Source organism: Pterocles gutturalis, unplaced genomic scaffold (genome assembly GCF_000699245.1).
Source record: "Pterocles gutturalis isolate BGI_N339 unplaced genomic scaffold, ASM69924v1 scaffold48531, whole genome shotgun sequence".
Classification (NCBI taxonomy): domain Eukaryota; kingdom Metazoa; phylum Chordata; class Aves; order Pterocliformes; family Pteroclidae; genus Pterocles; species Pterocles gutturalis.
Window position 1 is genome coordinate 1 of NW_010107322.1, and position 53,724 is coordinate 53,724.

Below are 53,724 nucleotides of genomic sequence, written 5' to 3' on the forward strand. Positions count from 1 at the left end.
GCTGTCTAGAAGACATCCTCCTAATGTCCTCAATGTTGTTTAGATTTTGTAACCAAGCCAAGTATTTTAGTTGTCACTCTGCTCTTAAATGCCACTTGCAGCCATAAATAAGGTTCTTGCCTATGATTAAAGGACCCTTTGTTTTAAGGAATATTTAGATCTTAAAGCATCTGAGGTTCTTATGAGCCAGTTACAAAGTCCAAAACAAAAACCCTATGGGTTGCACAAAACCAAAACCATCCAGAAAGTTTCATTTACTTGCTTCATTCATTGTTGCTACCATAGAATTGTTAGCCATTTTAAACAGATTAGTTAAGGCAAGCTGGGCTTTTTTTTAAGAAATCCTGTTGTTAGACGCTAGCTGCCTCAACTGGCTGGACAGTTTCCCAAGAGGAGAAACCCAAGTGGGTGACAGAAACAATGAACAAACCTCCATGGCACTGCCATACCCCATCAGCATGGGTTGTTCCGCATACACAAATGCCTTCCTAGCATTAATACGAAGGGTTTTACAACAGAAAGCAAAAATGACATTATTAAGGATTAGCATTCAAGGACTTCACAAGTTTTTATCCATCGGATTTAAGGCAGGCTGGACTCTGGACTCTTTCCACATTCATTTTGCCAGAGCTCAGCGAGGTTGGGGACGCTTGACCGCTGCTGGGCCAGCAGACAGAAGCACTCACTTTTACGAGGGTTACAGGCTGAATTTTAGTAATATTTATCCATTAAACTTTTGGCACCAGAGCAGATATAAATTCCACCATCCTTAATCGGCGCCTTCAGCTGCCTTGCGAGGCTTGATGTTATTTCCCTTCCAGATAGTTCACTTGTTTGTATATAAAACAATTCTTTGGCACATACCCAGCTGAGTTTACTGAGCTCCTGGCACCATTTCCTTTGTCACCCTGTCGGGGGGGTTAAGCATCAGCGGCCAGAGGAACCAACTGTGCAGAGCCCTGGGCAGGGTCTATCAACGCTTAAGACTCCCCATAGCCCAGAGACAGTGTCCTGCTGGTGGGGGGAGCTGGCCACCCCACCTGGCTGGGCAGGGAGCCCCGTGCCGTTCCTCCTGTGTGCCGTGGCTCTGGCGACATGTCCAGGGGACTGCACAGCAGTGGGATCATGAGCACGCAGAGGTGAAGCTCACGTCCACGCTCGGCAGCACACATGCGCAGCAGGAGGGGTAATGGTGCTCACTCCATGTCCCAATGCACAAAATAAAATGTTCGAAACACTGCTCATAATTAGGAGAACTAGCTTGCTGGGCAGGGGGCAATATGCACTATTAAAATGCTGCTCCAAGTACTGAAATTTAGCTTAAATGAAGATAGAGAGCTGCACTGCAATTCCGATTATGTGCAGGTGATGTGGGTTTAATGGATATGGGCACTTCACAGACAGCGCACGCACTACACATTACTGTGCCCACGGTAATTATCCCTTTTTCTTTTTAATCAGAACATAAAATAGTCACATAAAGCTTATGTAAATGTTGCGCAGGAACGTTAGGACTCTTAGCAGCAACCATGTCTTATCTGCTCCTAGTTTGGAAAAGCCTCAGCTTGTCCCTGCTATGAGTAGCTATGGCACTTGCTACATCCTGCTTGCTTGGATGTGTCACCTTCCCTGGCTTTGTGAAAAATGAAAAAGAACGAGCAGGCAATCAGGAATGACAGGTCTCAATAAAGTTTATAACTAGAGCTTGAAGGTTGCCACATGGCCACAAAGTAAAAGTGGTGATTTGTATTTAAGAATCAACTCTTTCTTTTCATTAATGAGTTGTAATAAACTCATGATTTACCACCTGCTTCATTATTACTATTCTTTTGCTCATCTGGCAACTAGGCTTTTATTTAGTCACTCTGATCAAAGGCTGTGAAGCGCCTTTATCTAGGCACTTCAGCCAAAACTGCTAGCGGAAAGGCTACCCCTAAATACTTGATACTGTCCAGACAACGTTTGCGACACAGGCAGCGAGTGGAGCTGCTGGGGGCACCACGTGCCACAGGGGCCGTGCATATTCCTGGGGTAAGCTCTTGCTACCCTGCCCAACAAAGAACGGCAGGAGCCTGGGGAGTCCTGAGCAATCACTAAATTAGGGCATAGGTTTTCCAGCAGCTACCAAGCCAAGGCCTGGCAGTGAAAAATAGAGGGTGGCAGCTTAAGGGCTGAAGTTTTAGAGGTGAAGAGTTTGGACGCACAGATTCTTGCTATATCCTGACTCCTCCCCACCATTTTTTGGGTAGTTTCTATATTGGCCATTTGTTACTGGTTACAACAGCAAAGCACAACGCAGTTCCCATCCTACACGTCTGGCAGAACACACTCAAGACAATGCCAGAGTTTATCCTTTACATTATCCTTTTGGTGTAAGGAGAATATAACTGTGTCTTATAAGGACAGAGCTGGTGACAACAGTCACAGACGTGCAATTAGCAAGGAATGGCCCTTGCCCAGCGGAGGGACCACACACAGTAACAATGAGATTGCCAAGTCTGAATGAGTGCCTGGATGAAGGGGACAGTGAGGGGTGAATCTCAAGCATGACAGGACAACCTTAACCTTCCCTTTTTTTTTAATGGGCCAGAGAACAATATCCCTTCCCCTCTCCCTCCTTCATCAAGGCCCTCTAGATGCGATTCTTCAAAACAGCTTTTGATAAAACAAGAAGAAAAGGTCACAGCAGTTAATGTCCTTCTCAATATGATCCTGTTTGAAGCAATGCAATTTTAGAAATTCCAGGATTAATTACTTCAAATTCCCTTGTTTAAACTCCTGTGTTATGCCAAAAAATGTATCCACAGTAGCCATCCTACAACGGGCTTCTTGGCCATGCTTGGCTCAATGAAGGCCTGCAGGTTTGTGCTCAGATAAAAACATTTAAAATACATTTAAAACACACTGAAAATACTAACGGTTTTACTGGAAGTTATTGCTATGACCAAGAATAAGAAGCATATTTGCCATTAAAAGCCTGAAGACCTCTAAGGTCTTGATAAAGAAATGCTGAGATCCCAGAGGGCTCCTCTGAAGGTCAGCGTGACAGAAACAACCAAAAACAAAGGGAGGGAAGACAGCCTGCCTTGACATAATGGCATAGCTCACCGCTGCAGGTTGTACACTTGCCTCTTTAAAATTAAATGACATTTATCTAAAATCTGTACAGAGTCCATTACCAAGTCCATTGCCACAGGTGCCTGTAGCACAGGTGAAAGCAGGGCATTCTGCGTGCCGGAGTCTTGCGCCTGCTGGGCTCCAGGTGCACCAGGTTCCCGTCTACATCCTGCAAAAACCTCACTCTTGTTCCTCAAATCGCCTCATGATCACAGGTACAGCACATTCCTAAAGCACAAAGCGGGCTGTCTTTCTAGGTATCCTTTATATCCATTATGTTTTGGAGGGAGAAGGAAGGAGGAATAAAAGAGAATCAGATCTCTCTTCAGTGTTAACAATAAGGAATTTTTTCCAAAGTTGCACACATTTCAATTTAGCGGCACAATACCAGTATGTGCCCTTCTTGCAACTATACTGAAATCCACAAACTATAAAGACATACTTTGAAAAGTAAGCTCACCCCACGTAACACACATCTGTAGATGGTGCTGGAGTCCACCTGTGACCATACCAGACTACCCAGTAAGTTCAGTTTTGCAACCATGAGGCCTGGGCAGTATTTGACCCCCTCTCCCTGTTGATTCCAATAAAAAGAGCAATAGGAAATACATTGGTAGTGCACCAATGATGTTACAAATACATACCAGTATATCCAGGCAGGCTGCTTTAAGTAGAGTTATCTGGTCTGCAATGGTCAAACTTGTAAAGCCTGGCAATCGCTTTGCAAATTCCACTATTTTAATAATGCACTTTGTTGCAAGTTCACTGAATTTGTCCCAAAGCCCAAGGTCCAGTCGAACCCGATGATCTGCACTGGAGTTCTGGAAGACAGACAGAAGGCACCATAAATCAACAACATCCTTTTCAGTAAATGGTTTTCAAGGGAAAGAAATGACAACCGAGTACTCCTTCCAGAAGCACTTTCTATTAACATTCCAGGCATTTTCTGCAGCTTGCTGTTGGGATGATGCTGGTTTTAAACTTGGATTAATTGTCTGAAAATTCCTTGGATATTTCTCTGTTGCTTACGATTGCAGAGGCCATCTGTACAAGGAATACAAATGAACTTAAACATTTCCAAATGCCACTATCATTATTCTTCCTTGTCATTATATAATAAGTGCATTGAGAGAGACAATTTACAGTTGTACCCCAGGAAATATAAATGAACAGTGGAACAAGAATATCAGGTCCTCATCTGGAAAAAGCAGCACAATATTTGGAACATAGTTTCACATACTTAAGGTCTTAGAAAATTAGTTCTACTTAATTTATCTGCTCTGTGGCTCTGCAAGAGTTTTACAGCTTTCTCAAGCTAGTCTCCCAAGAATTAAAGAGCATTTATGTACACAACGTTAAGAAAAACACCATGCGCGTTGATGAATGCTATATGCTCTTGATTGTGCTACCTAATATATCCTACTGTCTGACACGTTACAAAGGCATCCCAGCTGCATCTTTCACTGACTTTTTCCATATATTCACATATCTTAATCCAAAGTCCATAATTTGCTAGGATGCACAGCAATATCTGTGTTAAGTTTGTGATTAAACTCACAATTTTGTACATTCAGAATAACCACCTAAACCTTGAACGAGGTACACATGACATGCACGTCAGCCATGAACCGGCTGACTCAAAAGTTGCTGTGATCTATTTGATGCTAGCCCAACAAAAGATGGTGCCATGGGGAGACCTAGTGAGTCATTTCCAATCCACCCATGGTTCCCACGGGGTGACAAGACATGGATAACAACGGAGCTCTGAAATACCTGAGGCCCCTCTCCTCCTTCCCCAGCATGCAGTGTATTCCCATTTTGCCAGCATTTGATCCAATGCTGTTTGGGTTGCAGCGAGTGCAATGGTCCCCGCACTATTTCATGAGCCACCAAGTTTAGCACGCATTGCAGCTGCCTTCAGCATCTGGGCAACCTCTTCTTCATTGCAAGAGGAATTTTACCTGTAAAAATATGCTGGATTTGAATTTGCAAAAGGTGGTGAGCTGCAACCATGGAAAACCAAAGGCAGAGTTTCTCTCTTTCATGTTTCATCTGAGCTTGTTGACTAACTGAGAAAGAGAGAAGATCTCCAAAAAAAAGGGCCACCTGCTCCACATAGGTACTTAAGGCAGGTACAGGAAAATCCCCTCAGATGGCAGCTTTCTCCCCAGCTGCAAGGGAAGCCCATGTGATTACCTGCCTTAGTCTTAGCTGGTTAAATTTAAAATGACAAATTAAAGTTAAATGAGAGGAGTATCAACCTAAAAGTCTAATAGACACAGCAGATAAATAGCCATCCGAAAGCTCAATGTGTCAATTTACACAGACCGCAGTTTCTTGGAGGAAACATCTCTAATGATCCTGCTACCATCACTGCTGATGGTGAGGATGTCCACCTCCTTGGAAACCTTTGAAGCCATCAGCTTATCAGCTTTCTTCAGTTCATGGGCCTGAAGAGGTCGACAAGGGGATGTGGGATGAACTCAGCTTGGCTGTGATGCTCTGTCACCCTCTCCCAGGGCCACCTTCACAGACACCATGACCACCATCAGTCACGAAGGGGAAAGTCCTGATGGGTCCCAAGGGTGCCACCAGCCCGACATTCACCCTCACTTGCAACAGGGTGGAGATTCAAGCCAGTGATATTTATTTTAGGCCCTTATTGCAAAAAATAAATGCTAACCATGCTGAACAGTTTGAAGGTGCACAGTTGCTCTTCCCTGCTCCCTCTCTTTTTAAAGGATAAGAAATTAACTTCATCATTTTTATTTGAATTTTTATTCTGGGAACTTCCTCTATTTTGTTTTTGTTTTCTTTTTTTAAATGACATAAGAAAAGATAGGAGAAAATATCTTTATAATCCTAAGCCTAAACAATTGCCTTCAGAATGGTCCAAAACTAAGGGGTTAACAGTCATTGTAATGCCCTTTGAAACATTTCTTTCGGCTACTGGAGTATGCATCCTTCAGATGTATTTTATTTCATCCTCAAGGACCTTGGTGAAATACAGTACATTGGAGGAAAAATAAGATCAAGATGTGCAGTCATTCAGGCTGTAATTAAATTTAATAGGCAGTTTATCCAGTTCATAGAAAGACAGCATAGCGGAGAGCTACACAAAGCAGAGCCTAAAGCAGGAAATCATTTTACAATAGGGTATCCATCTGGAAAAAAAGACGTTGCATGAAACCAGCAAGTGTGAACGAAATCTTCATCAGTATCATATGAGGTTACTTTATCATGCTGCAGCACTGGCAACGGGAAGTTTGACATGTCTTCTATTAAGAGTAATGCACGGCCATCTTAACAAATGTAAATCTAACTCACTATTATGCAAACTGAAGAGAAGGGGCAGTTAATAAAATACAAAATAACTCTTGTGTTTTATTGCACCGGGTACCAGATCCTCAGCATTGGAGCTAATGTGGTTTACACATAATTTTTGAGATGCTACAAATGGAAAGACTTTTAACATTTTATTTGGTAATGAATATCATTGCAAGCTTAATGGAAAATAGCTGGATTTTTAGCAGTATTTCTGAATATGTAAAACCAAAACTGACTCAATATCAAAGTATAGGTTGAACAATAAAAGTCGGGATTAATAAAATTCATGTTAGAAACAGAAACTCTGATTAAATTTGCCTGGGAATCTCCTGTAACCATGCTGTGAGAAAGATGCAGACACTATGACTTTTCCTGAATATTTTACTGAAGCAGTTTTTTGGGTGTCTTTTCCAGGCCTTAGCATTTTTTTCAGGCCTTTGCACCAGCACACATATGGTGGAACAATACTGTAATACACCCTAGTGGCATCTTTATCAGCAGAAAAGCCCAACCTTGCTATGAAATCCAATTAAACAGCCATTTTTGCCACATAAATTGATCCAATTTTTTCCATCATTTTTGGTTTTTTTCATTGCAGCCTGCTCTATCTCCACATTAACGATATGGGATGAGGTACTTGCAGAAACATACACAGTAGCAGAATCCCTACTGTCTTTAAAATCCACTTTACAAAGGAAACAAGGCTCACAGGGGCACTCTGCCCTAATCAGGAACACTTGCTATGCCTCTTTAGTAAAAGCAGCAATGCACTCCAGCTCTGGGGAGTTCACTGAGGACCACAGCACATGCTTCTGCTCAGTTCTGGCATCAGGATACATATATGTGTGTGTATATATATATATTCATCTGCAATTACACAGAACAATATCTGTGTAACTTCTAAGCGCAGCACCTACAAAGAACAAAATGCCGCTGAGGTGCAAAACCTCTGCTTCCACACAGCCAAGAGCAACCCGGGAGAACCCACAGCAAGGGTCCGCAGAGTCAAAATTATTTTCTGTTTTATCCTTCCTTTATCATGAGGCTGGATGTAACACAGCTGTAGACTTACAAATAATACCAGTCTCGAGGGACGAACAGTATAGTTACACTCAATTATACTATAAAGTATGACATCTCCAGAGAAATTACTAAGGTACTCTCTCTTACCTGGATGACAGTAATAAAACAGATCTATTTATGATGGACTTTTGAAATCCATTACATTTAAACAGCTTGCTGATTCTCATCATTTGCAGAACTATGCTTGCCACTGCCTACCAAATGCAACTGTAAAGTCAAATGACCCAGGGAATTTAATATGAGTGCTATTCTCCCATTATTTTAAGTAGACTTTTATTAACAACGCAAAGTATGGTAATTATTACAGATAGGGACACTCTCTCTTTTTAAAGAGCAGGTGGATATAAAAAAAAAGTAATTGAAAATGCTTCTCCAAAACCATTTTTGAACAGGTAAAAATATACAATGAGGAAAAAAAAATCATCATGTAACCTTTCCTTTTGGGAAATGCAGGCTACAATGCTCAAGAGCGATAGGAGCCAGACATGCAAGCCAAATGTCTGAAAGGATTTTTTTATGACTGTATCTCTGCAAGGTCTTTTTTACTCCACTCTCTTATACTTAAAATTCTTTCTCTTTTTAGCAACAAAAAAAAAAAAATCATGTTTCAAATCAGTCTGAATAATCACGTATCTGAAGACACACAGGGGCTGCGCCTGCAGAATACTTTCTTCTGTCCATGGTCTCTGTTAGTACCCAAGTGCAAAGCTCATTAAATTCAAGTGAATCCACATCAATTCAATACGCTCACTTCTCACCTCTCACTTAAAGAATTAACTAAAAAGCTCTAAGGGTTACAAAAGCAATCTGTATGCTCTGTAGCATGAGCACACGGTGCTTCATGACTGTTAGCTTGTAGAACTGGGCATAAAACTCGGCATAAAAGCAGGACTGGTGGGAATCTTCTACCCGTAATAGCTTGTTACTATTAAAGAAAAGTAGAGTGGCATAGGCTTCTAGCTCCCCTTGCACTCAACATTTAGGAAAAGGTCTGTGTTCTCCTTTCTTTGACTTCTGGTTTCTATTTCAAGACTCTCAAAAGGAAAGATGACTTCCTGAGCCCTGCTGTTTGATGAGAAGCTGGTGGGGTTGTCCAAGCACCAAAGCCATGCTCCTCTGACCAGCACACACACCTTCCACCTCCCAGATCCTCTGGATCCTCCGCCGCTGCAGAAAAGCTTCTCCCCTGCTCCTGGGCTGATGGGCAGCTGGAGGTGAAGACAACCCTTACTCCAGACCCAGCAGTACTCTGTTCCTTCCACAGCTGGGCAGAGACAGTGTGCATAAAAATGAGCTCTTAACACTGAATTCCTATCTAAAAAACTGGAGGGGTTGTTAGACCTTAGATGAGAGATTTAAATATTCCGCATTTCACGCAGAAACTATGAGAATGCTGCAAGAAGACAGTATTTAGCACTGCCACTATTAGTCTTGACACAGCTGTTGCAGGAAGCTGTATCGCTCTCAAAGATTTGAGGTAAGCAAAAAATAATTCCTTCAGTATAACTTTGTTATTGCAGCTGATAACACCAAACCCTGACAAAACAGGAGGGACTTCAGCCATGTGCAGGTAACCCCTGTGGACTTTCAATGGACCAACAAAAAAACCAAGAAGACTCTTTCACCAAGCTGTCTGATCTGGCCTGAGATACGAATAACCAAAATCCAGCCTGAGAGAGAGCGTGGTCAGGTCATGGGTACTCAGGACTCACAGACAGATCAGATTCATCCATTCATTACTTAGATCCAGGTGCTCTCGGTAAGGGTTCTGAAATTCCAACAGGGACAAAAACTCACTGTTGGGGAAAAAATGAAGGCATCAGCGGTGGGTGTGATATGCAACAAGACCCTCTCCAATTTCATGCTCTTGTATAATTTCAAGAGCTAAAATATCAATGATACGTAAGCATCTAATACATAATGCAAGCGTATAGGTGCCCAGGTTTACCTTTCATCCCTCCAGGATCTCTGGAAACTTCCAGTACAAAGTACCATCACACCAGCTGCAGCGCACTCTTCTAACTCAGAGGTTACACGAAAGTACGTACCAGCACATTCACACTGGGAGGTGTACCCATAGATTATTCTGGGATAGCCAGGCCATTTGCAAAGCAGGCTGTGAGCAATAAGCTCTGGCACGCATACCAGTCTGGCTGCATGTCCCAGCTGCGGACACACGATCACCTCTTCTACAAGGCATAAACTCACTGTCTTTGAACTGGGAAGATATTTTTCACACTCATTCAGAAGCTCTCTCACATTTGCAGAAGTGTGAGAGCCTGTTTGGAGGATTTTATTCACTCCAATAGGAAGATGCAACCACACATGCTGAGGGGAGGGCTGGAGGGCATTAACGCAGGAATTTCCTTGAAAAGACACACTGTGGATCCCACTGTCTCCAGCTTTGCCTTTGGTTATGTTGCCAGCTGGCTGCTTTCAAGCTTCCAGCCTCGCATGCTGCTCTAGTCCCTGAGTGTCTGCCTGTGCAATATTTACCAGCACGCCTATGCTGACTGTTTTGACTACATCTCACCCAAGCAGGGATAGCACTAGAGAAGCATACAGAGGACAGGCACATTCCCCAGTACTAACCATTTTATGCAGGTCTCAAAATTTAATGTGAAAAATGTTTGTGAAAATACTTACAGTAACATGAAAAACATGTTTTTTTTCTAACATTGCACCATGTACGCTTGCTTTTCTTGCACTTAAATACAAAGTCTTACACCTAGACCCAAGAGTTTTGAACCTCGCACTTTGTAAATGGATGAATATGCCATAAAACAGCACCCTGCTCACTAGAACAGTGAATATTGATGCCATACAGGGATTTCCCTAGATCACTCCTTGAGCAATGTAACGTTTGTTTCAGTAGCAGAGCATTTACTGAAAAGAGAGAGCAATCCAGTGATAAGAAGCATTTCACCTGGCCTTTAGGGCTTGGTCCCGTCTCTCCAGCTGGGGAACCATGGAGGACAAGGATCATGGAGGCAGGCATCCCCCTGCCCCAGCCATGCTGCCCCTGAACTCGCAGCTTCAGCAGCGAGAGCACATACTTGACTACTTCAGTATCTTCTGCACAAACCCTCTGTAAAAGCCTGTGCTGCTACAACGGACAGCAAGACCAGATCAGCAAAGTTATTCCTCTACCAACAGGACTCTAAACATTACCTAACATTTATTTTTAAACATCTGTTTTATTATTGCATTTGTAAACTTGACATTGAATTTTCTCTCTGAAATCAATATATATTACTGACCTTCTCTGTATTTAGCAACATACATATGTACAGAAAAGATTTATTTCCCTGACTCATCCTCTGAAGAAATTCCCATAGTACTGAACTTCTTCATTTGCGGCCGACTTTTAATTTTTAAAAGCAGCAAAGTGTTTGCTGCTTTGTGGTATTTTGGTAGATTGCAAGAGGAATAAACTGCAAAGGAGCATTTTGGAAACTGTCTTATTTAGACATATCATATTTTCCTTGACCTTGGTAGCTTTGGGACTGTCACCAGTAATCCAGCAGCATTTAAGCACTCTCTACACCTGCAAAGTTGTAAACCACTGACACACAAGCAGAGATCACGTCTTTGGAAGCCAACAAATTTCTAATGAATAATGGCATGTAATTGACTCAGGGACTCCAAGCTTGTCTCTTGGCTGGATTAATCCTTCACACGGTCTCTTGCAATACTGCTAAGTAATGCTTACAGTGAAGCGCAATTTCTCTTCTTCAGCATGTATTTGCAAGCATAGCTGTGTTTTTTTAAGGTTAAGGAGGTGCAAGGAGTGCATCTACTTCTGCATCTATCTAAAATGTCTGAAGCCTCCAGTGCAAAACTCACATCATCCAGGCAGATCCAGAACATATGTGTCACAAATCATACTTACCGTAGTGTACTTTCCCAGCTGGCAGAGTGAGGGGAAGGTTTCCTGGTGAGCTTTTCGGATCTTCTCAGTGAGATCATCCAACTCCGCTGTCATTTCATAGTTTTCTGTGGACTCCTGCTTTGAAGGTTCCTTCTTCTTTTTGTTCCTATCATTTCTGACAGCTATAGAAAAAGCAGAGACACAAATCACGTGTGGTTATTCAGATCACCCCATGTTGCTCTTGCCGCTCTACTTCAAAACACTGCAAAACGCTTTTATTTTAAACACAAATTATTTTAAGTGGAGATTAAAATGTTATATGCACAGAGAATACTAACGCAAGCTTAAAAACTCAACTGTAAGAATAAAATTAAAAGGGATAATGATGAAACCAAACTTCCGTAGGTGCTTGTTGTGGATGTGCCATCACACTCCCATAGTATGTACCTTCCAAGAAAGTCAGCTGCAACTTTACATGAACTGTAAGCGTCTCAGTAGTTTTGTGAGGTGGGAATTTTTCGTTGTATCATTACAGTTGTGCATGGTGAAAAGCAAAGTCCTCTGCAGTGATGCAGTCAGTATGTTAATGGATGTGAACAACACTACAGAAACACAGCAACTGTCTGGCTTTTTAAATTTCTCAGTATGGAAGACAACAAAACCCATACTAATACAAACTCCACCAAGCGAAAGTTGTTTAAAAGGAATGTTAAATTTGAAAACAGTAAATGAAAGAAGATGAAACACATTAAACTCACGATCTGCAGATCAAAGGAGAAGTGCAAACACTTGAAAGAGTAAAAATGGCAGTGAAGCTATCTAAAGTTGCTTGCCATCTGCTCCTGTGCTCAGATCAGCCTTCTACCTTCCCCCGGCCATCGGGGATTACTGGAAATATGCATTGTGCAGCAGTCATGCCGTAATTGATTTCCCACATATTTGTGTTTTGTAATAAAATATGACAGCTGCTCCATCACCATGCTACTCTTTGTTCTTTTAATGAAAATAGCTTAATTTTACAAAATGTGCCCAGGAGAGAAGTCTATGTCTGCAGTATTGCCAGTATTTGTGAGTTTTACCAAGAGGCTTGTTGTTAGCTAAAGCTAACTTCTTAAGTGTAACCAGATGCATAAAGCTTTACAACAAAGACAAATAAAATCAATCACTCTCCCCAAAGACTCCATGTCAGTATTAAACACCCTGAAGACTAAACACTGCTGGACAAATAAAAACCAATCCTAAAGTTCACCAGTGTTCAAAACCTCATGATATGTAAACCAGTGGCCTGAACTCTGAGGGTGTGGCTTGGTGGGTTTGGCATACGTGAGGATGACCAGGGATTTTGGATGGTCAAGCATCTGCTGATTCTCATTTGTACTGTGGTGCCCACAAAAAGCACATCTATCTGTGCTGTAGGGAGGGAAGCACAGCAAAATGGGCAGATGCCCAGAACCACCTCCATGCTAGCTGTTTGCCTTGATGGGTTCCTCAGGCCCATCTCCACATCTTCTGCGGTTGCTTCCTACACACCTGTGAACCACCAATGATTGCAAAGAGCAGACAAATGGTGTATGTTCCAGGAGGAAAAGGAGCTTTCGATCCAGTCGCACCTACAGCATCTGTTCAGGAACTAATTATACACAGTTGGATTCATTTTCCTCTGGGTATTATTTCTGAAAGAAAACTAAGAGCAATATGGGAAAATGGCGGGATGCAAAGCGGCAGAGTCAAGGGCATCTACACAAGTAATGTAATATGTGTAACAGCAAACAAGGGGTAGATGCAGTGAATATTGTTGCTCCTTTCTGAGGTGATCAGGTACATACTCCACACAATGAACAGTTCTGGTTTTCTCACAAAAGGTTTGACTTTGCAATTGAGCGAACTCTGACTCCAACCCAGCAGATATTTTAAGGATGAACTTCGCTTTAACTTTGTGACCAGACCTGCACTGGAGTAATTTATGTGCTTTGCTGGATCAGGGCTGGGATGCTGAGCACCCCACTGGATTTAAGCCTAACCTCGAACACCATCAATTCTCATGTCTGGAGTAACAGAGACTCAAGGAAGGCCAAAAAAGGTAAACAGAAAAGGTACCTTCTTGTGAAGGTTCACTGCTACCAGTGTAGTCAGGTCTAAGGGGGAGTTTAGATCCTCCCCCTTTCTTGTTCTAATACTCTTCTAAAGCCAATGCCCCAATTTGTTTGCTGGACCCCAGGGCAGAGCCCAAGTACACTGTCTTGCATTGAAAAAAACATCCAGGACAACAGAAGATAACTCTGGCAGGAGATGTGCCACCACTCCCTTGCTATCCTGGCACAGCTGCCTTGGCAGTTGTACCTGAAGTCTCGTCCCCTCCAAAGGCCACCAAAGAAAGAGCTGCTGGTCAATCCGTATCACCAAACTGGCCCAGCTCTGCCCTCTTTCTTTTCAGACATAAATCACTAGAGCATAGGAAGGGGAGAATTGACACATCCTGAAAACTAAGAACAGCTTTTGTTCACCATAACCTTTTTTCTACAACTCTGATAGTCGTCGTAACAACGATAAAACCTGAATAACATTTATCTTCTTGCTTTATGTATATTTTTTATATTTCCTACATTTGTCTTTGCTAAGGTTGCATCAGACATGGCAGTGTTTCTATATTCCCTGTGAGATAACACAATAAAGGGCTGCAATATAATACCCAGGCTCCAAAAATATAAAGAATTTCTATAATGTTGAACCATTACGCAAATTCAACTACAACTATAATTCATCATAAAAGAAAAAAAAAAAGAGAAAAAGATTAAGATAACGCTACATTTAAGAGAGTTAAATAAAAACATATAAACGCACCCAGTAAATTTAAAAGCCATCACTGTTTTGAGAACAGAAACTGTCACACTGCATGTGGGAAGGCCTTTGGAGTACAGCTTATGTTTATGTTACATAAATCACACCTTTTTTGTATCTTGATCTTTACGTGCATATGATCACATCAATCCCCAACGTAATTCCACTGCCTTTTAATGATGATACACCAGCGATGAATCTGTGTCACAGTTAATGCTGCTGCAGAAAACTCAGTTATGAATTTCATTACTTGTGCACTAAATCCCGACTCGACGGCTGAATTATTTAGGAGCTCCCGACAGCGGACAGTATGGAAGCTCTCTTGCCCTGTGAGAAATACTGGAAGTTAAAAAAATTAAGAAAACAAGTTAGGTGGCGGTGTGGGGAAAGAGAATGAAAAAAGGTGTATCTTGATACGTGAGGAAGCCACATCTCGGCGCTGCTTGGACGGCTGAGTGACGCATGCCCATGCCTGAGCACATCTGCTCCGATCCATCTTCCTGTGACAGTTTCCTGTCCCCATGACACACACGCCAGGACTTGCACTTCCACACCCAGAAACCTCCAGGCAGCCGTGGCAGGGTTCGTAAGCCGGCAAAGGCACTTTCTGTTGCCTTGGCTTTAAGGACCAGCCCCTACCCTCAAACGCTTACCCCCCTACCTGATGGAAGAAGGGGCTGAACATCCCCTCTTGTCCCATCCCCTACCTGCCCCTGCCAGACTGTTCTTCTCACCCCAGGTTTGCCAGTGCTTTCCTCAGCCTCGGACACATTTTTCCTCTTCTGCTTGAAGCAACAGGCAGGGCATGAAAGCTATGGGAGGGAAGGATGCATTTTTCACAAAAAGCAGGGCCTGCTGTAGACAAAACTAAGCGTAGGCAAGGCACAAACAGCTTCTCTCGGAGGACCCCAGCGGTCTCATTTAGCAACCACGCAGCAATTCTCCTGCTTGAGCGGGGTCATTTCGAGCATGTCATAATGCTGGGAACCATCCAACACAAGCCCCTCAGGTCCACCAAACTTAGTCACCGGTTGGCCTAAGAGGAGTCTGGGACTCAGCTCAAGAGATTTAGTCAGTTTCTAGATAATCAGGTAAAATTATGGAATAGCAAGTGTTCCTACTCCCCTTTGTCATAGGTGGCACAAATGTGTCTGCGGAGAACCTGCAACTTGCAACACAATTTTTCAAATTACTTGCATAACCTGTGCTTCCCCAGATGCCCAGAAGATAGTTAGACAGCACCTTTCATATATTATAATGATTAATCAGCTACAAATTCATGACTTGAAATGCTATCATTGCAGTTTTGCCTCTTGGAGATCCCCGTGACCTTTGAAGAGCTTTATGTACTAGTTAACTGGTTTTGTTCCTGTAGTGACAACTACTAGTGTTTCCAGTTAGTTCGCATTCCTGTAAAACCACACTTCTCTTGTCCCTAAATATTTTGGAAGTTACTCGTTAAGCTAACAAATCTCAAAAGCACAATAGAGAACACAGAGCAAGCCAGTAATTGCCCAGCGCTGAGCACAAGGCAGGCTTTCAAAAAGATTCCTTTTGTTTGTGATCCCTGATGAGAAGAACCAGAGGTGAGCTGAGGCAGGACAGCCACAGACCTGCCAACTCTCCCCTCCCCACCTGCTCTCCTGCACCTCGGGAAGCCATCTATCCCCTGGCAAATGCCAGGCCACCTGGGCTGCCCGAAATGACAGGCAAATGTTGCCACAGGCAGGCAGCGGAGTCGGTGCTCAGCACTGCACGCAGGGCTTCCAGGAGCACCACGCTGCTCACTAAGGTGGAAACCTACAAGTCTTGAACAGCTCCTTTACACTCTGACTTCTCCAATTCCAGCAGCAGCTGCTAAAAAATTACAATTCCGTCAGAAGTTAGCAGCTGTGGACAATTTAAATCAAATATGCAAAACACTTACTTATTGCTACTGCCAAGTTTGATCCATCAGGATAAATGCCCCACATATACCACATGTCACCCTTTCCCCCATCTCCCTTCAATAAACTGTGCTCACGGTAACAAATGGCAGTCCATAAGGGCGTCTTTCACAACAGTCACTGTGGAAAACCTCTAACCAAGGGAGACTTGGCACCCCTGATGCTGCTGTTGCTGAACCAGGCTCCCTGGTTTTGTCCCCATGGACAAAGCCAGCGCCAAGCTGCACATCACACACGGGCCCCATGTGCAGGAGCTGGTGGAAGCAGGCACAGAGATGAGGGACCTCAAGGAGGTTTATTTTCCCGGCTCCAACGTAAGAAAAGGAAGAAAATAACTATCTTGAAAGCAACACAATTGCACTTGACAAACTGATGTGCCATCAAATCAGAACAGTAAGGCTCCTGTTCATGGTTTAACAGCAATGCAAGCACAAGCCAAACATAGCATTAAAATATGCAGAACACCAGGTAGTTATAAATAGACTGGTTTTCTAGGTTGTGACTTCCAGATGAAATAATGTTTTCTTTTAAGCAAAACTGCTCAGTCTTTAAAAAGAACTGTAAACTATCTTAAAACAAATTCCCATGCCACAACTGAGCTTTGACATATGGAGAATGAGAGGCAAAGCACGTTTCAAATACAAAACTCTCATTTCTAATGGACAAAGCCAATAACAAGTACACAGTCATGTAAGGGGCTTCAAGTACAAAACCAAAACACATTGAAACCTACATATTTTGTAGCTGATTCACAGAAATCAACCATGTCAGCTGTCAAGCATGTCAGCACAATTGCCACAAGAAAACATCTCAAATTAAGTGAGATAGTATCTCTCTGCAGACATGTATCAAAATTAACAGGGAGCACAGAGAAACAATCACGGAAGAAATTTCATAAGCACCTGGCACACTATCCTTTTTCCCCAGGCACAGAGTGAGCACACATATTACAGAACTCAAGTCCGCCCCTGGTTTCCTATTGAGAAATAATGTTCAACTACGGCAAACGCGCCCCGACCAACGTTCCAGGAGCCTCAGTTCAACAACGGGGGAAAACACCACACATCCAGAGGACATCATCCTGTCGCCTGCCTTCACGTATGCTGACTCTTCCAGCCACTGGTGGTATTTTTTTTTTTTATGAACGTGAATCTGAACTCTGCCTTGCAGCTTTGTATTATTCATTACCTAATTGCTGTTTTATTAGAAATATGATCTATTATAACCTTGAATACGGTAACTTAAATGACATTGAAAATTAGATTATTCTGATTATTAGAGAAGTGAGAAAGGTACTAAACATTTGTAAGGCTGATAATCAATCAGTGTATCCATCTGAGTGCAATAAAAATCAATCAGGAGGTAGTGCGTTTAAATCTAATTTTTTAAGCATGACATTTTCTTCTGAGTTTCTTTTTTAAATGTCACCCTCTTCTACAACAGTGATTGATTCTATCCCCAGGGACAGTTAACTCCAACTGTTTTATTCATTTCACTGAGCTCTTGTCTCCACAGTCTTTTCTTAATATCAAATTAATGACAACAATAATATTTTCATCAAAATGTGAAATTCAGAAATACACATTCATGGAATCAAAACAGCAAGAAGCACAATAGTACATTTAAATTGGTTCAAATACCAGGGACCTTTTAACTAGCAAGTAGTGTATTTTAATACAGAAAATGGTGGAATTTTGTGTCCCTCCAGATCTCTTTCTTCCTCCTATAAAAGAGAAGGCCAAGGATTTGCTTGTTTAAACATAATTCATTTAGAAATGTTTCAGTAGTGAACAATGAATCACTAGCTATAGGGAGTCCATGAGCAATTACCTATGCCTCCAAAATAACCTTACTAGGCTATTGTAAGTATAGGGGAGACCTTTGATACCTATAGCCTAAGGGCCTCTATTTTTCCATTCATGCACAGGGGATTTATATGGTTATATCCTATTATAGCCAATGAAAGCAACACATCTCCCATTTATGTATGAGGATAACTGCAGGGTTAATACATCAGGAACTCAGTTATAAGAACAGGTTTCATTATATGAATGAATGATACAAATGGATGCTCTACAGCTTTATTTAACTGGCCTGAAATTTGATCTGTGGTTTCAAGGATTCCATCAGCCTGAAAATTTTATTTTTTTACATGAAATTTGGCACCTGCTATTGTCACATCCCTGAAATATTGGTAGACGGAATAAGCAAAAGAGGAGTTTCTAGTCTCTTGAAGAAAAACAATTCTAACTGAACTCAGATGTAGGAGTAAAATTGGCAAGCCAATGCAGAACAACAGGCTGAGAAAAATACCCCTTGAAGGCAGCTGAAAGGTATGGCTTCTGTATTCCTTTTGAAAATTTATTTTAAATTATTATTTTTATTATTTCACTTTACTATAATTTAAGATAAACGACTTCTCTTTTAAAAGAGAAGAGAATAAAAGACACTCTCTTTTTGATTTTAAGACATCCAGAGGAAACCAAACAGCTATCATACTTTGGATATCTAGAACTGCCAATCCAAGACCTGAAACCACAGCCAGAGGAAAAAAATGGTTCTAAAGGTGGATTTGGCTTGAATGTTGCAGAAGACCCCATAAAGTGCTTCAGCAGGGAAAAAAACCCAGAAGCCCAGAAAATGTTTCCAGGTCTATGAATATACCGTTAATGCCCACCTTTATATTGACAACAGTATTTCAAGACTGGTTCAAGTTCTGCAGAACATGCCAAACACAGTAACAACTGCCCAAAGAATAAAAATCAGGACTCCAGAAATATAAATAAAAACAACTCCCCCTAAAACAGGTCCTAAGGATAAATGAGAAATTAAGAAGTTGCAAAAAAAGAAAGACAGCAATCAAGTGGAACAAAACTAGTGTTTTGCAGCACGTGGGTGTGGGCCAGCAGGAGAGATGGCGAGAGGAGCAGTTGAGTCAGAACCAGGATGTCCAACGCACAGTATCTGTACCAGGGGATGAACTGAAAGCAGACTCCTTGGTCTCCCTTACCACCTCCCTACATATGCAATCAAAGTAGGCAGAGAGACGTGATTATACATTTAATGATAAACTGTTTAAGCAGTGTTTGCTCTGCAAGTTCCATTTTCAAAGTGCTTTAATATCATCAGCTAATTGCCAGTGTCAAATAGGATAATCCACACACTCTTAGAAGCTGATGCTTAAATAGCTACTGAAGGTTGTTAGCATTAACAATTGCAGGCAGAATAAATCACCAATATTTCCCATGAAGGCCCACCAACATATCTGCAATGGAAATAGCCTAGCCATGCCTATTGACTAAGGACAAAATTCACTCACTGATATATTTCTATCTGTATTTCACATAGGCACCACCTCAAGTTACTTAATATAACCAGAAATGCCCATCTGCGAGACGAAGCATCTCCATAAGCAGGGCCCACAATGTCCCCTTGCATCTGGTGCTGCTGTTGAATTAATCTACACATCTGTCATTCCTTCCTCATTCATGCCCTGCCCCATTTCTCAGTATTCTGCACCAAATCAGTCACCTCCTTACTCTAAATGTAAAAACCACAATTTTTACTAAGATCTACCATGCCAGCTGCAACAGGTTTTGCAGAGTAACAGCATTACTGGGTGGATAATGCCAGTCATCCCTTTCCCTGCTTAGTGCAGAAATGGGAAGGAGCTTTGGGAATCCATCACTCCATCCTGGGAGGTTTCCCAAACTCATAGGGCTTCTGCAGGTAACCCACTGCCCAGTGTCAGCCTGTGGCAGAATCCCCACAAAACTAAAACCTGCAGGGAAATGAAGTATTGTGCTTACTGCCTACTGCTTCAGCTGCCAAAATCCCAGTGGATGTACTGCTCACTTCTGTGGTGGTCTAGATAAAATTCTGCATACAGCTGGTTAAACTGAAACACTCTGGGGAACCAGAGGACGGCTTTTCTGGAATTGCAGTGTCTTAACACACGAGCTAAAAATATACAAGACCACAAACACAATGGGATTATTCTTTCTCTTCCTTACAGCTGAAGTGACTAAGAGCATATATAGCCACTGAAAAACACTTCTAAATAGTCATCCTGAAATTAAATTTCTGTTAAGCTATATTTGTAAAGTGCATTTGTTTTACCACAGGCTGGGTAAAGAAAAATCCCTAAATTTCAAACTCTGGACTTCCAGTCAGAAGTCACTAAGGGGCCATTAAATCTGTCTCATCTGATTTCAGCTGCTGAAGTGCCCTTTCGAGCTACCTTCTCAAAGCAACTGCCCTTTTGAGTTACAATCTTGAAGCCTGGTAGACTAACTCTTTATGGATAACTGATTACAGGTAAAAATATCCCAAACCTGACCTTTCTCTCCCGGGTCACCTAAAGGTAAATCAGTCTACTCATCTACACATATTACATTAATTTCTCTTAGGAGACTGCCATGGTAGTAGGACGCCTCACAACTGGGAGAAGCTGGGGTTATCCAAAGTCATCAATTTAATTTATTGGGCATTATCCAGGACTGCTGATGGCCAGGGAAGTGCATGGCTGTAAACTAAGCCCAGACAAGGCACTCTGTCCCTGCCCGCTGCCTGGCCTGACTGTAGCACTTTGTACACTTCAACCTGCTGCAGCTATTCTCATCCTAACATGCACAGCGGAGAATGACTTGCTTTTTACTTAACTGGAAAGCTACCTACCATGACAAATTACAACCTCTTTCCTGACAACACCATTAACAGACTCTTCCAACAAAACAGCTTTCCATAATAAGCACATTCATTCAATGTAATGAACGAGTCTTAGCCATGGGACAAATCTAGGCTTTCTGATGATGTATGATAAAACAGACTTTATGGGACAGCAAGTGGAAAGGCTACAGTTCTGTCAGGAGAGTTAAAAAAAGGATGTGAACTGAAGACCCCTTCCCTTTGCTCACACATGGCCACTCAGCTTCCAGAGCAATGGCTCCCCAGAAAGAAGAGCGTAAGTTCAGGAGCAACCAAGACAGCACACCACCTGCATTTCTCCCTTTTACTACAGCTGGTTTCAGGCAGTGAATGCCGTTTTTGGCTTTCCCCAAACAGGGTTCAATGCTACGTTATCTACCAGAATTAAAAATAACAGCCCCAACTTCTCACCACTGCTGTTTTTGTCTTGCAGTGGTGCTACTCCACTGATCGCACCAGAGTCCTATTAGTGTAAAACTACAGTAGCGTAGTGGGAGATCAGGTCTAATATCTGTATCTGCAGATGGATAACACCGCATTCATATCTAAGTTTCATTTCTTTGTTTTGCCCCCAAGGCTAAATTTCACTTTCGTACCTCCTGGTGCCTTGTGCAATTGTGTAAAGGTGCATCTAGCGAGAGAGCTGCCAACTGACAACACATCTGAAGAGGCTTGCGTGTGCGGTGTACTTCGTCAAGCACAAAGAACACATTGCCTCCTGCAACCGTAAATTGAGCTCATGAAACTGGAGGAACAGTTGTTCCCAGTGTGTTTTAAGAAAGGGATTCGTAGTCTTAAATGGCAGCGTTAGCCTGCATTACAGCCTCAGCAGCTTGCAGCCCTGGCCTCCCACTAGGCCAGGGATAATAAAAGCAAAGAAATAGCTCAGCTCTATTTACCTATTCCTCTGAAGCTAACATGGAAAACACACCACTATGAACTTACACAAATTCCTTCCTAAGGACAAAGGCTTGTTGATATTCCTACTACTATTCGGGAAAAAAAAAGAAAATTAAGATCAGGACGTTACTTCCAGCTCCCGAGGTGCCAGGGCTGTCCTCTGAAGCAGTGGGCAGGGGGGATGCAGGGTGTGTGGCTCCACAGCCATGCTCAACCTCCCTACCTGGGCTCCCCTCCCAGCTGTCTGGAGCTGCCGCCGAGCAACCTGCTCCCCAAGGAGAGGCATCCAGGGAGCTAGAGAGGGGAAGAACTGTGGTACTTAACCAGGTGGACCTAAAAGCACGGGAAGATCAGCCAAAAAAATGCACTGTTTAAGCCTCGCATGGATGTGTGGTCCAACACAGCTGGCAGGCATGCAACTGCACCTGCCAGCGGGCTTGGTCTGCAGCTGGGTCTGATGTTTTAATCAACACTGCCTGTCATTAAAACTGTTTTGCCATATTACCAAAAGAAAGGTTTCATCAAACAGTAAAATAACATGCTTAAACAATACTATTGCATCTGACTGCATTTTAGCATGTTGTTTACTTTCTTTCCTTTTCCAAAAGCTGAGCAATCAGAATAAGCAATCTGCAAAATTTGATGGTGGGGTGGGGCACTTTTTAATTTTTTTTTTTTTTTTTAAAGATTACATCATCTTTTTTTCACAAACTGTAACCGAAGGAGAAAGAAAGGAGTGAGGTCAGGGGACTTATTTTTCTTTCCATCCGTAGGATTTTGGGAAGGCCAAGCCAAGCCAGCCAGCAAGCTCCCGAAGCGCTGGGCTGGCAACGTCACTGGATTCCCGTAAAAGCCTCACTGAAGCTGGCTGGTGATGCAGGAAAACAAGTTTATTCACTTTCAGCTCTAGTGTCTCACTGCCCACCCCAAAATGCTACACGGGTGAGCTGAGGCACCTGAAATGCCTCTGCCTCTCAGGTTTTTCTTCTGGCAGGATGTCCCTTTCCGCCCGTGCACAGTGTAACTCAGTGCTGAGCCTCAGCGGGGCTTGACCTGAAGCAGTCAAAGCTACAGCTTGCACCCGCGATAGCAGCAGGCTTTAATGTGACTCTTCAAAGCAAAAAGTGGCTGGGAGACAAAGGCTGTTGCTTGTGTGCTTAATAAACACTACTCCATCCATAATTCACACACAGAAACACCGCTTTTCATCTATTAATGTATGCTCTCCAGACATCTGTACTCCTGCTTTATGTAGTGGCAGAAGCATTGTGGCATTACGGGGTCGAATTCCCTTAACACACCTGCAGCAACCTCAGCTGTTTCAGTGCTCACGTTATGACATGAATCACTCCACAAGCCTGCACCTAATTATCAGACTGTCTATTTTGATATATTTTATCTTTTATGTACAATGCCAAAGAAGTTCTTTAAAATACGTTCCAACTACTCTTTCATTTATTAAAAAAAAATGCTTTCTTGTCTGGGACTTAAATGTTGAAATTGCAGGAGAAAGTGGACCAGATTACTTAAAAATAAGGCATGCTAGTAACTACACGACTGGCTTAAAGAGCTTAATTCTGCCAGACAGGGTCAAGCAGCATCAAATCCCAATTTCTCCACGAGATCTTCTAAATATCCCCAGTAAAGCCAGCACATAACCTTTTTACATTTAGTGCTTCCACATACAGTGACCAGCCTGATGTAGCAATCATACAAGGAGCAAGGCAGACAGACACTTGTTTCCAGGAAACAGCAAGATACTAAAAAAAGCAGCCTTTTTATTGTTGATTTGAAATCAAAGTGATTTCTGAAGCGTCTGCAACTTCTAGCACAAGACTCACTGCACACGAGGGAGTTCATTTTGAGAAGGCAAACAGGCAGCAGGTCACCACAGAGTTAACTCAATAAAATAATAATTTCTACTTGGATAAACTGACCTAGTTTTCCCACACTTCTCTATGAAAACAAAGGATGCAACTTGGACGTGAGATGACGTCTGAAAGGGAAGCCAAGGGCTGTGCAAGGAGACTGAATTCAACACACAGCTGGCCCTTAAACTAAATGAGGGTAGTGGTCCCCAGTCGACGTTACAAATTACTACCCAGCACAGGATTAACCGGCATTACTAGCAGCTTCTACCCCTAGCTTATCTGATTGATGATGAAGACAAATCTTTCATGTCCTTCAACAGTTTGGGACTGGGCCCTCCTCCCAGCTAGGATGACCTTCTCCGAGGCCGGGGCGAGCGCCTGATGCAAGATGTACTTACAGAAGGCTTTTTATGAGATCCTCAGGATGTTGTTCCTGGGCTACAAGCCCCTTGGGAATCACTGGCTAAAAACTGGGATTTCCAAAAGCAGAGCCTTATTCAGTTCCTGAGGGAGTCGATGAACACCCACCTCCCCGACTGCCCCAGAGCCCCAGGCCACGCGGCAGACATGGCGCAGGCAAGTCAGCCAGGGCCTGGGACACACAGCACGGCGGGCAGCAACCGACGAGGATCCTTCCTGGCCCCCCTCGTAACTCATCCCGAGATTTTGCAAATCTGAACACAACACGATGCTGACAACTCTACATTTTGGGATTCAACCCCGTGTTATTTTTCAGCGAAGCTCTGTTGTGCTGAAACACCTCCAACCTGCTCAAGTTAAACAATTTGCCCAGAGAAAACGTTCAATGAAGGGGAAACATAAAAGTATGCACAGAAAGAGGCCCAACTCCCCCTCTTTTCTAATCCATCACACAGCATTAGAGATTAAATACTCATTAAAAATATATATAATAAACTGTTAAGACAGGATATCTACTGATTCCTTTTAATTGCCTTATTCTTCCCACACCCTGGTTTCTAGGGAATATTTTAAAATGTTCCTCCTCCACTACTGCAAAGCCCATTAGTCATAAGGTTTTGTCCCCACCTCGTCCCCCCAGCCAAGAAAGAAAAACCCAGAACTCATGGGGCTTAATACTGCATACCCTGTGGGAGGCAGCTGATGTGTCTGTATGGTTCTATGTATGTTCACGTCTTGCCATGTTTAAATTCTAGCAGGAAAAATGTTCCTAACAAACACGTGGAATGGCTGTAACTGACTTAGAAAACTACAGGAAAAGTTGCCAAGTAAATGCTTTGACTCTCTCTTTAGGACAACCAAGATTTAAGCCTTCTGCAGAATTAAAGGAATAAAATATTTCTGCTTATTCTCTTCTCTCCCTGTGTACTTTTCACTTTGTTATTGGAGAGGGTTGAACATAAAGGGGTTTCTTTTTCTTAATAACAACTATTCTCTTGCTTTTGTTTGTTCTCTTTTTTTAATATTTGCAATCCTTTTTAAATTTTAAATTCTTTTCTGGATGTCCTGATTTAGTAGCAGCGGTCACCTGAAGAGGCATCCAAAGAGAAAGAAGTACACGTTGAGGTTTTCTTTCAAATTAGAAAGGGGCAAACTGAGCATCCTTCTTGTAGCAAAATGCTGTCAAGAGGCTCTTATGAACTAACAGTTCTCCATGTCACTTATTACATGGATCTGGACCGCATGGGTTTAATCCCCTAGCTCCTCAGGGATAACGAGATGGCATGGCACTTTACTACATGGACTACCAAATGAAACACACAGTGAGCTCTGGACTTCCATACCCATCTTCTTCATGAGACATCCAATTTGAAATGCATGAGTGCTGGTTTGCTCCCTGCCCAAGAGAGGCAGACCAATATTGTCAGAGAGCAACTCAAGCTACGCTAAATCTAATGCTCCATCTTGCAGCATCAATGATTCCTCTGCATCAGAAAACCACCTTGATGAAATTTCAGAAATTACACTTTTTTGAGTGGCTCTTCCCTGTTGTCTCTCCAGTAGAATCAAAACAAACCATGTCACAGGTCACCCAGAAGCAATGCTATGCCAAGAAAAACAGAGGGAAGAGAGTCCTTGTATGTAAGGAGCAGCTCACACTGCTACAGTGCAATCAAGGATGCTGAACACACAAGGTCCAGCAGCTCATCATGTAAGGACATCCATTTACTGTTGATTTGTCTTCCTGGGCTCATGCAACCTCTACTGCTGCCCCTGGATTACAAAATGACCAAAACTTGTGCAATGCCAGTTTCAGTCTTCTTGAGATACAGAAAAAACTCTCATGTATTAGCCAAAATAAACATTTTATACTTCATTTTTAAAATGCTAAAAAATAAATTTCAATCTTTACTCTGCCACTGGGACATCCTCTAAAAGTACACAACATATGAAAGCAAGTAGAAGTACTACACATCATAAGAACACATGTAGCTTGTAGGTTCTTTGATATGTAATACTACTCCCCATAAACTCCTGCAATTCTCGGCAACTTCCATTTTTCCACCTCTCTTACATTGCGTTACAATTTCTGTAACGCTAACTGTAATCAGCTAGCTGGAAGTTAAACTAAAAACAAAGAAAACAGAATTTTTTTTCAGGAGAGAGACGAAGAAGCAAAGGATGTGCAGCAGCACCCATTACACCCAGGCTGACTGACAGCAGGAAACCTGCTAGTGACGGGAATCGGAGGAGACAGAGCAGGTGAAAACAGTGTCTCTGCATCGACCAGTGAGTCAAGGAATGATGACCTCTCCTGATCCTTCAACCACGCAGTTATCTCTTCACCAAAACTATCTGTTGCTGCCAAGGGAGTAAAGCACATCTCTCTGCCGGAGAGGCAGTAACCTGGCACCCCTGAGCCATTTGATGAATTACACGTGTGCCCGCTGCTAAAGGAGAGAGTGTGGTGATGCCTACAGCATTCTTAAAAAGCTTTCCCTTATCTTCCAGTACCATTCCATTTAGTATTTCTGTTTGTGATGTTTTAATCCACCCCCACTGCTACGTGTTCCTATTTAATTTAGTGCTTTCTTTTCAAGCTCTTAAGTTTTATGGGAAGAGTTTCCCAGGTTCTGCCTCCAAGTAAACACTGACGGTGGAGTATTGACCCACTTAACATGGGAGAAAACAATCCTAAACGCAAAAAGGGCGACGCTATCTGCCAGTCATCCTTCTTCCCACAAGTCTGAAGATGAAAAACGTTTAAAAATATAATGCACTGAAAACGATACAGATGTAATACGCTTTGTTAGTCTGTCATTTTAAATGGTTTGTAACGTCTTCCCTCAGAGGATTGGATTTAAATAATTCATTAACTTGAAACTGATTGCTTTGTTCTGGAAAGGGGCAAGAACGTGGATTTCTCAGATGTAACCCAATTTCCTCACAAAAACAAAAACAACCTGACGAAATTCAGTTACCAAAACCATCTATCGTATCCCATGCAGAAGAGTAAAAAAATTAATTACAAAATGAGCTCCGTCAGCAAAATCTAACTTTATGGGGAGTTTTAAAATTAACATTAACATTTCATTGCTTAAAAGTTGAAAGAAAGAAAGAAAGAAAGAAAGAAAGACTTGAAGACGGAAAGAAGGACAGAAAGAAAGAAAAAAGTAGGTCAGCATGTTTCCTCAGCATGTCTTTCTGACTCCATTAAAACTGTCTGTCAGATGACTAACCATGCCTGTAATCCAACTAAAAGCATGTTTGCTTTCTCTTGCACTTTTTTCCAGGGGAAACGAAGAATTCCACTTAGCTTTAACTCTGAAATCCAGGTAAACGTCTCCAAAACTCAGATAATTTCCTCGCATTTACTTACCAAATCCGTTTTTATTGACAATAAGCAACTGGTTATGGATGCACAGCACTGAGAAACAATCCCACAGCTGATTAAATGCCTATCAGCCACAGGCACTGCCTGCAGGGCTTTAAGCTACAACTTGTTAAAGTCAGTTTCAGAGCTGTCACCTGATTGAAAGACCTTTCACAAGACCTAGATTTAAAAATTTAGTAGCTTCTTTCAGAAACACACAAGCATGCGAACAAGTACTAGAATAAGGTGAGATGTGGCAAAACTGTTTCTGTTGACTTTGGGTCAAAGGAAACGAAAAATCCCAATGCTTTATGGTCTTTCTTTTTCCTTTCATTAGTATTAAGAGCAGAGTGTTATTTAAGTTAGGATAGAAAGGGTGTTACTTCTACTGCTTGTATGCCATCTAACTTTAAAAAATCCTGTACACTTTCCATGCAAGAGCTGAAGAACTGGAGATTAACTGTTCCGATGTATTTTAAATTGAGCATGTGATACCAAATCAAACTAAAAACAAATTGAGGCTATTTTTAGAGCACAGTCTGAGGGCCAGCATCCCAGCAGGAGGAGCTGCAACGTGTCAGCTGGCTTATCGCAGGCACGGCAATGGAAAACTCCCTTTGCTATAACAATTCATGCAGTGGATGAAAGCAAGCCATAAGAGCCTGACAGCAGGAGAGGGAAATCCATGGCCTCATCTACTTATGTAGAGATCTTCCTAAACCATCTTGGAGAGGTTACTGTTTTCCAAGTGCCTGCTTTTTATCTCCCATGCCATCAGCACAGGAGTTGCTCTCCACAGAAACGCCAGCACAGGCTTTGCTGCTTCGCCTTCTTCAGAGGCACCTATCCTACCCAAGACCATCTCCAGTAAAGAGATCACCAGGGAAATAAAGAAGTAAGTTTGCAGGAATAAACCATCAGGAAGATGCACGCGTTCTCACGTATGTTTCTTCTAAGGGGAAGGACCAAATACGCGTCTCCTCTTATACTGAGTCCTTCAGGCACTTTTGGGTTGCTGCAGCTCAGACTTCCCAGAACTCTTGGGAACGATTTACTGCATTTCTCATGAACCTTGGCTACTGTAGATAACATTTTCAGGTTGGCCTGACAACCAAATAAGCCATGTTTAGCTTCAAGGCCCAGGACACTGGCAATTTGCTCATTCCCAGACTGATATTTATCTCATTCCCATTTCTCCATCCTTCAGATTCAACATCCCCCCCGCAAAAAAACATTCAAAGGGAGAAAACAAAGCAGAGAAACCACAAGGTGCCAGTATAGAAAGCACAATCCGCATGGTGAAATGGCAATTAGGAGAAAGAGATGCATCAAAGATGCCCCATGCCCCTGAACAAGAAAATGATCTGAATGAGGAATACAAAGCAGTGAACTGAGTGTGTAAAGGAAGAATAGAAGCTCTGAAACAAAGCTTTTGAGGTCATGGGATTGGGGTCTGAGCAGTTATGTCTGCATGACCAAGCAAGCGTGGCCTCAGCCCTGTGCTTCGGAGGGCTGGATACCTCCAGATTTCCCATCTGCTCTTACAGCAGCATCGCCCAGCAACAGCACAAGGCAAAAAGGATAACCCAGGGTTTTGCCTGCTGTGAAAGCAGTTGGGATACTAAACTCAAGAAGAGGCAAAAGCTACCTGCAATGGCAACATGAATGCATAGAGCCAGTGTCTTTATATGTATGAACCAGAATAATGCTATAACTCCCCCACGGATGCCCCAAAACCAAAGTGGGGGACAAGAAATAACAGAAAAAGGCCATGGGTACAACCAGATCCATGTAAGCTGTCTAAGAGATACCTGCCAAAAATGCCTTTTACTGGGAAACTGACTGAAGAAAGCAAATGATGATCCCTAAAAAACCCCAAAGGTGTGAAATGAAAAAATAGGAAGTTCTGCCTGTGTCAGTGCCACTAACTGCCCTCACGGAAGAGCCGGACCGCCGAAGATGGTGGCACGAGGTAGAACTGCCACGGAAACCTGAGCTGCTAGCATCAACAGACAGGCATCAGCCACTTCATGGGCTCAGATGAAATGTGCTCCCTTAAAATAAGAAAGAGTTCAATCAAGTCTGAGGACTTTGAGAGAGCCACTGTACAGTAACACATACTTCTCTGGAGCGTGCTGCAGATATAAGTAGAAATTAGACTGTACGTGTGTTACACATTTCACTGGCTCTAGTAATCTCTGAGTTTCACCTATAATGAAAGAAAAGTTACTCATACAAGGACTGTGTGCCATTTAGCTGAATTTCTTCCACAGGACAAGATCAAGAGGTGTTCAGAAAGCCCACTAACATTTAATTGACGCTTCTTCCTTCCTTAAAGAACATCTCTTTCAGAGCATGGTTGGATACTGCACTATAAATGATTAGCATAATAACTTCAGAAGTGTCACAAGTTTAAAAAAACACCTTGTTAAGCAAAAACATAAGAAAGGCACACATTCACAGATGCTGAGAACTAGGACTGATGGATGCAGACAAAGGCTGCAGAGAGCACACGAGCCCTGGTAACTTCTGCCAGGATCCGTGTTGTCATAGAGACAGCAAAGAGCGATGAAAAGTTCACCACAGTAGCTATACCTTAGTGAATAAGTCTTAATGTAACTTCCAGCTGAGGACATGTAATCAATCTCTGTATGAGCTTATTGAAGGAATTCCCTTTATGCTTACTCAGTCCTCAAGAGTCCAAAATGAGGGAAAAGGTCTTAAAATATACATATTTGGCTACCTTTAAAGACAAGCCAAGGCCTAGTGTTTCTTTTGAATTGTGGGGGTACGATTGGGGAGGTAACAGGTTTTTTTTGAAAAATAAATTACATAAAACAAATGAAAACTTGATAAAGACATTCAATTAAAAAAACAAACAAACAAACATGGAAAGACTAACTCTAGGACAGCCTGGCAAGACTGGCATCTCACTGCTGCTCTTCTCTGCAGCATTTGGGTTCAATCATCTCATTCCCTCTTACACTGCAAAACACAGGACTTTCCCTGCTCTCTCTTCCCTCTCCTTGCCCTTCTCCTGACATCTTCCTCCCCAGTGGGATTCGACCTCTGGCTTATTTTCCTGCAGGGCAGCAGCACCCCCTGAACCCCGCTGGCTCCCTGCTCCGCACTCCGTCCCACCACTTGGGAGGTACAGGATGCTGGAGCCAACAACAAGAAACACAGAAAGGGTGCCAGGAGTTGTTTATTGGCTGGGGTCTTCAATTCTTAGCTTACACAACTATGGGTTTTCTACGCAAGAAAGGGGAAAAAAAAATTGTAGCACTAGCATGTTATGGTTTAAAGTTGCAGATATTTGCATAATGCCTGAAAGGCAATGAACAGAAGAAAAAGAGAACCTTAGGAGGCTATTCATGCTTTTCCCTAACATTTTAGGATATAAAGATCAGACTAATTACCAAACAGTCTTGAGTTGAGCAGAGTTCACTAATCACGCTCCGCTTGAGAAATTAGGAGAGAATTTACTTAGCCGCATCATGAAAGGTGCCAATAAATTGTTCAGCTGGAGAGTTAACATAATAAAAAAAATCATTTTTTATGTTATTTTCTTTAGCAGTTTATTAATTGCTGCCTGAAATACTTTTCTGAAACACAACGAGCTGCAAATGAATTCATGGGCTATTAATCTGCTGTACATGGCACTGGAGGGAAAGCTCATTAGGTGAGTTGATGCAATTACTGCTATTACATAACCATCTTCACAGAACATAGAGTAAATTATGAATAATAACATTCAATCTAAGTTGCTCCTTTAAACATTAAAGCTGGCAAGTGAAAGCTATGCAAAATCAGGGGGAAAGGCTAAAACACAGAAGAGGCAGACCCCAAAAGGAGAAAAGACAAGCAGATCTGCTTCTTTGAAGACACCAAACCTACATGAAAAGCAAGAGATGTTTGTTTAACCATGGGAAACAATGTGCAAGAAGCAGAACTCAGTTCTCTACAAGAGAATTTTAATTGTATAGAAATAATTTTCAGCCACCCAGGATACAAAGTGTGCATTATCTCTGGCAGAGGACAAAATGACACTAGAGAACTTTTTTTTTTTTGTAGCAGGAAAACCCTTCACGGTAGTTTTGCTGTCAACTTAAAAAAATCTCCCCATCAATGATACTGAGTGTTTGGTACTAACTTTTGGAAGTTCCTAATTTCTCAGCTTGAAAAAATATATACAAGCTTTTCTATTTGATTGACAACTGAAAAAAACCCAACCCAGCCTTAATGAACAAAATGAAAAAATCCGTGACCTGTATGGCTTGATTACTGTTTTTCCACTATTGATACACTCAAATTCTTATTTTCATTGGTATTTTCACAGTTTACGTCTTTTACCTCCAAAGCACTTACAACACAACGTCTCCCAGCCTCTGGAAAAGACTCACCATTTTCACCTCTCAAGATAGGAAAACTAGTGTAATCAGTTTGTAGTGTTTAGAGAGAGGAATGAGTCCCAGAACAGAATTCAGGGTTATGTGATTTCCACTCTGATATTTAGCTCGTGCCTCTCGAGAAAGCAAGGCAAGTCAGGAGTCAGCAGGCGAGGCAGCCACACTGTAATTTTTGAACAAGCCTCCAGCCACCATGTGGTATTTAGGCATCTAGTTAAAAATCTAGCCTGCAGCAAAGCAGATTCAATTCTTAAATTCAGTGCTTATCGCTGGCTAAAAAGAATAAAAACTCACTTTAGTACTGAGTGAAAGCACCTAAACAAAGATTTCATGCATTTTAATTAATTAACTTTAAAATTACATCAGTGGAATATGCATGAACGTCTCAAACACAACTACGCAGACTAGCCCTCTGCTTAACCACTTATCGAAGGTAGAAATGCACTTCACTAAGGAGTCTGAAAGAAAATGAAAATAAAAAATACAAACATGACAGTTCTTCAAGTTGATGTTTCCTGGTTGCTAATTTAAAGCAGAATTAAAATAAGTAAATCAATTCACTCTATTGTTCAGCAGCAGCATGTAATCATATGTTCTGAGAAGCATGAACCTTTAAATAGTATAAGACTTTGAAGTCTGTAACAAAGAGTAACAGACATTTCTGTGCAAGTTTCAAAAAAACCCAATATGGAGCACAAAAACTGGATTCTCTCCACTTCATGGTAATTCCCCTGCATTCCCTCCCTTCCTCCTTCCTTCCCTCCAGGGAGGTTAATTGTAAGCAGATTTACAAATCTGAACATTGCTACAGTGCACTGAAGCAATCTGGAACAATAATTCTGTGCCTTTAGAAACATAATTTTGCTCTGTTAGAGCTCACTACAGACAAGGTTTATGCCAGTACAGAAGGCTTCCCTGCATCACACACTGGTACAACGGCTGGATGCGTGTCTGAGGTGGACCCTGCTGATTATCAAGCACAGTGACAGTCCTGGCAGCCTCCAAATTTTGTAAAAGAGGATGAAAGCAGAAGAGCTGCGGGACTAAGCTGAGCAGTTGTGGCAGAAGGAAGCTCCATTTTCTTCCCCCTTGTACCCTGCAGTAAATCCAGTTTAGGTTTTCTTTAAGGGCAGGCTCCACCTTACAAAGCCTGTGTTCCAGCATCCTTCTTGAAAGAGTTCACTACTGAGCGAGAGTTTTGCCCAGCTTCCTGCGTGTTCCCTTAATTGCGGGTTGCAGTGTTGTAGATGTGACCCCCTCGCCAGATCCTGAGGACTGAGGTCCACGCATCCAGGCAACAGTGTCCTTCTTGCTGACACCTGGGGTCAGGCCAAGGATGATGCTTCGACATCAGCTTAGAGATCAGGTAATAGAAGGGCAAAGGTTAGTTTCCTAAGGCTCTCCATCGCATAATGAGCCACTGTCAGCTTTAGTAGCCTTCTCACTTCAGTGGCAATAAAAAAAACCCAAACATCCTGTGTGATCACCATTTGTCTTTACACGTTAATTTAAAAAATTAACAGGCTGGAAAGGTAAGGATAGAAATGGTTTGGAGTGGGGATCAGAGCCTCAGCCGCACCTACACCTCCTAAATGAGCTTCTGAGCACCAGCACATGAACTGACATGGGACAGCCCTACAACAAACCCAAAACCTGACGCACTGCTGGTAGAGGGGCTGGCTCCAGGCTGTTACACTGAGAGCTGCAGCTCAGATTGCAGGGACACAAGCGGGCAGTTTCTGAAGGAGAAGGATCTGATGAAAGATAGCAGGACTTTATTTCAAGCTGTGTTTTGCCCTGCTGTAGGATGATAAGCCAGTCATCACTAAGTCGTTTCCCCTCACACCCTTTTGTCTTGTCTTTCGGAGCACAAACCTTTTGCAACAGTGACTGCACTATGAAAGACAGTCCCTACACCAGTGAGATCCAGTTTCAGTGGGTCTTGCAGATACTATCACAAGGCAAATAGCTCCACTCCTGCCCTGGAGGCAGTCTTGTTATTGACCTCTCTTGATCAGCTTTGGGGACTAACACTGGGTCAAAGATAACTTTTTTTCAAAAAAAACAACCCATAAAGAAATGCAAATTTGGTGCATTCCTTCATCATCTCACTTCATTCTCTAAAACAAGATAAAAGCATACAAGAAATGCTCAGTACCTTTTCTCTTCCAAAACACTGTACCTCCACCTTACTTACCAACTGGCTAGGCAGGCAGTTCTCATCTCTGATGTTTGTGTGTAACGCTCATTAAGCTCAAAAGGAGTTGCATATGCAAGTACTTTTGCATGCCCTTTAAAGGCCAAAAAAATAAACACAGGACTGTAGGGTTACAAGCACAGATTATTCTGTATACTGAAATTCTGCATTTACTCCTCAGCTCCTGGGAACGGACTTGGGGGGTCCTATTTGCAGCTGCCCACCGCAATTACTTTCCCTATTTGGGACTGGTTTGGGCATTGTAGGCTTGTTTCCCTATGAGATTTCTCTAATACTGTTTTCTGTCCTTTGTTCATGCCTTTCGCCTTACAAGGTAACAGAACTGTAAGAAGACAGAAAAACAAAATGTGAATAAGCTACTGGGGGAAAAGAAAAAACCTCTATCTGGTAAGAAAAAGCCCACTGACAGATGTGCCTTTGTTTACTTAAACTTATAAAGAAAAGAAGTTGAAACCTGGAGACATGTATGAAAGGTCAGATAAGAAAATAAGTTTTTCAAATCTCTTAAGAGATGAAAAGCTCCTGTTTATGAAGGGATAACACAGACTTAGTTCTTAAACACAGAAGGCAAGATGCACTGCATTCAAACTGATGACATTTAAAATAATTTCTCTATTCCTTTACAAATGCCTTCTACAGAAATGCAGCCAGAGGACATATCTCATGTCTCCCCAGTATCCTCTGTTCCCCGTCCAGCCTCCTATCCCCCTCTCAAGTGCCTGTAGTGGTCTGAGATAAAGGCAACTGCCAAAGGGCAATTTCACTCAGTTCACCCAAGGAAATAGGCAGAGCAAAACCTTAATTCTTGCTGGCAAAGCCCCAGCAACCCTATGGGAAAAAACAATCCATCACCTAAAAGGCAGTAAGTCTTTATACTTTACCCCAAGTAATTTTGGTTAATGTTAGAAATACTGCTGATATTTCCAAAACCCACTCTGATGTGACGTTACAACATTTAATAAGATTACTACTTCACGTCAGCAGTAAAATCCTTAAGAATTCAAGACCAACAAGCCCTCAGGTGAGAAAAGTGTTTTTTCTTCTCTTCCAAACTGCATCATACTGTTTTTATCGGGGGGAAAAAAGCTTCATGTGCACAGATATATATGTGGTCAAATACCTATCAATAAAATCCTCCTCATTCAATCTTACATCTTTGTGCATCTTTGTATTTAGCCTACCTTCTCCTTTATTCCCATCATAGTCTCCACTCCAGTAAATCTATACATAAGTATAGCTAAGTGCACTTCAGGCACACCAGAAAACTAGAAAACCCAACAAGGACAGTGAAATCATGGAAATCCTAAGACCTCCTCCCCCAGTTGCTTGAAACTTGATGTTGGCCCTTTTCAATAACCACGTTTTTGGCTTTCCATGAAAAGGAGCTGGAAACATTGCAAAGTGGTCCTAAAGATGTATCCGGTTCTTTCTCTGCTCCTCAACACTCTTCCTCTGCGAGGAGAGGAAGGAGAGGGTGGGAGAGAAAAATAGGATGCAACCAGGAGGGACCAGTGTGACTTTGGGACCTCTTTGGCTCCTGCCCAAGGACGGAGAAGGGAACTACTGGGAAGTCCCACGCAATTCAGGAAGGAGAAACGCTGAGGATGAGAACTGGTTTAAGTCACAGTTCAGTCATCAGTGTCAATTTTTTTTTTCTTTGGTCTTAAAAGTCTCTCCAAGGAACTCCTGTGGGTGAATTAAAGAAGTAGTGTTTGGCAATTTTTACCCTCCTCTTATGCACATACTGCATTCTGTAGTGTTCATTATTGGAACTGACCTACTGAACTCAAGAACATCACAGATAGAGGTAAAAACCCTCAACAATCAAACAAATCACTATACCAAAGACTTTTACTACTGCAATCACTCCAATCAAAAATGAGAAAGTTTCAGAAGCATTACCCCATAGGAACCTAAGAATGGCTTTTTAAGCTAAATTTTCATGCTTGACAGAGATATCAATAAACTGGAAAAAGATAAAATCACAGATTTCTACCTAAATATTTTAAAATGTTAATTTAAAGGGCAAACCAGAGATTTCTAAAAAAGAAGGGAGAGGAAAATCCTTTGGGTTTCTTGTGCACTTAGCAGCCTGTTTACATAGTCAGTTCACTGGCTTTGCAGGTTTAGAAGAGGATTTGCCAGTTTATTTCACCTTTCAGAGAGGCTCCAACCAGTAAGAACAGAAGACTCAAAGCCATTGTACCGTCCATTTTAAAAAATGGCAGAAACTGGCACTACTGCTAAAAGAAGGACCTCTGGCACAAGCACCTGCACTGGCGCAAGGGAGAAGGTGCAAGGCTGAAGAAGGCTGCTGCCTGCTGCACCATTGGGAAGCCCTCATGAAATGACAGCCTAGGGTGACACCAAGCCCAGCAAAGCCATGAGCTTTTTCTGCAGGGCAGAGGGAGGACTGAAACTGAGCTTAAGAAGCCAGTGCTATTCTCCCTTGCCCAATAAGCTATTTCTAGAGCAGAAGGGAGATAAACCAATCTTAAAGCAAGTATCTTTGCTTCTGTTCTTTTAGAAAACCTGACGAAATTACCCACTTGGGCATTCCCATACCCACACAGGGTGGCCATGCCGCACAGGCAGTATGTTGCACTCTAAGTTCTTAACTAACGGCATTTAGACTGCAAAGTTAAGAACTTAAAAGTACAGGTCTGAAGTTGCATACAGAATTCATACTTCTTTCTCTGCATATGAATGGCTTCAACCACATAATTGCACAACATTTTTCTCCCTTGGGACTGCCACATATACGTTGGATATGACAAACAATAAATTGTTTCTGAAGACAACTTACATTCTTTGGACATTCCCACTTCAAAGCACTTCTGTAGTCTGCAGTACTGGCAGCGATTTCTGGTAACTTTATTGATAACACAGTTTTTATCTCTGTGACATGTGTAAACCATGTTCTTCTGGATACTCCTGCGGAAAAAGCCCTGAAATCAAGAAAAAAATAAATGAAATAAATTTTTGAGCTTTCCATAACCCTTAGAGAGAGGCATCAACATTGCTTGAAAATAACAAAATAAATTCAAAGTTATGGCTAGAATATGACATCTTTAAAGACTCAGTCTTCTTATACGTTAGTATTGTTTTTTGCAACATAAGACTCATGTCTTAAATAAAAGCTAATTAAATAATGCAACCTAAGCAACCTGAGGCCAAAATAAACAAAACTAGAACTAGTAACAGCATTCAGGAAATTAAGTCCTAGATTTTACAAAAAAGCTCAAATAAAAATGATTTGGGCTTATGGATGTAGTGATGAGTTGTGTAAACAACAGCCTTCCTAACATATCCACTTAGAAGTCAAACAGTCATCCAACAACCAACAGCCTCTCTCAGCCTAAAAGCCCCATCTACTTTTGTTACTACAGAGATTCTCTAGTTTGAAGGCTGCATGTAAAAAGAGAGATAATTTGAAACCCAGATCTCTTAGCTGCTGGAACTCCTACAGCAATTAATGGGGCTTCTGCAGGTGGAGGAATTCCAGCATCAGGTTATTGAGTTGTGAACACAATTGTAAAAGTTGCCAATTACAGCATTTTTTTTTTCTTATTCAGACACAGCTGTTAAAATAATCAAGTAATTACAATGGGCTTGAACAGAAATTAAAGACAACTAGAGGTCTGGTTTGTACTTAAGGAACACCATTTCACTGGATTCCTCCTTCCTCAAGTAAAAGAGAGAAAAACAGCCATAAATGGCAAGGTTAGCTGGCGTGGCAAAAAATCAAGTTAATTTCTTGCTCTAAAACCAAGCTTTAGATAATGCCATATAATAATGACCAAAAAAAAAAAAGATTAAGCATTTTAGAGCTCAACCCAGATACTCAGCAAAAGTATTTCTGCAACAGAAATTTGGAAATTTGACAGCACTATTTAACCTTCTCACTCAGATTTTGAAAATTGTTTCAGCAAGCACCAGGGTCAAATTTCAGTCAACAGCATAACATTACAGAAGAATAGTTAGCAATTTAATATTTGTTGGAGGGCTTGAGAGGTTAAAACTCTTCAAGCAGCCACATGTTTACACCCTACAGGGAAGCAGTAAACTCGATGCTGCAGACGATAGCTCTAGGCCCACAATGCATTTGTCTAAAGATGCAATCATGGTAAGCTATAAAATTGGCTTTCCTAGAAGCAGCCATTGAGATATGTGAGTAGTTCAAAAGCCAAAAAGCCTATCGTTCAGAGTTAACTGGGAGAGTTTCTGGCCATATGATAAGGGAGTGGTAGGGCAGGCTCTGTCAGTAAGGGCTGGTTATAAATTCCTTGCACACCCAAGATGCTCTAGATGCTAATGTAATGAAAATACTTCAAATGCACTGAGAACTGAAAAATGCCTCCTTAATCACGTAACCACTGGCAATAGTTTCCTGCAGCTCTTGCCCAGGCAAGCCTCATCTGAGGTTAGCTCCTCTGATTTAGAAGATACTTAATACTACCATCAAATAGGTAAACAAAAACTCTTTGCTTCTTTCTTTGCTTTAAACTACTGGACACAGATGCAGTATTTAAAGATATTTGTTTAGACAATTAAAACCTTTTAAGTTATCAATAACACTGCTATCTTATATTCCACATTTTGCTCATTAACACTGCTTCAATCTTTGCAAGGGAAAATATGGCAAGCATGCGTACACTTGTTTATTTGCCAAGAAAAAAACTTATGGTAATATTCACTTACTACTTTCTTGCTTTGATACTCCCTGAACTGCAATGCCCAGCTCTGTGGTAATTGTTGACGATGTTAACTAGAACAGTGAGGAGTCTACGGAATCTATTTTGGTTTAATTTGACAGACAGAAAGTGTGAGCTGTGCTGGCTCAAAGGTCTCTATACAGCTTATTCATCATCACATTTTAGCTGGAAAGAGGTAGAGGAAGCTAAGACTGGTAGCTTCCCCTGCAGCCACCCTGGCTTACTCCAGGGCTGCATGTAAATGAACACCCACAGTCACTGACAGAGTAACTCTCCTACCACCAGCCTGACAGGGCAGGAAACAAAATGGCCCGAACAAGGAAAAATGACCCTCTCATGCAGCAACTGTTTCACCACACTGAACAACTGGAGTAGTAAAAAAAAAAACCCAACCCCCAAAACCTCCTTTCTTGCACATGGGGCAGAGGCTGCTGTGGATCCATGCTCGAGCGACTTCTGGTTTACTGACACAGGCATTACTCGAAACAAAATAAAAGCTTCAAAAGTGTCACCCAATACAGAGAAAAGTGAGAACAGCCTCCTCGAAATATAGGTGTACTTCATCCAAGTATAACCAGTAGCTAATGGCACACAGTGAGTTGTTCTGATATTTAGATGCAAGTTCTGAATCCTTTTAACTTTGGGTTTAATTACAGCCCACCAGGAAGGAAAGCAGAGGAGGCTGTCTCAGACCTTACCATACGAAGCTGACCACGCAGCCCAACAGAAAAAGGTGATCCCACTCCTGCAGACAGCAGCTATAAAGCATTAATGAACTCATTACTAATATAAAAGGCTTAAGAAGAACAAACTCAGAAAAAACAGATCTCCAGGTTTAAATAAGACAGTTTCTTCAACAGCCTGACCTCCCCAGGCAATGTCCTACACAGTGAAAGATATAGACAAGGATTAATTGTGGAAGCTTAGACCGTTGTTTTACAGATTACTTTTTAACACCTGTATTTGATTTTCTTCCTGGAGTTACTCACGAAAGAGAAAGGAAAATCAACTTGTTTACATAAAATACTCAGGTGAAAAAAGGTATAATGTGATCCTGCTCAAAACTAAGGACCTGTTTCTCAAGAGTATGTTAGTGCCCACTCCCCAGCTACTCTTCCCTAAGACAACACTGGGATACTGTTTCTACTAAGATGTGTGGCAAGCTCATTTTAAAACCTCAGCTCATTTTAAAACCTCATCACCGAAAAAATTCAATCTTTAAATTTTCCTGACAGGCACTGAGAAAAATGCCCAGATTATAAACGTTTAATTTCTTTGCATACAAACCCCGAACAAAAGCTGTCACAGGAGGAGTGACAGGAGTTCAAGCACTGGCCATCGAAGAGCATTTGCTGGGTGCTGGGGCTCCGTTTCCCCACCTGCCTCCACAAGCCTGGTGCCATGCAGCCACAAGTTTTGGGTGGCACTGCAAGTTGGGTCAAGCCCAGAAACATTTCCTGAATCTGACGCTGGGCTAAAAAACCAGGCAGCATCCTATCTGTCCCTCTGTGGAGGTTTGCACCTTACCTGCTTTGGTTACCCTCAGCTCTGCAGTCAGAGAAAACCTTGCAGGACGTGGGGATGGGCAGAGTGGTCACTTGCTGCCCCATTAAGGAAAAAAGCACATATAAAACATTTCAAGGCTGGGTTCCAGATAGCACAGGTATAATACACTTGCCTGTTCACTAAAAATAGCCAAGTTAGAAGCAAGTCTAAATTTTCCTCCAAGAGCTTTTCGCCAAACGACTTCCATCTGATCTCACAACCCCAACAGTTTCTTCAAAAAACCAAGAAAATCCACATGCGACCTAACCTTAAGAAGTTGTCAGAAACTTCAGAGACAGCAAACCACCCCTGCTTATAAATTAATCAACTTGGAGTGCCTACTGGTGCTTAGAAAACAAGCTACTACTTACTGTAATACATTCACCTGGAAAGGAGTCTGTTCAGCTGAATATTTACATGAACAATTTTTTACACAAATATTTGAGCATCCCATTCAAATTAACACCCTGTGATGGGAGATGAGACACTCCTGTGCCAAAACCAAGCACAAATGATTCTTTCTTTGTAATTTAAAATGCCTTATGAATATAAAGAAAAAAAACATTCTGAGACACTTAAAGCATTACTGTCATACATAATTGTTTTTGATAGCGCCTACAAAGTACTTGAATTTAAAGTACAGGAAGCTACTGAAGGCCTATCAGGAACAGTGACTTGCTCTAATATTCCTTTTATCCACAGCTTTTGAAAGGAACATAGATCTTGTGTTTTTATTTTAGCAAAGACAAACAAAGCTTTGCAGAAATCACACTTCTGAATTAATTCCATCTTTCTGAGCTGCTTTTATCAGCATCCTTTAACACAAAGCATTTTAGATAAACATTTCAATTTTTAATCCCATCTTTTCTGTGCACCACACCATGCTCCTCCTAGGCCCACCAATCTTGTTATCTTAATGGATGACAGATAGAGTATCACTCTGACCATTACATCACATTAGGTGTCCTCATTTAAGGAGTGCAAGGAAAAAATGCTGAGTATAAATTATTCAGAAATCTATTGTATCAGCGTGTGTTCTCTGAGCATCCACCACTGGCAGCACAGACAGATTATTCTTCACTTTTAATTGTGTTGATATCTTATCTGCTGCACTGAAAGCAGAGAGTGATACGTGAAACCGCATGTATCAAGGAACAAATAAACCTAGTTTACTAGGTCTGTTGCTTAGAACTAAATAACCTATTTAGTCAATCTAACTTCAACACGATGCCAAGAAAACCCACTCCATCCCACTCACCACTTGCTTTTGTAGTATTTGCCTCTGTGTGTGTCAAAATTAGAGAGCTCAGTACTGAGCAGCGGTGCCCACAGAGAATATTAACTATTTCAGTAATATTTTGAATGCCGTTGTGCCACTGGCTATCTGAATACAAAGGAGCTCTTTAAGGATGGGCTCTCAGGATTAATGTTAAGTGTTTAAGCTTGTGAAGTCTTACAGAATTGCTAGTATAAACCGCTACCCTTACATATCTGATAGGGAATCTATACAACTCCCTCTCCTTCGATGTCCAGTTGATTTTGGCAAGTCAGATGACTTAGAGCTCAAGTTACGCACATTGCATGAAGAGATGGATCATTTGATCTCAACAACATCTTAAAAATATTTTGCCAGCATAGGGCATGCCAAATCTTATTTGCAGATGTAGCAGGCTTACAAGTTGAAAACTCACACTGCAAGCAAGCCAGGGACAGGGTAATCAGCAGAGAAGGGCTATTGCGAGCTCAATCTTTTTGAACAGCCTGCTCGGTTCAGCTGGTTCAGCTTTGATTACCCCCAAATACAGGCAGCCAGCTATGACTCCTGCAGATTTAGAGGCCATTCTTTGGTAAATTTGCAAAATAAGGTTCTGAGTGAAGTGTATTGCTACTTTATCGTAAAAGAAACAAAGGACTAGGGAAGACTTTTCTATGGTACAGATTATCAGTCATTTATAAACTCTGACTGAGCTCTGAAGGGAAAGATAAAAGCCAGTTACAACCGAACAGAAAATCCAGCCCACAATACATCTGAAACCTCTGCAGTGAGCTTTATTCTGAAACAAGGGCTGTACAACTATGTACCTTTTTTACAGAACAACTGTTTGTGATGCATAGCCTCTTTTCAATCTACTTATTTTAGTCATTCAAGTTACCCTCTGTCCTTGCTAACCCTGTAAAATGTACTTATGTAAGGGCATCATTCCGGCTCTCTCTGGAGCATCAACAGAGACATTTAAGGTCTCTCTCAGTGATGAGATCTGCACAAAACTACTTTGCTCTGTGTCCAGGGAATTGCCCAGGTACATTTATGAACTGAATGTGGTTTGCAGTGTTTTTATTACAGGTGACAGCAGTCAAGGAACAAAAAAACCCTTCCCACTCAAAGTCCTGGTAGGATCAGCAGTCAGTTTAGGGCAGAGAGACACAATTTTTAGTTGTGAACCAGGAAAATTTGCTCTGAAAGGGTAACATGCAATCCCACAACTGGAGTTGCACAGAAATGCTTATAAGAGACCTAAAAGCCCCAGCATATGCTGTTAATGAATTCCAAATAGTACAAAAGACACTGTAAAATGGCTGCAGCCAGAACATGAGACCCCACAAGTAATGAAAGCTGCCAAAGAAGCTATCTAAAAGGAAGCTAAAATGAGCGTATTCCCAGTTGCACAGCACTTTTCCGGGATGTCTGCACTGTCTATCACGCTTTGGAAGTCACAACTTGCAGAATAAACAAATTAATTGTTTGACACTGTGGCTGGAAACCACCGCCAGCACAAAATGGAAGCAGCTACAACAATAAGGAGAGGAAGGCTCGCTGCCAGGAAGCAAGGAAATTGTGTTGATGATGTATGTCAGGGTAGGACAGGCAGATCTTTGCAAAAACAAATGAATAAACATTGTTAAATGTCAATAGGTTGTAGTGAGCACCTAGAGATGCCAGGCGCCTGGGCAGCAGAGGGACTGAGCACCAGCCCGGAGAAGTGCTCTGGGGTTGTCCGTCGTTGCTGTTATTTCCAGCAAAAACTCTCTGCTTGCCATCCATGTTTCATCTTGTCTAGCCATTTATTCTGCAGATGAAGAGCAGCCGTAACCTTCCATGGCTGAAGAAAAGCAAATTTGCTATTGAAACCAGGTTTGGTTTTTTTTTTTTTAAATCAACAGAACTCAAAACATTTTATAAAAATAAGCAGGTGTTATTCCCATGTCTTGCATACAGGAACACAGGCCCATGGACCGAAGAGCAACCCACTAACGGGAAAAAAGGGCCCATTCCCTATTTATTGTTTTTACATAAATGTAAAAGCTTGAAAGGTTTCAGGGTTTTCTTGTTTCTTAGAAAGACAAAAAGGCCCATAGGACAGGGACAGGCAGATGAGGAAGGTGTCACCCCTCCCTAAGCTACTGCAGCAGGGACACTCATCCGCAGCTGCAAGAAATACTCCAGCAAAGACAGGGGAGGCCACACTTGATAAATCCAAATAGTTTCTAAGGTGAAGAAAGTATTGTGAGTCTCAGAGGGAAAGAAAAAAAATTAAACAAGAGAGCTTGAGAGAAATTATTAATGGGGCTACTAATGCCAATTAGCTGTTAGCCACTGGTGAGGCTGGAAATGAAGCCTATTTTTCATGGCGCCCCACACCAACACATTTTCTAATTCCACAAACCTTGGCCTGACATTAAAAACATGTCCCAAAATGTCAAAATGTTGATTTTTTTTTTCCCCCCTAGGGAGTTTGAAACACTTCTGCTGGCTAGCTGGCAGAGAGGCGGCTACCAACAAAACAGGGGAGATGCATTCATTTGGCTGCAAATCTGCAGCAACCAGATTTCCCCAGCAATAGTACCATAGCATCCCTAAGACTATGCATGGATTTCTACACAATTTCAGTTTTCACTGAACTCCTGACCTTTTTAGCAAGCATGTCAAAGTCTCCAGACAGAACAGTCATCACCTTGAAACAATATGTGAGGGGAAAGAACGGCTGAGATTTTCTGCTTCTCCACTTCAGTAATTTAAACAGAAAGGAAGGCGCTGGTATGCACTTCCATCTGCTTTCTTCAAATCAAAAAAAAAAAAAAAAAAGGAGATGAAATGTATACAATTAAAAAGTTACAGTTAACTTCCTTTCAGTAATGTCTGTAGGATGATTTTTGGCCTGCTAGGAAACTCCAGATGGGAAGAGTAATGAATATAATTTAATATGAATAACAGGAGATCAAAGAAATGCTTTTCTGAGTTGCAGCACACTGATTTATTTCACACAGTTTAATGGAGAACTCGGGAATGAATTTTTTCTTTTCTGCTATTTTCTTATATTTTTCTTTATGCAAATCAATTCCCTTTAACCTTATTTGTAGAGGACCGCACCTATAACCCAATTAAACTGTAAAATGTCACTAGGATGGTCCTACAACTGGCTAGCACTTATCCAAAAGGCTGTATGTTGTTAACTGCTCATCAGTTTTTATCTTTCTTCCCCTCCAGTGCCTCAGGATTTACACCACCAATTAAGACAATAATGAGTGCCCCAGGTTGACCTCCCAGGAGCAAGAATTAATTAAGTGCAGTATTTCTTCGTAAAGAATGACACTTTTCCAAACCATTTATGTAGCTGCTCTCTTGCATGGAAGCACAGTATCAGAAAAGCCTTTCCAAATTGTTATCCCCCAAAGGTACGACTGATTTTGGTTTACACTCTTAATTTGGGTCTCTGTTTTTATTCATTGGGTTTTCAGGTCGTTGGAGCAGGGGACAATGTGACAATTTTACTAGACATACATGGGATTTTTTTGCACAGAGCTGCAAAGGAAAGACACTAACCAACAGCTACTTTAACAAAATAGCAGACCTCCCAGTAAAAACAAACAAAAAAGATCCCCACCAAGCTATACCCATGTAGTGACATGCAGATTCCTGCAGCAGACAGGACAAGGGAAAGACTCATGTCAGCTATGCAATTACTATGCTGCAATTACTTGTAGGAATCTCTCAAATTAGCCTCTCCATTTAGCTGCTGGCAGAGATGGAAACGTGAAGAGGAAAGGGCAAGCTCAAACACAAACCTACATGGGAGAAAGAAAGTATGTGCATGCTCCCACGAAATTCCCTGCACAGGCAGGCTTTGCATCCTCCTCCCCTTCCAGCCTTCACCACAAAGGCTTGCAGAGTTCCTGCACATATTTGGCACCGCAGTTATTTATTAGAAGAGGCATGAAGACTTTCATTAATTGTTAGCCAATATTAAAATCCCTGCATTTCTGCACCGTCTGAAATTTATAGAGGCACTAGTTTCTAACCCACTATCAGCAACCAAATGTTTACAGCTCAGTTGAAATAATAATGCAGACTATGCCACAAATATTTTTATATGCCTGCAAGCTGGCTGAAGTTCAATTCCCCTTGCTCTAGCAGAGAGATTCGCACAGTTTGTGTGCACAGACAGCTGTTCCCTGTTCCCTCCCAAACCTACGCGGAGCCCGGTTGGCTGGGTGGGTGTCTGTGGGTGCTTGCCCAGGACAACGAGTGAAGAGCTCGCTCTGGCCATGCTGCAACACAGCTCCTGCTTGTCTTCAAGACCCAGCACATTTCTATTCTCTTTGTCCAACTTGGGAGGAGTTTTAAACTCTGCCTGATCTGCAGCACAGAAGAATTTTATGAGGAGGGGTGAAGTGACATACGAAAACAATGGAGAAAGCAACCCAAAAATATTCAGAAGAAATAACATGGACATAAAGATGCCAAAATAAACCAGATGTCTTGAGCATTGTGCTTCCTGGTACGTTTTTCAGGCATCCATCTGAATGACTCATCAACACACTTTCGTTATCTCCCCACTATTTTTTTTTCGCTTTTAGTTTTGACAATTGATGTCTAAATAAATACGTTGCATCAGATCTTTTGAAATCTGGCAAGTAATATCTTGTACTTAATACTTTTTGCTACACTCTCATTCCCCTGCATTCAGCGACAAAGAAACTCTCCTAACACAGAAATACCACTAAAACCTTGTAAAACACAGAGTTTAGTGAAACTCAGATGCCTGGAGACTAGAAAACAGAGTTCAAGTAAACACCCAGAAATATGCAAGTCTGGCTCTCTGGTACTGGCAGTAATCATGGAAAATTACCTTTCCATACTGCAGCTGAAACTCATTACCGAAGGCGACAGCAGAGGGATGAGTTAGAGCTGGAACAACTTGGCAAACCCACCATTTTTAGGAGTGAGATGGCGGCCATAGCCCTCGGCCCGGTTCCCATACACAAAGTACACATGGTCAAAATGGTCTCAACAACACGGAAAAGCAGGCTGAGAAAGGTGGATGAAATGCAGTCTGTGCCAGTGCAAGGGATTAGCAACTGCACAGAGCCAGAGGAACCAACTGACTAGTTCCTCCAAGCAATAAGGACTCTTAAGGTAACACTAATTGGAGATACATGTGCCATTGCAAACACCGACATAAATAGTGCTGAAAAAGCATCACAGCTTACAGGACAAATGCCACCACTGCGTCCACCTTGCCTGCTGTTGGGCACCACTGTTCGTTCAGCCAAGCCATAGGGAAGCAAGGGAGAGTCTGGGACTGGGCAACTTTGACAAGGAGAAAACATGACCTTTCAGTGATGAGTGAATGAACTAGGGCTGATTGATCTAACCCAGGAAAATCTTAGCAAGATGTTTTCCTGTTTTCTCCCTCCCCTGCCAGATTTTAATCAATGGCCAGATTCAAGCAGAGAGCTCATATAATCACAAGACGATCATTCTTTCAGTTCACAAAAATCACATGGACTTGGGCTAAGATAAAAAGTCTTTTTAGTTTTCTCAACCATTTGGCTCCCGGGTGCTGTGCTTGCATCTCTCCTGTTCACCTACAAGTCCCTTTCTTCTTTCCTTTCAAATAAATACATAGTTTTCACTTTTGTTTCTGTACGTGTAGCAGTCACTGCGCATAACTATAGATAAATGTGGACTGGTTAAACATCAGAGCAATGCCTTGATGGCAAATGGTCTTAACCTGTCCAGATAGCTGCAGAGCTATCTCTGAAACACTCTGTTTAAATCTCCCCATAATGTGGAGTGCTGCCACTCTTTTGGACCAGCAGAAAGCATATGAGGACCACAGCGCACTCTGAAGCAAGGACCTAATAATTTCCACATATTTATCACAGCTGTGCAGGACTCCAAAGCAAGCCAAGCACCCCAGAGACAGGGAAGATTCTCTCCCCTGCTGGGAAGATTCATCTGGAGAGCAGCCAGCCGGGACACTCAGGGGAGGAATGAACAGTAGCCCATCAGAGTGGCTGCTCCATGGCTATAAATCTCTGCTTTCCCTGGTAAGCACCTGGGAGGAGGAAGAGGGAACAAGCCACAGGTGACAGTAATCGGTCCCATTAAATTGTCACTTTTAGAGAAACTCTGAAACAGGAACAAACTTGCTCCGTAAGCATTTGATCAGTCTCCTTGCTGCCAGGCGACAGCAGACCTGGCTCACATGCCGTGGCTGGGGCTTGTTGGCTCTCCCCTCCAGCACTAGAAGGGTCCTCAGGAGTCACTGAGGTTCGCTATAATGGCAGTTAAATTGCTGACTGCATTTACAGCCAACTAAACCTACATTTTTTGGCACTACTTATGACTGCTGTCTCACCTTGTAATTTATGTATCCGTTATTCCAGACAGAGGATCCAGAAACAATATACCTTTCCCCCTTCAAACGTAGGTATTATGATACAGCTTTTATTGCATAGTAACTTTGCCTGCTAAAATATATTAAATGAGAAAATGTAAGCATGGCGAGGTGAAAATATAGGGGGCTTAATATACAAATATCTTTCTACTTCTCAGTTGTCTCCTGAATTGAGCTGTGGAAATTGTGGGGACTCCTGCATATTATCAAAGGGAAGAACAATTTATGAGCAGCGACCCTGAATATTTGGCAGACCAGCTTCAACAGTATACCAATTAAACAGTTACTATACCAGTACACGAAAACTATGAATCACAGAATTGGATGCATGGCTTCTTTAACACTATGAGAACGTTTTTTAAGTGGAATACTGAGCTGCACAGATGTAACACCTGGAGGTGTCTCCTGTATATGGGAAGTTTCTCTGAAATAATCAGGATAATATAAAAGAGGGAGAAAGGCACAACATGTCCTTTACACGGAATGCAAGAAACAACATATCAATACTTTATAGCAAAATGCAGATACAAAGAGGGAAAGATAGGCATATAGGTATAATCCTAACTTTGACAGTTTCTGATTTTTGGAACAGCTACTCGAAAATGGAAGAGTTCTTTCAGTATGGCAATTGTTTTGTTTTACACGAGGAAGAAAAAGAATAATTTATACAATAAATAAATTGAAGAAAGACTCTGTAAAGCTGACTATTGGAAACACCGAATCTTGGAAAATTACACCCAAGTCTCTTTCCTGCTATAGCACAAGACTGAAATTTCATGAGGGGCAGTTCTGCAAAGCTGAACAGCTCTGGGATCCGTGTTGCAAATTCAATTGCACTCCATTTCCAGAAGAAGCTAAAGAAAATACCCCTTTAGGAAATTTCGTCAAAGGAACACTTCATTCGGGATTAAAAACAACCTCTGCTTCCATTAGCAGGTCATTCAGTAAGCACAGAGAGCAATGGAAGGTCATTTTCCAAGGCCAGTCAGAGTATTTCTGCAAATTGGGAAGCCGACCACTTACAAACTGGGTGATGGTTTACAATAACCAGAAAATATAGACAGATGTACCTTTCAAAGTAAATTCAAAATACATAGCAAAGAGCATCTGAATATCTACTCAACATGTAAGTGAACAGAATTAGAGAATGGATAATTCCATTTTGCACACTTACAAAATTCCTTAATTTTGGTTTTACTTCTCTAAGATGTGCCAATCAGAAAATCTCTAAGTATCTGTTAAAAAAATGCAAACTACAATTTTAAAAGATGCCTAAAGCAAGCAGAACAGTGACCCCAACCATCTTACCAGCACCAAAGTGAACACTCATCCAGAGTCACACTCAGCAAACTATACTCCTCTCCCCTTTTCTTCCAGGGAAAACTGCACTTTCTTGTGGGGTCCAGCAAGCTATCCTAAATCCAAATTCAACATATCAATTGTTTGTATATCCTTCTCTATCAGTGTCTCATTAACCACTTTCTTTTTTAAAAGTTCCAGAGCTAGAAAATGAAAGCTGGTTCATTAAAACATAATCATATATATTTTATAATTAATTACAAAATTATAATTTTACACATCTATAATCGCTGTTCAGTACGCGTAAATAAATATGGCATCATATGTATATATAAAAAAGAGGCTATTACTGTTAATAGAAAAACTCAAGAGTATTTAATATCTGAGATGTTTGCCCAGATATCCATATTTCCTTATCTGCTGAATTACCTCTACAAACAATACTTTTAGAGATCACATTATAAAGTGTTGTATTAAACACGGTGGAAAGCTGCATTTTTTCTTACACTGTAACAACTTTCTGCATGTGCACAGGACAGCCACATCTATAATTAAAGACCACATGTGGTCCTTAAACTAATGGAGAGCTATGAATTAGACTGACAAGATGAGAAGAAAATAAAAGGTTTTTCCCCCTCTATAGTGAAGAAAATTGAAAAAGTAAAATCTACTAGAACCTACATACAGGAAGATAAAAACACACTCCAGACCCATTGCATACAAACCAGGGGACTTCTCAGTAGGCAAGTGTACCAGCCTGAATTGCAGCCCACCCACTTCTGGCATCTCTGATCACAAATCACGATGTGATTTGCATAGACAGCACTTTTACACATACATATAATTTACTTAATTCTGTTGAAGCTGTTGCAAACCATGCACACGTTACTGAGCTGGTGTGAACCTCAACCTTCTGAGCCATCTGCTAATAAGACACAACAGCTACGGGCAGTTGAAAGTTGGATAGAAATGTGACAAACATCTAGAAGGACTCTTCAGTATTTACCTTGGTGTGAGAAACCGTGATTCAACTCCAATAACAAGAGGTACATACACATGTAAATTTGAAGTTTCTTCTTTTTACTGTGTGTATTCTCAGGTATAGAAAGGAATAGACACCACCAGAGAGCAAGACTCAACAACTTTAGTTTAATAATAATGATAATGAAAAAATTGTAGCTGTTATGGACTGGTTATTGGCCAAAGACCCAGAAAAGATACACAAGGTCAGCAGGCATGGAGGCTACATCTATATTAGGAAATGCTCTTGGGGACAGTCAAGGGCACTATGGCCAGCTGATGTACAATGGGGAAGTCAACATCTACATCAGTTAACTCCTTTGTCTTCTGAAACGGGACAGCTGCATCCAAGCTGGCCACGGGAGATGTCTGCATGCAGGAGGAGCACTAGCTGGTACAACCAGAAACCTTCCAGGTACACAGTACGGCAAAGCAGCACCACAAAACATGGCTGGTCACCGATGCACCATAGTTTAAGAGTCCAATGCTGCTGTTCTTTTTTGAGAAAGACTTCATTGATGGTGTTGGGAATCTTGCAGGAAAAGGCAGTGCAAGATTTAATCCAAACAGTTATATGTTGCTGTTTATCAGCTTATGCAAAACAAGAGAGTAGTTTCCAGTTCCTGTTTCCACAAGACATTAGTGCTTGTGTTCACAAATAACTGGAGCAGTGTGGTTAGCACAGTAGTTTGGTAGGTAATTTGGGATAATCTCTGCACTTCCATAGCATTGGCATCACTGCCAGAAACAAAATAATTAGTAAAAACAATGATTCTCGCAGCTTAAGATGAACCTCTGGTCTGTAACTGAGAGCAATGGGCAGGATAAGAAGATTAGCTGTGGATGTACACACTGTATCCCCCTACAGGCACTGCTGCTCCTTCTCCGTCTCTGTTCCAGAAGCCCAGTGCAGGGGAACAGCAAAGGTATAATCCACAACTTGGGCCCAAAGCACTGGAAATCAAATATGCATTCAAATGCACAACACTATTTTAATTTTTATTATCTGTCATGGTTGGCAATTAATCTTATTTTCTTCATTTCATGTCATTCACACAACCCAGAAAAGAGACTTTACAATATATGGTAACATAAAATTTTTCTTCCTGATCCTATCTATTTCATCATTTTTACTCGCTCTCAGTGAGCTTCCAATAAATACATCTTTCCCCATCCTTAAAAAATCTGAAGTAAATTCAGTACTTGGTAGAAGTTTTGTCTTCCAAACAAAGAGAAAAATTAATTAACAACTTACTGAAACACAGATACCTGCTTTTCAAAGTACACTGTGTTTTCCTTTTTTGGTTACTTTAAAAACTAAAATCTCAAAGACAGTATTAAAACAATCAGGTCTCCTCCTATAGTATAAAATATATAAAAACTCCTGGTTTTTGTTACCGCATTTAAATCAGTTGCAACTCATTTAGTGTCTTTCTGCATATGGCTCTGCTTTCTGCAAACAAATGGCTCTGAATGGTGCTACACTGCAAAGTGCTTATAGTTTAAGATCAGATGATACTAATAGTATGCAGAAATGTATCTCAGAATACATTCTTCACCTTATAAAAAATTATTGTTGATTTAGCTGAAACTGGGAGCAATTTTCGATGATTTGAGGAATTTTTCATAGATGTGCATGAAGGACAGCATGCATGTCTACTGCTGGCACTGTCACAGCTTAAATGGAGACGAATACAGCTTGATCATTCAAGCTGATCTATATTTTTCTTTGAACTGATAGAAGCTTTTACAATTACATTGCTGCAGACAATATTACTTCCTTCCCTGATACAAATCATACTGTGCACATATTTTCAACTTCACATTTCTTACTTTTTGTTTCAGTTGTAGGTGATTAAAACATGCCAGGAAAACAAAGCTAAATAAACATATGGAGTATTAGCTAGTTGTACGAAGCTTGATTTTATTTTTTTAGTGTTAGATAACGGAGAAAATTCGATGTCTGGATCTTTAACTCCCAGTAAAAGCGCATAAATATAGGCTTAAATATAATTACATTATAGCTAGAAGCTAACATGTGCGAGAGTGGTGTTATCAAAAAGAACTGCTGCTTAAGATCCCTCTACAATCCCAGAACTGCCTAAGAAAATGCAAATCTGCCCTCACATGATGTAAGAGGCATTACTAAAAGAAAAAGGCATCTGTCCCGAAGGACACTGTTCCATAAAGGGAACTCTACTGTGACAATCCCTAAAATATTTTAAGCCACTCATCAACATTTCTTGCAGACCAAAGCATAATATCCTTGCCATCGAATTCCAAATAAATAAACAAAATTGAAACCAGTTCCACTCTCTGTCACTAGCATTTTGTAAATCCACTGTTGACTGATGATGATCACAGATTCACATCCTGCAACGGGGGAACCCCAACGCTCTCAGTGTCCAGAGGGACATAACCATGGGGACATCATGGAGAAAAATAACACAGCTGTGCTTTGGGCACCTAACCCGATGGCTCGTGGGGACAAGCTGCTCTGGAGGGTGACCCAAAGTAGATTTAGTTTAGATCCTCTGAATCAGCCATCAGAGGAGTTCCTCTCTCTCCACTGACTGCAGAGAGAGCCCAGTCTTCAAAGTCAGGCAACTAATTTTGGGCCTCAAGTTGAGCGGTAGGACTTTCTGCCACTGCATCTGTAAGCAAGTAGGATAAAGCTGTAACAAAATGACAGTTTTTCTCCCAAGCTAAACATCCATGTGGATCAGCAAATCTGGATGAAGCAAAACCAGTTTCATTTTCTCTTTTTTCTTCTTTTTTTCTGATATGCGTATCTTACCTCTTTTGGGGGGGGATCATTCCTACAGAATTATAGACCTAAATTTCAAGGCTTATATCAATGCCTATTTTCCATACTGCTTAAAGCTTTTGCAATAAAGAAAAAGGTATATATTCGTGTCAGGAAGGTGTCAAACAAATAGACATTTTTTCACAGCTGAAGACCTTTAAAAAGATATTAAATGTGGCTACCCTTTTAAATTAATGATCCCACATTAGATGTGATTTTCTATGAACACCCTGATGGAAGAAAAACTATTCTTTTTTATAATAAAAGCCAACCTGGGATCACTCAGTATCAAAGTAGATTTATCTACATTTTTGTCTGTTAGCATCAACAACAGGCAGAGAGGCACCTTGATCATTCAGACAAAACTGCTGGACCGTAAAACCTACTCTCTTATACGCTTCGCTGTCTTCTCCCCTGGAACTGCTCTAAGCATCTTTGCTGCCCACTGAATTGAAGCCAGGAATCCAAGCAGGACTGCCAGCAGAGGAATGCCATCTTTTAAACGCCCAGAACAAGGGACAAAGCTTTCAGAGACAGCTGAAGCTGCCAGAACACTAGCTTCTCCTCCTTGCCCACA

The 53,724-nt window shown here is 41.6% G+C and overlaps 1 protein-coding gene across 1 annotated transcript; it reads right to left on the reverse strand.

Moving 5' to 3' along the window:
* Nucleotides 1–3,726: 3,726 nt before the first annotated feature.
* On the reverse strand, nucleotides 3,727–37,025 carry LOC104472390 (retinoic acid receptor beta-like; the record flags this gene model as incomplete). Its single annotated transcript, XM_010088054.1, has 3 exons — nucleotides 36,887–37,025; nucleotides 11,420–11,580; nucleotides 3,727–3,938 (listed from the first exon to the last, which is right to left on the reverse strand). Coding segments are annotated over exons 1-3 (485 nt in total), but the record flags the coding sequence as incomplete, so codon positions are not given.
* Nucleotides 37,026–53,724: the final 16,699 nt, after the last annotated feature.